This window comes from Lepisma saccharinum, chromosome 1, assembly GCF_977018435.1.
Source record: "Lepisma saccharinum chromosome 1, izLepSacc3.1, whole genome shotgun sequence".
NCBI classification, from domain to species: Eukaryota; Metazoa; Arthropoda; class Insecta; order Zygentoma; family Lepismatidae; genus Lepisma; species Lepisma saccharinum.
In genome coordinates, this window is record NC_139229.1 from 179,625,140 (window position 1) to 179,697,228 (window position 72,089).

A 72,089-nucleotide genomic window follows, 5' to 3' on the forward strand; every position below is an offset into this window, starting at 1 on the left:
GAGAGTTAGTTAGTTAGTTAGGGAATTAGTTTGCTACGTTATAATATATCAAAGTAACAAATTATTTTCTTTATGTGTAATTAATAATAATAATGCTAATATATTTTTAATTTAGTAATTAATTTTCAATTTTAATAACATTATAAATATGTACTATATATATATATATATATACCGCGTGAGGCACCTAAAAGTACCACCTGAAATAGCGAAGAAACCAGAAACAGTAGCGATGTGAGGTTTGAGGGAAACAATAATATCAAATGGGGCTCGTAAATCGGAGGTTTGGGGTGGGTCGAAAAATATCGACAAATGGGGCATCTGGAGCAAAGTCATATTTTTTTTAAATGAAACGATATACAATAACATGCATAATATAAAAGAGCACTCGCAGAGAAACACAACGCCGTTGGTCTCATGCATCTACTGCACATAGGAACGAAGATATGGCCATGTGAAAATATGTAAACAAACTAACAAGTGGCCCACTTGACCGTCAGTACCACGGCATGTAAGACTTCTCAGGTGCCTGACAGAACTGCCTTTACGCAGAGCAAGTTTTGATAGCAGGTCCACGAGATCGTGTTAGTCCATAGCAAGCAGTCGTAGTGGTAAGAGCGAAGATTACGGTGTTCACAAACATAGAAAAAGCGGACATGATCCTGATTTATGGGGAATGTCGAAAGAATGCCTCAGAAGCCTACCGTGTGTACGCAGAGAGATATCCGGACAGACGACAGCCATCTCGACGTCTGTTTGGTAAGTTATTTATTAAATTAAGAGACACCGGAAGTGTAACACCACGAGCACGTGTGCGGAACAAGCCAACTACAGGTGAGGCAGGTGCAACAAATGTTCTCGCCGCTGTTGCTGTGAATCCGCACGTTAGCTCCCGTGAAATTGCCAGGGATGCTGGGATGAGTCAGCGAAGTGTATTGCCCATTCTGCACACACACAAGTTTCACCCATATCATATCTCCCTCCATCAGGAACTTCACGGGAATGATTTTGTGGACCGTGTTCGGTTTTGCACATGGATGTTACGACACGACACACCCGATTTGTCACGTATTCTCTTCACTGACGAGGCAACTTTTACCAATCATGGAAATGTCAACCTAAGGAACATGCACTATTGGTCGGTGACAAATCCACATTGGCTTCGCCAAGTGGAACGCCAGCGCCCATGGAGTGTGAACGTGTGGTGTGGTATAGTGGGTGAACATCTCATTGGCCCTTTTTTTATACAAGGGACACTGAATGCTGACCGATACATACAGTTTTTACAACATGAACTGCCTGTACTATTGAAGGACATAACACTTCAGACAAGGAGGGAAATGTGGTACCAACATGACGAGTGCCCAGCTCATAGTGCAAGACGCGCTACAGCATGTGTGGAAAATACATTTCCAAATCGTTGGATTGGACGTGGAGGGCCTGTCAAATGGCCGGGTCGTTCCCCAGATTTGACACCGTTAGACTTTTTCCTGTGGGAAAAGCTGAAGGACATTGTCTACCGGGATGTGCCAACAATTCCAGAGGATATGCAACACCGCATTACTGCGGCCTGTAGGGACATTCCCTACGAGATGCTACATTCTGTGCAACGATCTTTGCGTGGGCGCCTCGTTGCCTGTATCGCAGCTGACGGCCACCACTATGAACACACACTTTGACAGGTTTTCGCTTCTTACGCAGTGGTTCTTCGACATACTGTCATGGTCATTTTCATTATGCTGTAACACTGTCAAATACATGGTGCTGACGATGTCTACTGTATTTTTTCTTCCTTTAACACGTTCTGTCTTCATCTTGTCCAATGGCTTCCGACATCTCATACTTGTACATGCCGTGGTACTGACGGTCAAGTGGGCCACTTGTTAGTTTGTTTACATATTTTCACATGGCCATATCTTCGTTCCTATGTGCAGTAGATGCATGAGACCAACGGCGTTGTGTTTCTCTGCGTGTGCTCTTTTATATTATGCATGTTATTGTAAATCGTTCCATTTAAAAAAATATGACTTTGCTCCAGATGCCCCATTTGTCGATATTTTTCGACCCACCCCATACCTCCGATTTACGAGCCCCATTTGATATTATTGTTTCCCTCAAACCTCACATCGCTACTGTTTCTGGTCTCTTTGCTATTTTAGGTGGTACTTTTAGGTGCCTCACGCGGTATATATATATATATGTTTGTGGGGGAGGGGGTTTGTTGATGAAGATCTTTCTCCCCCCACCAGTTTTAAATGATTTCGCACCCTGGACAGGACAGTGTGTGTGTGGAACGGATAGCAGAAGGGAGAGGGATCTTCGGTCTTCAGCGGCCTCCCATGAGAAAGATCATCCCGAGCCTAGTTATCTTCCACTTGGCAGTTCTGCCGTGGGGCTCAAGTTGGAGAAATGTAAATAACGTAAATTAGAGAATTATTGGAAGAATCTGAGCCTTGTTTTGTTGAATTGTAAATAAATGTATAAAGCCCATTTTTGCGAATTTTAGCAATCACCCTGCAACATTAATTCAGTAAGTTCTTGCCTGTGATTGATTCTTTGGTTCCGAGCGCTCTAGTGAGGGACGGGATGGGAACCCAGGACTGACAAGCCTATTTAGTTGTTTATTTGGGTTTTTTCTTCTACAATAGAAGCGGCCCGGTAAGGGTGGAGTGTTGCGGAACACACATTCGTTCTTTTGATTTACAAAGTACAAGGAAGTAATTAAAATATTTTCTCGGTTTCTGCTATGAGTGGAAAGAAGGAATTTTTGCATGCTATTGAAAATAAACGGCATGTATTTGAACGATATTTCTACATTTTCTGTGTCCTATATTAACTTAATGAACAACCCCCCCCCCCCCCAAACACAGACATAATTTACCTTCATGTAATACTGTTAAACTTTTGAAAATGGACTTTGTTTATAAAGCCCCCCGATAACTCGTGAGCCCCCCATAGAGTTCAATTCTGGTTACGGGCCTGAGTATTGGGTAGTCCTACAAATACAATATAGGTCTTGTTTTGAAACTTTTGCGTCTTTTTTTAAAATCCATTATCATTGTCAATTCACATTGCGAAACCGATTTTATACAGATTTTTATTCAACGGAGTAAAGATGTGCATAGAACGTGTCAATACCTCCCCCACTGACCCGGTTCAATGGCATCGGACTCGTTTTTATGTAGGTACCTACTGGAAAATTTTTAATTGGAGTCCAAACTCGAGTATCTGTACTTCCGGTATATTGAATAGTATCTACAGCAAAAATCATTATTTTTGTGAAAGATTGCCATCCAGAATATTGAGAGAGATGAGAAGTTCTGTCAACTCCTCTATGGTTCTGTGTTCAAGTCCCGACCGGCCAGGGCAGTGGCGTACGCAAGGGGGGGGTTACCGGGTTTAAACCCCCCCCTTGAGCTTTTGAAATATTATGGAAAATGCTGTAGAAAAAAATTAAAAATGGCTAATTCATCACAGTCAAAGATCTGCGACAGTAATAATAATAATAATAGTAATTTGAATTATTATTCCCATGCAGCATGAAGAAAAACACAACATTCCAAACACAATCTAAGCGGCCGCAAAGTTCAATTTTGCAATTTTTTTTGCAAAAAGTCGCGCAGTGACTTTCGCGAGAATTGTGAAAATTCCTTGCTTCGTCCTTATTGCAAACGTTCTTCCCGGTACTGATTTCACATCCCCTTGTGAACTCTCAAGTGATGCTGAGTCTACATCCACATCATTAAATAATGTTGAAGAAGTGCTTTGTGAATCACCTAGAAGTGATAAATGTGTTGGAATGTCTATAAACTTACTTTTCAACGAAAACATAGACTCAGTGGAATTTAGCAACATGTATTCTCGCGCTTCATCATCATCCTGGGCGAGTTCCATAGGTAAAGGTAATGTAAATTCCCCCGTGCATATAGCAACGTGCCATGGTGGGCCCCAAAGATTCTCGATCTCGAAATATTTTGCAGGTGATGTGATCAGCACCATGCTCCGGCAGCCTTCATCCCCCAAGGTTGCTCTCAGGTACCCATTGCTATGAGGCTGGGTGCGGAGACAAGGCTGGATACATTCCAACCAATTCCGGGAATCGAACCCGGATATCCCACGAGGTTGTCAGATTAGACCACTGCGGCTCCTTGAATGAGTTTCATATTTCGATTATTTCAATAAATTTAATATATTTGCTTGTTTTTATGGATTTTCTTCACACTTAAAATGTCTCACTTATCATATACAAATAACGTTGACTAGACAATTATTTTGAAACAAAAGAAATGTAATTTTGTTCTATTTCTTTCATAAATAGCAGCCGCATTAGTATTAATTATTAGTAGTAATTAAACTAATTAATTAATTAATTATAAAAATATTAATTAATTAATTATTATTATTAATTAAAGTATAATAAAGCAATGGTAATGTGAATTTGTAGAAAGTTTTCGAAATAACACCCCCCTTGATGAAATCCTGCGTACGCTACTGGGCCAGGGCATGGATGTTTCTTGGTGAGTGTCCCTTTAATGTTGATATATTTCATGTTATCAGTAATCACCATTCATTGTCGCGACTAATCTAAAGGAAGAAAACCGATGCTAAATAACAAAATACAAATATGACATTTTGTGAAAGATAGTATTTTACGACTCCGTGAAAGCAGACACGAAGCCAGGGGAGGAAATCCTACAAATATTTCGTTTATTTATAAACCTGCCGATTTTCGTAATGGTTTTACGTAGCTGCAACACGGCTGCTGATCAGGGATGAGCATCCGAAATAAAATTCTGGCTACAGGCCTGCGTGATTTGGCAACAGCGGACCATTGTGCGGGGAAGGTGGAAGGGCAGACCAAACAAGAGAGAAACGAAATCGCACTGCATGCAGAGCCTTACTTATCTGACAACGTATTGAACACCGTCGTCTGCTGACGTCAAGATAAATATTCTAGATCTTAGATTAGGCATGTTAGGTTCAGAGCTCATAGCACAAATAATTACTTCTTGGTTAGGGCCCGAAAAACTTCAGTGTGTTTATACTAAGAAATCTAAACCTGGTAACATAACACCGGAGGCAAGGCATTCCTCCCTGATGTCAGTAGACGACGGTGTGCGATAAGTGAGATATACAAAACGGACAGAAAGCCGGAAATTGCTGGGAGCTTCTGTGAATGAGGGGGACCATATGTAGCATTTATTCAATAGAGTATTTTTTATTATTATTTTCTTTTTTAGTCTTCAGATAACAAGTAGTAATGAACAGTACAATAACTATTTTCACTTTAAACTGTTGGTGAGTAAGCGTTATTTGTTGTTGCTTAAAAAATGATGCACAATAGATAAGGTAGCCTGTTGAATGTGTGGTACAGTGACAGTTCATTTGATCAGTTTTTTTTTTTTTAAAAAAGGTTTCTAAGCACAGTTAAATATTTTGTAATCATACATAAAGAATGGCCAAACTCCGCCTTACCCTGTTTCATTTACATTCCTCGACTTGTAAGTTTTTATATATCCCTTGTACTGTTTTCATCCACATTACAGGGTGTGGCTAATATGTAACCACGAAGGAATTTCCGTATTTTCAGCCTGTGGGAGTCCGTTGTATTAAAAAAAATCCAACTTCGAGTAAAAGTGGAAATGTAATCCATACGTAAGGTTTAGTCTTAATTCAGCCGTCAAGGGGTCCTGGGTTCGATACCCGGTGGAGGCTTATAATGATTCGGATCCCACTTTAAAGTGTAGGTCCAGTCCCGATTAGCCTTACTGTGCATAAAGTGGACTTCTGACACCAATCAATCAAAAATTAATCCGGTAAAATTTTCAAAGCCAGGAAACGTCTGTAACTCGTTTATTTTGTAATTGTTGACATTCATACTTACTTATTCTGCATTGCGAGAGATTGTTTAACAAGGGATTTAGCTTTTTTTAACTAAAATAATTTCCATTTTCGAGATATCGAGTAATTAATCTTCCTTGTTTTTCCCCTTCCGTAGGTATTTTTCTGTGAAAATGAGTGCAAATGGAACCTACCTAACCTCGTAGGCATACCTTGTCCCCATGATGGTTCCTGGGGCTAACGTCAATGGTTTTTGGGGCTAACATCAATGGTTAGTGGGGCTACCCGTGGAAGGTTTTTGGGGCTAATGTCAATGGTTTTTGGGGCTACCTGTGGATGGTTGATGTTAGCCCCAAGAACCATCCACAGGTAGCCACCAAAACCATTGACGTTAGCCCCAAAAATTCACGATAGCCCCATGAACCATCACGGGAACGAGGTATGCCTACAAGGTTAGGTTAGGCCTGTTAGGTTTGGTTCCATTAGCACTCATTTTCACAGAAAAATACCTACGGAAGGGCAAAAATTCACGATAGCCCCACGAACCATAACGGGGAAGAGGTATGCCTACGAGGTTAGGTTAGGCCTGTTAGGTTAGGGTCCATTAGCACTCACATACAAACATGAATTAATGGTGAAATAACTTGACCGATGAAAGAGAACACTTGTACGACCTGTCACAAGTCTACAGAAACTCAATTACGTAAGTACTTCCTCTTGTAAATTTGAAGAAATCCGTTTCCCGGCTTTGAAAATTTTACCCTTTTTGAATATCTTTGTTATTTTCCTGTAGTTTACGGTTATTACAAGCATAAGAAAACAGTTTTTCTTTGTTACGTTTCAGGAGAACACACGCTCCTTTCATCAGACATTTATTTTCATATTGACTAAAGATACAGTTATAACAATGGTTAGTAATTTTTTTAAACGAAAAGAATCTGTTATATAATGGATGTTGTCAATGTTACATTGTTGTAATATAGCACCTTAACTGAAAAAAGCAGTCTGTTTTATTTTTATTTCAGATTTTTTAAAATTATGAATCCCAAATATCATCAGGTAATTCAAATTCATCATTGTTTTCACAAAGTCTCTTGATGTTTTTTCTTTGACCTCATCATTATAATTTGTCAATTTTTTAGACTCAATCAAAACAATACCAGCAAGATCCGCTATAAATGTTGAACAATGATGTAAGAACATGGTTAAGAATTGCTCCTCGGTTATTGTTCACGCCTGATAAAGCAGTAGGAAAAAATATGGCCGTGACTACTTTCACCAGGTGGTGAGAATAGCATATGCGGCTATTTTCACCAGGTGGCGAGAGTAACAAAGTGCTGAAGACCAGAAATCACACGATCAGGTTTTTGGAAGTATTTATGGAAGTAATTTTAATGCTAACAGCCCTAAACCTGACCTGCTTAACATAAGGATGAAACCACTTAGGACTAATAACCCTACATGCCTACATCAGGTGACATATTAGCAGCAACAGTTCATATCAGAACAGCTTGCAGTGTTTTCAAAACTCCATGGTTTACAAGAGAAAAATAATACTTGTTGCCTGCATGAAAATAAAGCACACCGGCATAACTTGATACATGTCAGTCATCAACAACTAGAGAATGTGCAGGCCAGGTCATAGATCATGCACATATGTAGTTTAAAACTGGTGAAAATAGCTCAAAAGCTAGCATCACCACCTCTGAAAAAATATTTTTTGTGTACCTGATAACATATAAAGTTCAGTTCAAATTATTCACGAATCCTGGGTTTTTATCTTTGCTCTAGTTATCATTTACGAAGTATGTGTGATATGGTATTTGTATTCCAGGGGTATTCCATTTGTATCAGCGGACCGCCAGCCTCGAATGACTGCTATAGCAGAAGAGATAGCAACTGGAAAGTATGATTTTGTCTGCCTTCAAGAAGTATGGTCAAAAGATGATTTTGATTTGATTCGAAGAAAGGCACATTCTGTTTTGCCTTATTCACACTATTTTTTCAGGTAAGAGTTGGTTATGCCTGTTTACTTCAAATAATTTTCTTCTTATGGGTAATTCCATGTCAAATCAACCAGTGCATAAACCTTAGATGTAATGGATTTGGCTAAATGTTGGTATACATGTTTATCATCATCTGAAATATAGACATTTTTTTATTTTTCATGTTGATGGTTTTTGCAGGGCATGAAATTTCTAGTTTGAAATCAGTCGCCGGACTAAAAATCTTTGGTCGCCACTATTTTATATTGATAAATAATAAAAATATGAGCAATTATTAAAAAGTTAGGAATTAATGTTTGTGTAGCGCTGTCGTTCTGCACTGAAGTACCACTTATCAATCACAGCTGCTGGGTCAAACTCTGACAGGGAAGGTGGGGGGGTCCGTTTACGGAAACTCTGAGCAAATCATCCAGTGTCTCAGTCTTCAGAGAGTTCCTGTAAGTAGTCTTGAGTCTGTTGTGACAGCTGAAACCTCTCTCACATGAAGCTGTGCTCACTGGTAGAACAGCACAAAATGTCAAAATCTGAAGCAAATTGGGGAATCTTGCTGAACACTCCACACTGTGGATCTTCTCCAGCGTCTGATTCAAAGCTGGAGAAGAAAACAAAAGTTTGTATTCTGTCCACTCTGCTGACAGAACATCCATTTTCTCATTATAAAGGCTCGGGTTCAAGTATATGTAGAGCTTCTTTATTTCTTCTATCCCAAACTGAAGAATATTTTCTTTGGGAGGCCAACCCAAGGTGTCGAAAACATGCAGAGATGCAATCGCATATGTTGATATAGATTGCAATCTTTCTGTGATGTACACCTTTGCATTGTTAATTACGTTTCCTCTAACAGTCAAACTCTCGCTCTCTGTTTTGAATGTTTGTGAGCTGCACATCCCTGATCTTCCCTGAAATGGATACATGGTCCAAGAAATCTTGTTCGCTTGGTCCAACATTAGATTCCAGGTCAGCCAAAACTGAAATACAGTGTTCAATTCTTATTTTCAGAGATGAAATGAAAAGATTTTTTTTTTTTGTAGTGCCAGGCTTAAAGGGTTCAATTTCCCGTAGAAATCCAAAAGGAAGTACAGAAGCTTAACAAATTTAAATTGCTTCAAACTTTTCAGCAAATCCTTAGCTTTAGCGCCATCATTGTATTTTCCATGGGCCATCTGTTCAAGATGGGTCACAACAGCTTTCCATGATTGCAAGTGAGCTCTTACTGCATGTTCTTTGCTGACTAACCACCTAATAGTGTGGATATCACTGAGTTTTAGAATTTCTTCTATAACTTCTGCCGTTTCTCTCAAGAGGTGAAGTCTTGAAGTGTTTTTGACACACATTTGAAACAACGAAATTTTAGTCGCCAACCCAAAACTTTTGGTCGCCAATGGCGACCTGGAGACCGGAAATTTCGCACCCTGGTTTTTGAGTTATTGAAATTTGAAAATTGACAAAATTGCCCAAAGACAGCTCACCGCTGAAATTTTAAATACAATTTGCAAGAGACCTGTTTCAACTACAGGGCTGGGCATGGTCTAATTTTAAAGCTTATGGAGAGGACTCTCATTTCATATACAACATGCTTGGTGTTTTGCGAAAAACAAATTTTGAAAGGTTTTTCAAAATTTTATTTTACAATTTCCAAAAAACTAAATTTTTAAAAAAATTACACACATTGGTACACATCTACTGAAGGTTCAGTCAAAATTTCAAGGTGGTATCTCTTTGGTATCATATGAAAAGAGATTTCCTTTCAAGACCATGCGATGATTTAAGTTATCATATTTTATATACCTAACCACATTATAAATCCAGAAGCAATATTCACGTCACAACAGTCACGTTTAATTAAAGCCGATAAGAAGCTGAAGACAATGGCACCAATTTGAGCTCTATACGTCAAATAGTTTTTGATCTACAGAGCATTCCCTGACATTCGCTACGAGACTCGGCGGCAAGCGGCCCAGCATCAGCACTTGTCTTTCCTGGTGAACGGGTCCGCGACAGTCTCTAGAGTCGGCTATTAAAATTACAGTTTTCATATTGTGTACTAACCTTGACTACAAAAGGTGTTGAAAATGATGTCCCTCTGCTGCAACACATTCCTGGCATTTCCGAAGGAAATTGCCATTTACACGTGCAAGTTCGTCTACTGTAATTCTCCCGATTTCTCGTACAATACTCTCTTTTAACTCACGGATGGTGTGCGGATTGTCTTTGTATATTTTATTTTTTAGATCTCCCCATTTGCTTTCCACTTTTATTCAGAACTGACCCTGTTACTCTAAACTTTTTTACGAGGTTGAATATAGTGGTCCTATGTAGAACGGGAACACCAGGAAATTTTGTTGCAAAACGTCGTTGCACTTCTCCACAATTCATCTTTCCAAACTAACACTCGACAAGATAAATCCTTTGTTGTAATGTAAACTTTTGTGGTTCCATATTAAGCCACAATCTTCAACACACGGACACGACACAACACAACTTCTGAGGGAGGATTATACTGGCGTCAGTCTTCAACGTCAACAGAAAGGGAAAGAGAGCGAAGGCAGGGAGAGCACAAAAACACAAAAAAAACAGACTGTAGCGTGCGAAAGAAGAGTTTACAGGATTCTTCTTGGGAAACCTGATGGTAGAGACCTGTAGGAAGGCCAAGATGAAGATGGAGGGATAATGTTGAGATGGACCTAAAGGAAATCGGTAGGGATGGAAAAGAGTATATAGATCTTGCTCAGGATAGGGACAAATTGAAGGCCTGTGTTGCTGCAGCCATGAACCTTCGGGTTTAAGAAGGCTAGAGAGTTAGTTAGTTAGCTTGCGACTGTCGCGGACCCCCATTCACCAGGAAAGAAAAGTGCTGACACCGGGACGCTTGCTGCCGAGTCTCGTAGTGAATGTCAGGGAATGCTCTGTATTTAAGATTGGGTTTTCAAAATTTGTAGAATTAAGACCAAAGAGTTGCATAATAGCAGAAACTAGTGGTAAGCACACTGTATGTGTTTGTACCACTCATCAAAATGTTGAACTAATGATAGCTGGAGCTCATTAAATAAAATAACTCTCACAGGACATTAAAATCCATTAAAAACACACCAGGATTGTATTTCAAAAATAATGTGTAGGGTACCACAGCAGAAGTGTTTTCTAGATGAGTGTGATTCCTGTCCCAGCATAATTGATTTCAAGGAAGCCTTGCTAACAGGCCTTGAGGAAGAGATGATTGAAAATATAACCTACAAACAAGCAGTGGTTATCAGTGGATCGCTGTTCTTTTGAGACAATTACTAATTCCACAGAGGAATTTGTTCAAGATTTCTCAAATCAATTGGTCAACCTCAAGAGAGACAATTTTATAGCCAAACAGCAATCAGTATATTTTTATGAAAAGAAAAGTTCTAGTGCATGATGAAGCTGTGGTGACATGTGATTTTGCTGAGAATTACTCATTTATTTTGCAGAATGAAGTACAAGGGTTCCCCTGGAACAACTCAATGGCAACAGTTCATCCATTTGTAGTATATTTTTAGGACAATGAAGATATTCTCAAACATATGAGTTATGTCTTCATTTCAGACTGCTTGATTCACAACACACTTCTTGTCCATGTTTTCCAAAGAAAGCTTTTAGATTTCTTGAAAATTGATTGTCTGCCAAACTTACAGAAAGTACATTACTTCTCTGACGGTTCAGCAGCGCAATATGAGAACCACAAAAACTTTGTAAATTAGTGCAACCATCATAGAGATTTTGATGGCATTGCGGCTGAGTGGTATTTTTATGCAACAGCACATGGTAAGGGAGTATGTGATGGTGTTGGAGGGACAGTAAAGAGGCTGGGAGCCAAAGCTAGTCTCCAGAATCCTCTTTCAAACCAAATCATGGCACCACTCCAGCTATTTGAGTGGGGAAAGGAGAACATTCCATCAAAAACTTTCTCTTATGTGACAAATTATGAATATTTGGAAAAAGAGAGACTTTTACAGACACGGTTTGGTGAAGCTGTAGCTGTAACAGGGACTCAAGAGGTTTCATGCATTCATACCAGTAAGCACAGAAAAAGTGGAGACTTAAGTGTTTTCTGCATCTGAAGAAACTTTGGTACATTGTAGAAAATGTACCCTTTGAACACATCACAGATTTTGTAGCGTGTGCGTATGATGCTAATTGCTGGGTGGGATGTGTACTTTCGAAATGTAATGTAGAACATGAAGTGCAGGTGTCTTTCTTGCATCCTTGTGGTCCAGCAGAGTCCTCTAAGTTATCCGAGGTGACCAGATGTTCTTAAAGTCCCAAGACACGCAGTCCTTTGCAAAGTGGACCCTGTAACAGCCACCGGTAGAACATATCAGCTGAAGCAAGAGGAGATGACACAAGTATAATACATTTTAACAAAGAAAGACTTTCTGTATCACTAAGCAGTTTCTTGGTATGTATGCTTCTGTATTTATAATGTGGTTAGGTATGTAAAGTATGTTAACTTAAATCATTGCATGATCTTGAAAGGAATTCATTTTTCATATGATACCAAAGAGATACCACCTTGAAATTTTGACTCAACCTTCAGTAGATGTGTACCAATATGTGTAAAATTTTTGAAAATTGCAAAATAAAATTTTGAAAAACCTTTCAATTTTTTTTGGGGGGGGGGCAAAACACCAAGCATGTTGTATATCAAATGAAAGCCCTCTTCATAAGCTTTAATATTAGACCATGCCCAGCCTTGTAGTTGAAACAGGTCTCTTGCAAATTTTATTTAAAGTTTCAGCAGTGAGCAGTTTTTGGGCAATTTTGTCAATTTTCAAATTTCAATAACTCAAAAACGGCAACATGAAAAAAGAAAATGTTTTCTATATTTCAGATGATATGAAACGTACATACCAAAAATTAGTCAAATCCATGATGTCAAATTCCAAAATTTATTTTTTCTTGGTTGATTTGACATGGAATTACCTTTATATGTAATGGTTACTCAATCGGATGTGTGCATAAAATTTGAACTTTCACATTGTGTAACATGTGTGAACGTAATGTCTTGTAAAGTATCATTACTCTTTCAGTGGAGTTATTGGTTCGGGACTGTGCATATTCTCAAGGTCTCCAATTGAAGATGTGTTCTTTCATCAATGGGCAGTGAATGGGTATGCTCACAAGGTTCATCATGGTGACTGGTTTGGAGGCAAAGGAGTTGCATTGTCTAAGGTGACATATGAAGGACTCAAAGTCTACATTTACACTGCTCATGTGAGTTAGTATCTTTTGACACTCTTTTAGGATTTCTAAGTGGTTTAATGAAATATAATTCCTGCCAACAAAATAAGGACACTGGACTTTGCTGAAAACTGCATGGTATATGTGCTAATTGTTTGGTGAATTAATGAAATATAACCATACTTTTACTTATACTTTACAGCTATTCAGAAAGAAAAGGTGCTGGTGACACTCTGTACACCCCATGAGAAAGTGAAAAATTTTGGATTGTTTTTGAAGATTGTGTTAAATATGATTGTTTCATGTTTCTTGCTCGCACATATCGTCTGATCTCTCAAGGAGATTTAGGGGATCAAACCTCAGGCTACGTGCGAGCCTGGGGCTAGGGGGTTTAGCAGCGAGAGGTATACGTAAAGAAACAACGTAAACACGTAACCAAGTGAAGGGGGACTTGCCCCTGTGAAATAAGAACACACGTAAACTTTAGAGTTAAACACTTCGATAGTTGACTGGTCTGGCAGGGTTATGAGAATGTAAGAATGAGGGATACAGGAACGTTCATTACCTCTGGTTTCCAGTAGCTTGAAGATCTCGTAGAATCTGTAGATCCTGTTATGACGACTGACGACACGGTCCTGAAATAAAACTTCACTAGCGCCTGCTCCCTGCTGTGACACTTTACGTAACGATCGTACTTAACCCATAACTGGGGAAGACCAGAACTGTTCTTGGGATAGATTTTGAATAACAACTGGGGGCGAGAAATATTCTCTCGAGCTATTTATATGAAATTCGAACTTTCCGTCTTTGACAGATCATGACTCTTGATAACAGCATTTTCAGCGTAAAGCTGTGTTTGCATTATCTTTCCTGCGATTCTGGAAGAATTTGTATCAGCGGATTTTTACATCCGCTGAAGATTGCAGGTGTCATTTGCTTGAAGGAAGCTCTTTTCAGCTTCTTTCATACACTGGCCCTTTTCATGAAGTGATTAGACTATCGGGCTATGATGCCCGGTGCCCCGGGTTCAAGTCATGCCTTCGGCATGATACAATATGGGTTATATCAAAGTGCAATGGGTCGTTTTTATGTTATATTATTTATCATGTCATGACATTATTGCTGATGTTTTATGTTAGGCTTAATGCTGTTAGAATTTTTGTTTTTGTGTGTCCATACAACTATATATTTTTTTTCTTTTAAAAAAAAGAAAATTGCGAAGTTACTGCAGAATGTGACAAATTGGACACTGCCATGTTCATGAATATTCTTTTTGACCCTGTAACTATGTAACAGGAAATGCATATTTTTCAAGATCACTTGTCTTCACCTTGTAATCAAGGGGAGGCTTGGCAGAGGCACATAGTGGTTTGGATCTCACTTTGAAACTGTAGGCCCAGTCTCAATTAGTTTATCTGTGCATAAAGTAGTGATAAATAATAAATAAAATGTAATTATTGATAACAACTTGTTTGAATTAGTTTTCAAATTCAAGTACTTAGGAGTAATATAGTATATAGCATAATAATTATGGTTCAGTTCAAATATATTAGAAATTTCTGATCCACTTCAAAAGAAAGAAACAAGAGTGAATGGGTGGCTCCCAATTATTCAACATAATAGCAATATATAATAATAATAATCAATGTAATTAACGTAAGTATTTCTACTTGTTAAGTTCTTGACCTCCCCATCTCCCACCAAAGTCTGAAGCACATAGGTTTATTTTAATTAAAATATTTCACAGTTTCATTAAAGCAGTAATGTACCTTTGACATAGATGCCACACATTTTTAATATCTTGTCAGAGAGTTTTTCAAACACATGCATTAGTTATTTTGAAATTGCTGTAGTTTTGAATTAAATGTAGAGCAATTGTGCCATCATGAATATGATTCAAATCCTAGTTACAGAAATTTATGCAGCTAACGTTATCACATGGCGACAATTTCTGAACAGTTGCCTTAAATGGTTTTAATTTTAAAAGTTAGGTAACTTTCTAAGCTGAACGTTGTGAAATTCCTATTTCATGTGCAAGCTGTCACAGAGATTTCCTTGAACTTCAAATGTAATCTTCCTCCAATTACGTCGAGCTTCTCCTCAATAAGCAATAAGTCAGTGTTTGTGTACAACTGGGGGGTATTTCCTTAAAAGTCGCCTCATTCTTTTGCAGGGGTTTGTTTTCACATAATAATTGTACATACATTTGTTTCTTGTAAAGTGTACTTTTTTTGTTCCATCGTAACCACTAAATTCTTACTTTATTCAACAGTTGCATGCTGAATATGACAGAAATTGTGATGAATATATGGCCCATCGGGTTACTCAAGCATTTGATACTTCACAACTTATTCAGCACACTTCAGAAGGTGCCCACATTGTAGTATTAGGAGGAGATCTCAATGCAGAACCTGGTGATTTAGCGTATAGAATTATTCGCCACAATGCTCAACTATTTGATTCTTGTTTACAAAGTAATGGAGTAAGTATTTTCTGTATCACTTTCTATGAATTTGTTGATAGTTTTTATTAAAATTAATTTTAGTAAGATATTGTATTGTCAATGTCTCCATCAGTTTTATCACAGTCGTCCATGTTATTCTTTAATTTGGTCGCAACTTTTACAATCCTGTTCATTGATGTTTCAGCATTTCTTGCATAATTTAGTAACATCATATCATTTTTCTACAAGCATGCATTAATTTCCACAATGAGAATTTGATGAAGTGATGATGCAATAGATGAGAGAACAAATAAATTTCAAATCATATTATTCATCCAAATTATCAAAAGTGCAGTAACCTATTGGTGGAACTTTGAGATGTGGCTTTAAGTTTGCAACAGAAAAATCACAATAGCATCTCAATTGTTACGACTCTATTTTTTTATTATTTCACAAAAAATATATTTGTTTATTTTAAGTTTTCTTTACCTCAAAGCATTTTGCTGTAGTGACACATCCTTAAAATGTTATTTTTTCACCACAAATAACTTGTCAACAAACAACAAAACTAAAAGGAAGAGGATGAAATTTAAATAACTTAAAAATCCCATGTTGGTGTGTTGCAAGCAAATATTTGACTTATGTATGTATAGAAGTAAAATGTTTATCAGTGATAAATGTTTAGACTCTTCATTTATCATTTCCTCATCATTTTTTTTAATGTTGAAGGTAGATGTTGATCGGCAAGGGACAAACGGGGCTCCATGGAATAGTTATACAAATGAGAAAGAATTGATGCAAAACCCTCATGGGAAAAGAATAGATTACATTCTGTACAGAGCTGGCAGAGGTGTGCAGGTATGTGTTGAATAATTATCCATATTGGTTTTCATTAATCTGAATTAGATTGGTGTATCTGAATCAGGGTTGCTAAATGTCCTGGAACCCATAAATTCTAATCTGGTTCTATTGGGTTCCGTAGGATCGGAACTTTTTTCTTGCACACTTTAAATTTGGTCCAAGTTGCATATTGTTTCATTGATGAAAAGTTCCTGGACCTTATTTAAATGGATCCAGAAAAAGGTTCCTGGACCAGATTTAAATTGATACAGAAAAAAAAGGTATCTGGACCGTATTTAAATTCATCTGCAAAAAGTGTTCCTGGATTGTATTTAAATTCATCAGGAAAAAATGTTCCTGGACCAATTGAAATACTTTGCAGATAAAGAGGTTCTTTATGGTCCAGAACCCATTTACGCTTGCTGATTTTCTCTCCTGGACTGGAATTGGATTTCTTTAAAATTCCTGGACCTTTAACAACCTTAATCTGAATACATCAAAACTGAAGTTGGAGCAGTGCACATGGTTAACATTTTTATGATAAGCAATATAATTCAACATGAGTGAAAATTATCTTTCAGTGGCAGTTGGATTCTATTCTTCAGTGCTTTATTGTTGTTTACTTATTATTGTAATTTGTTAAGACAATATTTACAGGACTGTCAGAGAGAAATCAATTGAGGGTAATATTTGACATTATAGTACAATCCTAGCTTACTGCTACTATCATGTTTTATTCTTTGTTTTCATGTTTTGCAACTTGCAGCAGAATACAGATGACCAAGATGATGGACAAATAAACATGATAGAAAATAGTCTGATACCAGATACTATTTTATTTGGCCATGGCTATTCTTAGCTAAGATGATATTAGAGAGAAATAGATCACATTTGCAGTGTATATATATACAGGGTGGGTGAGAAGTAACTAGGCATTGAAAATTTGCTGTAGTTTTTGTAATATTTAAGCATCTCAATGAAACTTACTGTACATGTATGTTATGGAATAGGATTACATATGTGCATACACATTTCACAATATGATGACCGATAGGGCTGTAGGTCCATATTTTCTGCATTACACGATGAATGACGAGCACTACCTGACAATCTTGCAAGAGTATGTTTCGCCCACTGTATCAATTTGGAAACATTGGTGAGCTTTTTTTCATGCAAGACTATGCACCACCACACTTTGCACTTACCGTACTGACCTGGTTGGACGAGGACCTCATGAATGGCCTGCCAGAAGCCCAACCCTTATGCCCTGTGACTTTACCCTGTGGGGCTGGGAAGTGTAAAAGACAAATCCGTACTGTGGAACAATTGGAGGCATGGATTCAGGATGTTATCACAAACGTTCCAATGCAATTCCTGTAGAAGACCATGGATTCGATTCCTTGTTCGTTGGAGGAAGCTGGTGGATGCTGCCAGTGCATACATTGAATTCTGAGTTGCCGCACATGTAATCCTATTCCATAATGTATCATCATCATCCTTTGCAGTTTCCTGCCTTTTGGCTGGGTCAGCATAGAAGTCAAGCATCTCCATTTTTTCCTGTCTTCCACCACCCCTCTCTTTCCACGGTGTTTCAGTATTGTCATCTTCTCCTAACACTCTCCACTATTTGCTAATTCCACCGACATCTTGGTCTCCCCCTTGGTCTTATTCCCACTCCTTGTGCATGGTAGTCTTTTTGCATCCATCCTCTTCATGTGCCCAAACCATAATTATAATTATGTATGGAGCAGAGACTTGGACAGTGACAGAAGGCGACAAAAGAAAGATGCAGGCAGTGGAGATGAAATTTTTAAGGAGTATATTGGGGAAGACTAGAAGGGATATAATAAGGAATGAGGAGATCCGACAGACAGTGGGTGTGGTGAAGCTTCAGGACAGGATAGATCGGGCACAGATGAGGTTGTTCATAATGTATATGGGCAGAAAATTGCTTTAATATTACAAACAAACTATAGCAATTTTCAATGCCTAGTAACTTCTCACCTACCCAGTAGAATGCAGGGGAAGCACTTCTCTGTGTACTTTATTAGATCCAACACAGTGGAACCTGAGATACACCATGTGATCAGAAGTATCTGGACACCCACCTGAAAATGAAGTACAAGTTTGGGCCACCCTCCATTGGGAACTCTGGCAGTCAATACGGTGTTGGCCATTCTTAGTCTTGATGACAGATTTCACTCTCGCAGGCATACTTTCAATCAGGTGGCGGAAGGTTTCCTGAGGAATGGCAGCCCATTCCTCGCGGAGCGCTGAAATGAAAAGAGGTATCGGTGTGGTCTAGCACGATGTCGGCATTCCAAAACATCTCAGAGATGTTCGATGGGATTCAAATCAGGACTCTGCACAGGCCAGTTCATTAGTGGGACATTGTTCTCGTGAAACCACTCCCCCACAAGCCCTGCAGTATGGACGGGTGCTCGGTTGTGTTGAAAGACACAATTGTCATCCCTGAACTGGTCTTCGACATTAGACAGCATGAAAGCTGTTAAAATGTCAACATGAGCACAAGTGTCCCCAAATTGCGACAGGGGTTACCCTTCATTGTCTAAAAATAGAATTTCAAGCAGCTGCAAGAATCGCCGCTCATTTTTCACTGCATTATAGCTTTTCGTCCGTGAATGTTGTGCGTAGGTGTCGTTTTGTGCCCAAGTGCGAGGACATTTTTTGGGTGAAGTGACAATTTTCTAAAATAATTGTTGGGGGTTTTCTCCCTTCCCCCTCCATATATACGCCAAATTTGCATAAATTTTGCATTTTGTGCATTTTGACCTTTTTTCGGGGGGTGGGAACACCATTTTTTAAAAGAAAAGGTATTTTTGAGGGGATTTCCCCCCTTTCCCCCTCCATATGTACGCCGAATGTGCATAAATTATATATTGTCTGAATCTGTGATTCATTCTGCGTACAACGGTATATCTTTCATATCTCTAGGGCATTTAGTTTCTGAGCTATAGTCATTTCAAGGTACCGCTGCATTTTGAAGCTTGAATCAGTGGCGTGCCCACCATTCCTTTTGGGGGAACAACTCAAGTTACATTGGTCATACAACAATGATGCAAATATTTTTCTGTTTCTTACATTCCAGCGATAATTTCTATGTGCATTTTGAACTTTTCATATCCTTTTTTTCGGGGGGGGCGAAACCCCATTTTTTAAAAGAAAAAGTATTTTCAGGGGATTTACCCCCTTTCCCCCTCCATATATACGCCGAATGTGCATAAATTATATATCGGCGGAATCTGTGATTCATTCTGCGTACAACGGTATATCGTTCATATCTCGAGGGCAAATAGTCTCTGAGCTAAAGTCATTTCAAGGTACCGCTGCATTTTGAAGCTTGAATCATACCTTTTGGGGGTACAACTCAAGTTACATTGGTCATATGATAATAATGCAAATATTTTTGTGTTCCTTACATGTCAGGGATCATTTCCATGTGCATGTCGACACTGTCATGTACTTTTTTCTTGGGGGGAGGGTGGGGGAACCAAATTTTTTTTTCCGAAATTTTGGAATTTTGAGAGTTAGCCCCCTCCCCCCGCCACATATACGCCGAATTTGCATAAATTTCATATAGTCTGAATCTCTGGTTCATTCCGCGTACAACGGTATATCACTGATCTCTCTAGGGCAATTAGTCTCCGATCTACACTCATTTAATTGAAACTCTGCATTTTGCTCAAAATCGGCTCGGTACCGAGAGGCTTACATGTGAAAATGGCCTTGGGCGCCAAAAGGTTAATACCAGCTGAGTTAATTAAATATGGTGGAAATTCGTTAATATGTCAAATTCATAAATTAATTTGTTTAATATGGAATAAAGAAGAAATCCCTCAACAGTGGAAAGAATCCATAATTGTTCCTATGTTTAAAAAAGGTGATAAAATGAACTGCAATAATTACCACGGAATTTCTCTACTCTCAACAACATATAAAATATTATCTAACATTCTTTTAACAAGACTAACCCCATATGCTAATGAAATTATAGGTGATTATCAATGTGGATTTAAACGTAACAGATCAACTACAGATCAAATTTTTCACATCAGACAGACACTTGAAAAAAAGTGGGAATATAATCAAAATGTCCATCAGCTATTCATTGATTTCAAAAAAGCATATGATTCGGTCAAAAGAGATAAATTACATAATATATTAGTCGAGTTTGGAATACCTAAGAAGCTTGTTAGTATCATAGAAGTATGCACCAGTGAAACAGAAAGTAAAATTTGTGTGGGTATTAATGTGTCTGACAAATTTACAATTCATGATGGGTTAAAACAAGGAGATGCATTATCTCCATTGCTCTTTAATTTTGCCTTAGAATATGCTGTTAGGAAGGTAAAAGAAACTAAAGAAGGACTAAAATTAAATGGTATGACTCAGTTGTTAGCATATGCAGATGATGTAGACTTATTAGTAGATGATATAAATACAATTAAGAATAATGCTAAAATATTTTTCAAAACTGCTAAAGAGATAGGTTTGGAAGTTAACAAAGAGAAAACTAAATATATGCTTACAGGTCGAAACCAAGTGTTAGGTAATAATCAAAATCTATTTATTGGTAACAACTTGTTTGAACCAGTTTTTCCAAATTCAAATACTTAGGAGTAATATTAACAAATGAAAATTATATTAAAGAGGAAATAAAAAGTAGGCTTAATTCAGGAAATGCATGTTACTTCTCTCTTCATAAACTTTTGTCTTCTCGTTTAATATCTAAGAAACTAAAAGTTAAAATATACAAAACAGTAATATTGCCTGTAGTATTATATGGGTGTGAAACTTGGTCCCTTACATTGAAAGAGGAACACAAATTGAGAGTATTTGAAAATAAGATCCTTAACCCTTAGTACGCCGCGTGGTCTGACGAAAGTAAGCCCAGTGTTGCCGAGGCTTTGAGCGGGAAATTTGAATTCGTATACATAATGGAGAAAAATCGTAATAACTCTGGCACTATGGGACCAATCTACTTCGGATAACTTCTGTTTTGCAGGCAATACATCGGTGCATGCAACCATGTAAAATTTGGAATCCCCAACCGTGGGGGGGTTACGGGCGGGGCCTGCATCCCCCGAATTTCAATGAAAAAAAAACATAAAAATGTGGAGTTTGCCCCCTCTTCTCCAGCTACTTTGGGGAGAAAACCGGAACTTTTGCTTTTTTTTTCAAAGAATGGACCTTCCGCAACAGAATGAAACTTGATTCATGTTCGTGGGTGCAATACAATTTGAATAAAAAGGCAAAACGTAAAACTCGAGCGAATTTTAGCCAATTTGCATATTATTCATAAAATTGTTATAACTGACACTATGGGACCAATCTACTTCGGATAACTTTTGTTTTGCAGGCAGAACATCAGTGCATGCAACCATGTAAAATTTGGATGCACCAACCGTGGGGAGGGGGGGGGTTACGGGCGGGGACTGCATCCCCCGAATTTCAATGAAAAATCATAAAAATGTGAACTTTGCCCCCTCTTCTCCAGCTATTTTGGGGAGAAAACCTGAACTTTTGCTTTTTTTCGTTCGCACTTGCATCTTGTGTAGCTACTGTGAATCTTTCTTCCCTGTTGACTCTGCTCTTTGTGGAAATATGTCCGGAAGGAAACGATTGTGCCTTAGGAAAATCGATGAGCTGTTATATGATACGAACTGTTTATGGTGATGCCTTTGTTAGTCCTAACAGAGGAGGGAAGGGAGCCTTTGCAATCGTTTGTTTTGTCTATACTTCTGGATAGACGCACGCTTTAGACTCATGCTTCTGGCCTCTGGCTATCGTCAAGCTTCATTGCATTTCTAACATAGAGGCGGCAGAAAGCTGACACTGCCAAACCTCATCCAATCCCCTCTCTCCTTGCCCCCCCCCCCCCCCCGCCACTACTTCAGCTGGATCACTAGGTCTAAACACAAAGAAGAATGTGTGCCTTATCAGTACTAAATCACAGCGTTGGAAGCTTGGAGGAAAACAGCATCGTAAATACCAAGCATTTATTGTGTCTGTTAACTGAAGAGCGAACACGTGTTTGGGCTCACCCAAACACGTGACATATTCCGAGAAAGGAGGGGGGGGGGAATTTGAAATTTTCAAAACACGATTGCAAAACATGTTTCCGAACGAACTGTCAGTGTTTCAACCTCAATATACAAATATAAGTGTGGCAAACCCTCGATAATTGTATCTAAAGCTGTTTGTAACATATGTGTTACAGCGGCTACAAGGGACATACTTTTTTTGTAACATATGTGTTACGGCGGCGAACTAAGGGTTAAGAAAATCTTTGGACCTAAAAGGGATGAGGAGAAGGTTACATAATTTAGAACTACATAATTTGTATTCATGTCCAGGTATTATTAGAATAATTAAATCAAGAAGACTTAGGTGGGCAGGCCATGTGGCACGAATGGGAGAGGAAAGAGGAGTTCAAAGGATTCTTGTTGGAAAACCTGATGGTAAGAGACCTATAGGAAGGCCAAGACGAAGATGGAGGGACAACGTTGAGATGGACCTAAGGGAAATCGGTAGAGATGGAAAAGAGTATATAGATCTTGCTCAAGATAGGGACAGATGTAAGGCCTGTGTTGCTGCAGCCATGAACCTTCGGGTTTAAGAAGGCTAGAGAGTTAGTTAGTTAGATATATTACAAATTGTAAGAAGTGACAAACATGAGGCACGTTAAAATTATATGACAATAATAATTTTAAAGCAAATATGATATAATACGAAGATAACATTAAAAACAAAATTGTTGATGCTCAACAAAGAAAAATTTAATAATATAAATTTATGAGTGATCAGAGAAAAAAAATAATGGTTTGGCAGAAACTTTTTCATCTCTTTATTCATAGATAGAGTTGACGTTTTTTTTTTTATAGAGTTGAGTATTCTTGTAATTCAAACGTCCTCAATGCAATAATGGCACACAGATGGCTAAGTTTTTTCGTGACGTTCGCTAGATTAGTAGAAGTTGTTAATGTGACAAAACCCAGTTAATCATTTTACAGAGTTAGTAACTCGTTTGAAAATGCCTTGTGTATGATTTCGTTTTAGTCTTAATTCAGTTAGAATATGTTTTGGTTTGTTGTATTTTCTGCAAAGTTCAATGAACTAAAGGCTTTCATCCTTGCAACATTCGCTTTCTTGTCCTGCCACTGCATGCCTTGAAACTTTAGTCTTGGGGCTGGTGGAACAGGTTGATGTGAGCTGTTCTCTCGGAAGCTATTTCGCAGCGTTTAGCCAAGGCATTTAGCAGATGCTTATAGACTGTAGAAGATTTTTCCAGTTTGTTATGAATGTCAGATGCAAGTTCTCAATGAGATTAGGAAGTTATAGACTTTCTACACTCAAAAATATCACTTGTAACGCGATTAAACTTCAGCACATAGCAAAAACTGGAAGAAAAGCGAATCCGCAATATCTCTCGGAGGGAACAGCTAGGGAGTTCAGCTTCCGTGGTGGGACCGTGGGGATCATTTACCTTCGCGCATGGTCGGAAATACTCGGCATCAGACAGTAGAGGGTGAGAACGATGAAACTGTCTATGCGATGGGGGTAGGTGACGTAAACAAACGTCCAGTCACGGTGAAAGATTTTCTTCAGCGTTACTTTTGGAAACGTTGAATTTGGGAGAAAGAAGTGTTCTTATTATGTTAATATAAATAATTTAAATAGCTCAAAAGTGTGATAAGTAGGAGGGAACAGCCGGGAACAGCCTGTTCCCTCTATTCCATTGAGGGACTGCCACTGGTAAAAAGGTCCTGTTTGGTATGCAGTTAACCACACTTTGGGAATATGGAAGTTAATTTTTTGTCTGGTATTGTAATTGTGAGTGTCTATGTTCTTTGGATAGTTCGATTTTGTTTCAGGTTTGAAAGTAAGTGTTTCAAGTATGTACAAACTTGGAGTGTTAATATACGATTTTTTTAAAAAAGAGGTTTACATGTATCAGGTTTGTGACCATTTGCCAAAATACACAATACTCTTTTTTGAATCTTAAAAATCCTCTGCGATTGAGCCGAGTTCCCTCAAAATTGGATACCATACCTCAAAATACTTTCGAAGTTTGAGAAATAGATATTTATCATACATACCGTATTGAAACTATTTTTTAGAGTTCTTAATTGATAACATACGGTGTTTAGCCTCTTGCATAAATGATCTATGTGAACTTTCCAGTTTAGACACTCGTCTATAAATATTCCAAGAAATTTTGTATTGTTAGTAGCTGTTATAATGGCATGCCCTACTGTGAAATTATCTTGCTTAATAGAAGAGTTTTTGGCTCTAGATACACCAAGTTTTATTATATTAGTTTTTTCGTTGTTCATAGAAAGTTTGTTTGCTGAAAACCAGCTTTGTAGTTCAGTAAGAGCTTTTTCCGTTTCTTTAATTAAAGTTACATCGTTAACAGAATCTACTAAAGCCATACTATCATCAGCGAAAGGAGTAACTCGGGCAGTTTCAACATTTGGTGGAAGGTCATTTATGAATAATAAAAATAGGGGTCCTAGTATAGATCCTTGGGGGATTCCAATACCACATCTTTCAATTCGGAGTAATATGTTGTTTGTGTCCCATTATTGGATAAGCTATTTATTGCAATGCTCTTTCTATTCCATAAATAGGATTCTATTAATTTGTTTGATAGACTGCAGATTACGTAGTATTTTAATTTGTCCGTTTGTGATGATTCACACAGTCAAAGGCCTTTGATAAATCACAAAAAATTCCAACAGCAGAATACATTTTGTTTACGGTGGAAAGAATATTATCAATTACATCAAAAATGGAATTTTTTGTTGTTTTCGATTTCACAAATCAATTTTGTTGCTTTATGAGTATCTTTTTATCTTCTACATATTTTATTTTATTATAAATTAATATTTCAAAAATTTTTGAAAAAATTGACAATAAGGAAATTCATCTGTAGTTTTCAATTTTTGTTTTATTTCCTTTCTTATATAAGGGTATTACTTTTAATACTGCCATTTTCCATACACTCTTTAATTAATTTAGCCAAAGGCTTGTTAATGTATGTGCAAATCTCTTTGATCACGTTAATCGGCATTGAATCTAGTCCTGTTTTTTTGTTGTTCATATTGCGAATTTTGTTGGAAATTTCTTCGTCTGTAGTAGGGGTCATATATAAAGAATGTGTGAAAGATCTCTTCACATTATTTAACACAGCTTGCTTCGAAATTCCATTCTCACAACGCAGATTCAACAACCAGTCTTCTCCCTCCCCCACCCTGCACCCCCTGCATGCACCCTCACGGAAAACTTTCATTTTGACATCGGATACTGATAAACAAGTTTCCTTCAAATGCAGTTAACAGACGGGAGTGAAAAGCATTGCTTTAGAACAACAAAGCCCGTCTTCCTTTATTGGCAAAAATTTGACGTTGAAAAGAACCACAAAAGAGAAGTACCTTATCCCGCCTGTTCCCCTCCATTTTCATGAAGACAAAAAAAAATGCAAAAAAACATTTCTGTTAAATACATGTGTTAGGAACAATATAAAAAAATAAAATCGAAATTCTAGCCAAAAATAGAAAAGTTATAACGTAAAAACTACGACCTTCACACAGCATCTCGATCGAGACGCTTGGGACAGTGAGGGTTACATTTGGGTATCTCGTTCGAGACGCTTGGGCAGCAAAAGGTTAAATCAATGCCAGGTGCTTTGTTATTCTTTAGACTTTTAATAGCATCTTTAACTTCAGTCAAGTTAGGTTCTGGAACTAAAGGTTCTGCTGTGTGCACTTCATTTACTTCTGATTTATCTCCTACATGAACATTTAAAAGGTCATTAAAGTAGTTCTTCCATCTATTTAGAATATCGCTTGGGTCAGCTAGAAAATCACAGTCTTTATCTTTTATCAAGTTCACTTTAGGTTGCCACCCCTTTCTAAATTCATTTACACCTTTATATAAATCTCTGATATTTTTGTTTTTGCTGTTTGTTTCAATTTCGTTAATTTTGCTTTTCAAGTAATCTCTTTTTTTACTTCTAAACGTGCGGTTAACTTCTCGCTTTATTCTATTATAATTGCTTAGATTTGTATCATCAGAGTTATTTAACCACCTATCCTTATTTCTATTAGATTATGACATTTATTATCAAACCATGGCTTACTTTTTCTTGGTTTATGGTATCCTATACTTTCTTTAGCTGCTGATTTTATTGCATTCCGTATGTGCTCCCAATTCTTATTTACATCTGTTTCATTTATATTTTCATCATCATTTAAATCCTGCAAAACATCAAATCTATTTGACAGTTTAATTTGGTAATCTTTCTTAATTCTTTCATCAGCAAATTTTCCTGTATTAAATTTTATAACTTTTAGATTTTGTTGCTTATGATTTATCACTGCAAGTCTTTCTCTTAATTTAGCAATTACTAAATAATAGTCACTGGCACAGTCAGCACCTCTATGTTTACGAATGTCAATTATACTAGTATGCCTTCTCTTATCAATGAGAATATGATCTATCTGATTATGAGTTTTACCATCTGGAGAAGACCAGGTATATTTATGGATATCTTTATGTTTAAAAGTGGTACTTTTCACAATTAAATTCTTTGAGGTTGCAAAAGTAATCAATCTTATACCATTATCATTACTTAATTCATGAAGACTTTCTTTACCAATCGTGGGTTTAAATGTCTCTTCTTTGCCAATCTGTGCATTACAGTCACCTAACAGGATTTTCATATCATACTGAGAAAATTTATCAAAGACCTGTTCTAACTCTGCATAAAAATCATCTTTAGTATTATCATCTTTATCTTCCGTTGGAGCATGTATGTTTATTAAAATAATTATACACCACCTACCCTGTAAAACTGCATGTGATATCCTATCATTAATAAATGCTACTGTTTTAAGAGCTGAGATAATTCTATTATTTATTAAAAAGCCTGTTCCAAAATTATGATTTTCAGTACCACCATAGAAAAAAGTATAATTTTTAGTTTTACAATTCCCTTTTCCTGGCCACCTAACTTCCTGGACAGCTACTACATCTAATTTATACTTAACTATCTCATTAACTGTACACTGAAATGCCCCAGGCCGGTAAAGGCTCAGAACATTCCAGGTGCCTAATTTAATATCCTTATTCCTAATGTAGATCTTATCCTTAGTCCAGTGACCTCCCAAAGTAGTCCCCACCCGGAGATCCGAATGGGGGACTATTTTACCTCCGGAATATTTTACCTTGGGAACATCCATGGCCTCATATTGCTGTTTCTTGACATGCATTTTTACAGTGCAGAGTTGTCAGCTCTACGCCTAACCCCCAATATGAATGGAGGACTGCACCTGTCGTTGGTCAGCGGATCCCTCGGATCTCAATTTGTAATATATGTATCGTATATTTATTTGGATCATTTCAATAAGGGTTGATTTTTATTATATTAAGGCACCCATGGGGGTGGCGGGGGTAACTGCAGATGACCTGTTCCCCTGCCTGATTTACCACCGCACGCCACTGCGGTGCCTTACTGCGGTGACAGGCATCCAGTTATACAATATGTTACCAAAAAGTTACAAAAATTTTGAAAGAACCATGATCTTTTAACGTAAAGTGAAAAAATTGCTATTGGAATATACATTATATTCAGTTAAAGAATTTCAGGAATTAAATAACTTTATAAAATAAATTTAGATTGTATACACTATATAATATTGTACTTTTACAGCACTAGTTCACTTAAAGAAATAATTTGTCATTGTATGTTTTTACATTATATTATAAAAAAATTCTGCCAAATTGATGTATACATGTCAACATGTTATATTTTGTAACGTACATGCACCAATGCCCCTCAGGGGTACTTTCGGTGTGAACATTGCTCAATAAACTGTCCCCTTTGAACAAGTGGCAATCACAACCACTGCTTATCACCTGCAGAATATCATAGAAAGATCCACTTTTCGTCACCGGTGACAATTCGATGTCAAAATCTGTCATCCTGTAGATTTTGAAGCAATTTTTGACAGATGGAGACTGGTCGTTCAGCCTGTTGTGGTGTCAACTCATGGAGAACAAGCCTAGGCCATCGAGAGACAATACCCATTTGATGAAGAGAGTGATCCACGATGCTTTGGGATGATCCAACCTGTCGTGCCAGGTGCCGTGTACCGACGCTTGCATCGGCTGTCACGTGCTGTAGCAGGGCATCTGCATACATGGCTCCCGATCTCCCACATTGGTGCTTGTCTTCCACACTCATGTTTCATGTCAGAAGAAAAACCACTTGAACCATTTCTGTGCTGTCCTAGTGTTCACTGTGTCCTCACCTTCCACCACACAAATTTCCTTCTCAGCTTTCACCCCTTCTTTCCAGGCCAATTTGTCGACCTCCATGATGGACTGCCATAATTACACTGTGCCTCGTCAAAATGTGTTAAGCCCACCGTGAGTTGCTCCCTTGACTTTTCAGGCTTTTTCTTCAGCTTCACTGTTTCCCACATGAAAAAACGAATGAACTTTTGACTCAACCTCGTATTTTTAGGCAGGAAAGTAAGATCAGAAAAATATATCTAGAATGTGTTGCTTCACTGAGTACGAAGAAGGTAAGATGTGTTTTGATATTTGGATTTTTGTTTCCTCTCCAGGCTAATGTGGAATCATACAGCATGCCACTGTCTGACCCAGTTCCTGGTCACTTATTCAGTTACTCTGACCATGAAGCAGTTGTTGCCAGACTAGCAGTTACTAGCTCACCTGATTGTAAGTTTAGTTTGGTATTCATCTAAGGATTTCTTTTTTTTTGGTATTCATTCAGATGTAATATTAAGGCAGTCTTTACTAACTTTGAAGAGAAAGCGACAGTGTTTAAATGTTACCTGTGCATTACTTAAACCATGTTTACCCCATGAGGATGAGCATAAGGTGCATTTTTTTTTCAATTCTGTTCAATGTCCTTGAAAAAAAAACACTCCAATGTATTCTAGAGTATGTATTATTCCTCACATGACAGATACAAACAGCTTCTTTTTATTATTATTATTAAACTAGATAATGGCTGTTAAAAACATCAACAAATGATTTTAGACTTCAGTGCATTTCTTATGGAAAATGAAAAATGTTTCCTTTTAACTTAACCTTTATGCAGGGGAAGGTCAGGTAAATTGCACCAATCACATTATACGGGGTCCAACATCTAACTCCCAGGACTCTCCTTACCTAGTTAAAAGCTGAAGCTCTAATATTTCAACTGCCCCAGAATTTTCGTTGAGGACAGACAGACAGTCGATATTTCTACCAGCACCGCATGGCAGCGATAAACGTGCCATACATGCCAATTTAAAAGAAAAAAAACAACAATTTTCTACTTCTTCCTTAACACTAATTATTGGGAGGCACAAAGAATAAATTTTACCTCTGCCAAAAGCCCTGTCTTTAAGAAAAAAAGCAAAACTAATTCCATTTTCTATGGCAATTAGTTCTAGAATTTTTTTGTTTTTTGTACTATCTGGCAAGTTTGAAAAGCACATGCTTGAAAAGACTGTCTTCAATGAGTTTACCCTTGCACAAGGCTTTGTCGTTTAAAGGTTAATATATTGACTATTCCAAGCCACATTTTGGCATTTCTGGTTTGATGTCATTCATTCATCCATCCATACAGTTGAATAAATAAAAAGTAATACTTCCATAAGCACCCCATGTAATATTCTAGCTTTTGTGTGACACCAGGCTGTGCAGATTTTCTTCTTGCCACATGAAGGAAACTGTACCCTTAAACCTTTATTTGTCTGGGTTTGTGTGCTGTGACACTATTTGTGTTCCACATACATTTCCCCTGCCTCTAAAAACATATTGTTTCTCTCAGTTTCAGGAAAGCCTGAGGTTGCAGCAGAACGGATTTCTTGTTTGAAAGAAGCTGTGTCTGTTTGTGACGATGCTCTGTCCAACATACAGTCTTACAAGAAAACATACTGGATCTCTGCATCGTTTGCTCTGCTCGTGTTGCTGTGCACAGTTTCATGGGACTCCCCTTTTAAGTATGTTAAGATGTTCAATGTATTTAGAGTATTTGTGACATTAATTCTATGTTTCACTGTTTTTATGGGAACAGTGTGGACAAGAATGGAGAGTAATGGTGTGCTGGCAGGGAAGTTAGGCATGGAGATAGTTCTTTCAATGTTAAATAAGGATAATGTCTCCTAACTATGTTCACTGTATTCTGTCTGCTGAAAACATTAAATATTGCTCAAATGTATATAATAGAGGGGACCATATTCAAAGAATATACCTTACAATAGGGCTGAGCTGTTACCTGTGCATATTGCCGATATGTTTCTGAAGTCCATGCTGCATGTGCATAATTCATAGCAATGTTGTGCAGCAAAAGTGGCTGTATGTTAAGGATATGATGAATTATCTGATGTATGAATGTCTCCCAAAAATGATCCAGTATCAGGATCACCAAAATTCTGTTACTTAAACATATTGCAACATTCAACATCTTATTTTCAAAATTCTTATCATAGAGGACATATCGATATATTTTTGGCAAGCTTAATCCAGTACAATGTTGTATTGTCCTCCTGAAAGATAAAAGCTAACAAATGTGGTTTACTACTTCAAATGTCTTAATGTTCTCAAAAATTTGAAACCTGTACCAGACTATTTTTTAAGCAATCTTTTATGTTGAAATGGGACACACACAAGTGTCAGGAAGTACATTGGAATTGGTACATTTTCTTCTTCATTGCATCACACATTGCTTATGTAGAGGTACTGTAACTACAGATGTACTGATATGAAAAATGCACAAGTACAAATAACTGATAATTCACTGATCCTATACAAAATGGCTGGTATTTAGTTCACAACCTAAGTGGATGTAATGTGGTGGGTTTTCAAAGAAAATCTACATCTTTAGGTATGCATTAAAATAAAACTTCAATTTTTTTTTCAGAACAATAACAAAATAGTAGAAGTGAAGTACCTCATATGGTATCCGGATTGGTAGAATCATGAGTAAATTTAACAATAAACTACTCTCATGGTAAATAATTCTATCACTGTATCATAATAACACCAATCAAATCATATGGAAAATAACATAAAAATGTCCACAAGGAGTGGAAGAATCATCCATTTTTAAAACTGTAGTGCAGTTTTTTTGTGATAAACCAAGATATATCAGCTGGTATCAATAGTAAGCAGTCCTGTCCATAAAAATCAAGTTTCTAATTCATGCAAAATGAGACATTAGGATATTTACTTTGTAGATAGTCACATCTTTTAAGTGAAAACCAACATATAATGATTGGGTAAGGTTTTTTATTATCATTTCTATCGTAAGGTTGCATTTTTGTACGTAGAAAGTCACGCATGAATAGAAACTGATATGAGAACCAGTGTCTCCCCTATAGTGTAGTCGCTAAATCTGTCACCTTGTAATCTAGGGATCCTGGTACTTCACTGAATGTTAGGAACAGTGGTTCTATACTAGCATGCAGTGCTAATTGGATATCTCCGAAAGATGAGAGAAGAGATGCTCTCTTGAAACACAGGGTTAGAATGAGTCAAAATAGAAACCACTAAACAAGGGATAATGTCCCTTGCATAACATTGCATCCAAGGAAACCTAGTTTCAGTTACCAGCCTATGTACATTGCACAGTGGGTCAGATACCTCGTTATACTGAAGGTTCAATCTTGATAAGCTTACATGAGCATAAAATGCACTTTGACCGATAAGAATGCCAGTGTCTGTGTCGATAATAGCCCAGCCCTGTTTTTAATATAACTTTTATATGTTAACATTCCATTGAGTTTCTTCATGGGTTGACTATGAAATGTCTTGCCATTGGTTACAGTACCATTAAAAGTTATTAACTATATTCTTTTTTATTATTTCTCTCTCGCTCTCTAGTGATTGCCAAAAAAGGGTGGGGAGAAGTCAAGAATAGAATAATATCAAGTTATGGTTTCACATTTGTGGTTATAAAGTGCTAACATAACTATCTTCCAAGTTTACACTTTTATTATTCTTTCAGTTGGTAAATATCCATCCAAGATTGTGTGAAAATCTATTTGTTCTGAGGATATCTAAATGTGTTGCTTGGATGGTTAAAAATTTCTCTGTGCTTACAATTTTCACATTATTTTTAAGAAATGAAGTGAATTAATGATAATGGGCATAAAAACATTTAAGTCAATTTTTATGTAGGAATATAATAGGTTATGCGGTTTTGAATAACTGTTTTATGAAGTGAATCTTAAGTTTGTAATCTTTATTATGTCAGTGACTTGTTGTCCTTGGTGTATAATAGTGTGTGTGTGTGTGTGTGTAGCATACAAATCTCTTTTATGTTTGCACTCCAGTGTTAGAAAGGAAATGAAGTTAACTTGTTATACTAATGGAATACGTATTAGGAGAATGTTATGTACAAACTGTTTACAAAAAAACAAAACAGGTAAAATATGACAATAAGGAAGATAGATAAAACAGTGAAAGATTTGATTGTTATGAAAGAGCAAAGTACCATCAGATTTGGTTTCATAAGTGTATCCAGAGAAATTTTAGGAAAGGAAGGGAAGCCATCTACTGAGAGATAGTTTTAAATGCAATTTGTGAATAGGAACATGGAGGAAATTATTTATGGTAAAATCTAAAATAGACGGCTCGAAACAAAATCTTAGCTGCAAGTTTGAACCCTTTCTCAGGGCCATCATGCAGGTTTGGAAAGGAACGAAGTTCAATGGCATATAAGAGGTTTTTTAAAACCCAAATGACTTGTGTTAACCCTATTTTCCCAGAAAAATGAAATCTTGTAGGAGATCTGATTCCCTTCCTGGTATCCTATTACCTCATTGTGACAGCACATGCAGATACACATTTGTTCTATTTTCTTGAACTTAATGACATTAATTAATCTCTTCTATCTGAGTGGTATAAGGCTCTTAAGTAAATTTAGAAAAGTTAAAACTGGTGAAACATTATTTTGAAATGAGCACTGACATTATTGCAGAAATGGTGGTAACTAACCTAAGTACAGTGCAACCCTGATTTTATGTTCGTCGATTTGACATTTACCTGCTTTATACATTCAATCTTGAGGGTCCCAACATAGCAAAATGTTACAAAATTTTCCTCGATTTTGTATTTTCCCGCATTTTAAGTTTTTTCAGTGTGGTCCTCTGAAAGACGTAAAATTGAGGTTCCACTGTAATTGCTATATACACACACAAATCAACATCATGAAAAGAAAATAATTTAAAGAAAAGTTGTTTTATTTTAAAAAAAAAAGTTGTTATTTTGTAGTGTATAATGTGTATCTTGTAAGAACTGTTAGGGCATCTGTTCAGTGAAAGCACAGACAACTGTATTAACTGTTTGAAATAAGAGTGGGGTACAACCTAGGTAGGATATATATGTTAAAACTTTGCCCAATAGTTATTTCATTTATCTGAATGGAAAGTTCCACAGGCCACCAAAATTAATAAATGCCAAATATACATTGTAATTTATTTATACACTTTCAAGTGGTTATTTCATCAGATGTAAGTAATTCATTATGACACTATCGGTGTCTACAAAATATAGCTGCGTGTGGGCTTTGCTGGCTAACGAGGTTGTCCTGTGATGAAGGTGTTCTGGGTTCCAGGTGGAGGTACAGGGGTTAGGAATGCACTTTAAACTAGGTCCAGTTCTGATTAGCCTACATATGCACAAAATAGACCAAAAATTAGAGATGAGCTGATACCACTTTGACCCAATGCTAGCACCGATACACTTGCAGATCCCCTCCTGATACCGATCCTTGTAAATTGAAACAGTTTAAAATAATTCAAAATAGTCATAAATTTTAAAATCTAGTTTTAATTGGAACTGTATTGTGTGGGTCTATTATAGGTTTTTTTTTTTGCTTTAAAATATTTATACCTGTACATAATTATTTAGTCCCACAATCCCTTTCTCTTTGCAATGCTACTGCCAAAATAATGACCCCATGAAAGAGTCACATGACATTTTTGCAGACATCACGAGATGACTGGACTGTGGCAAAGCATTGGTGATTAAATTTGAAGCTATAGTTTCCAATGTCAATACCATTTGTATTGGCTGATACACCAGCATCAATATTGGTGCAGTCCAATTACACCCCAAAACTAAACCTCAACTAAACTACAATTGTCTGGTGAGTGTACCATTTTCAAATGTAGAAACATAATTTGTTCTGGCTCAACAAGCACAAATAGTATATGATGTGCCAAGAATAATTTTTCCATTTCAAGCAGTTAGAAGGTATTCACCTTGTGTATGTAGAGTATTAGGAAGTGCTCAAAATCTGATATTAACATAGTGAGAATTGTCACATCATGCTGCTTCACCTCGTGTTGAACTCTGTGTTTGTTATGCAGGGTGTCCGACCTCACCATATACCAAATCACACTTTTTTTAAATATGTCATCTGTCCAGATACACGCAGGATGTTTAACACACAACCTGAGGCTATGGCATGGCATTCATCCTATGTCCTTGTATGAAGTGGGCCAGATCTATAAAATTCACACTGTACACCCTGGATTTCAGATACTCCCAGAATTGAAAGTCCAACAGATTTAAATCAAGCGAACGTGGTGACGAACCCAGTGTTCCAGAAACGTATCCAGTCAGTCTCTCACTGTCGTAGTGCAGTGGGGCAACAAATGAACAAAACACAGTCAATTTTATCATTTGGCCCATGATGCAGAACTTTTCGGACACCCTGTAGATGTGGACAATAAAATTCATATGTATGTAGAAATGAAATTGTGCCGATGGAAACTGATGTAGTGAGATAGAGTAGGCCAATAGTTTAAATTGTTACCACTTAGGGTAGTGCTTTAAAAGAAAGGTTTTGGTTGTAATTGTCACTAAATAAACTAATTACATGAGTTGTGTTTCCTAAATACCACAGAAATCTTTTCCTCTTTCTCACAAGTATAAATTTCTGTCCAATTTCATAGAAAGTTAACATGATTTTACTAAATAAGTAACTTACAAGGTTTGTAAGTAGATGAAAAAGTACAGTAAAAATCAGAGTAGTCAGTAGAAAGCTTTTGAGACTATGGTGAGTTCTGTCATCATGTTGAACATCAAGATGGTACGCAGAAAGTGGTGTGATTCAAATTGGAGTACTTATAGTCCATTTGCACATTCCTTCCTCCTTTAGTTAAATAGGATATTGTGCTTAATTTACAGTTTTTAGGTCCTTATAAAGATGTTAAGATTGGTAACATCTGTGGCAGAAAGATTACCATATACGTATTGCTGTAATGTCAGAGGTTCTAGGTTTGAAATCGGAGTAAGTCATGGGTGTGGATCTGCCCCATTATCAATTCATTATGATCGCAATTAGTCTATAGCAGAAAAATGATGCAAAATAACTAAATAGAAATAGAAAAATGTGAAATAGTTTTCTTTTTTAATTACATTTCTGTCAATAGTAAAAAGTCTTGGAGTGTCTATTTCCATAACCTTGAATCAGGGATGTATGTGCCAAGAGTCTGAGGTACTGCTGCCCATTGTCACTGTATTTGAATACTATAATTTAATGTACAATCTATATGGCAACATAATTGTAAGAGTTTACGAGTTAAGTAATCAGTATTCTGTCGAGGAATATTCTAGAAAGGGAGCAGATATGGCTTCTTTGTTAATACTTGATTTCTTATTTTTACCCTTTGCCATGGATCTAAATTTTCTTCTTCTTCTTCTTCTTCTTATTATTATTATTAAGAAAAGCTTGGTCAGTGAGAAATGTAACTCCCATCCCACTACTTCCCTTTTAGGAGATGCCACTGCAAATAACTGGTAGAAAGTAACAGAGATAGGAATGAATTTTTATGTATTTATTCCTTTATATTGTCAAACACATGATGCTATGTGCTCCAAATAGCATTATGTATGTATTTCATCTTTATATACACAGCATGCACTTTCTCTGTATATACATATGTACAGTGGCGGTGATTGGGTTCCAAATCTGGGGGAAGGGGTGCAAGGTGCCAAAACTAGAGGGCAAAGACTATATTTCCCTTTGTAGATAAGGTTTAGCATAGTGTGAGGGGCAAACATGGCGAAAAGTGGGGGGCAACTGCCCCCCCCCCCCACCAACCCGCTGACACTGCATATGTATATATGTGCATGAACAGGCAGAATCAAGTACCTATATTGGATTGATGTGTCAAAATACTTATAAAACAATCTTGCTCAAAAGAAATATATCCAAAAATGAAATTCATATGTTAGGTGATAAATTAAAGTATCAATAATAAACTACTTTGTAATTATTAAGGAAGAGAATGCTACACATATTACCTGTCATAAAAAATATAAGAATATAGAATGTTGGTGTAACTATACATTCCCTCCGATTTTGACATGCCAAAATTGATTTTTGAAACCTTTTTGCATGCATACTTAATTTGAATGTCAGTGTTTGTTATCCAATGAATATACTGTATTGTACAAATGTTGACTGGACTTCATTATTGATTGACAATAAATACTGTTATATGTTCAAATAATAGTTACAGAATTATATTTCTTGTTAGTAACTTTGTGTTTAGAAATAAATAGATTCGAAGGTGGCTACCTTATTACGGCTGGCGGGACCTTACACTATACTCAGCGAAAACTTTCTTGAAAGCATCTATCATTTAGAAACAAGGTGTTCAAATTGTAAATTGCAAAAAATACAACTTTTTCGAATTTTTCTGGATAATTTTCCTGCAAATTGCTTTTGCTGATGTGTAGTTGTTTCTAATTTGTAATATATTATTTTTACTTTTCTATACTTCAGGACAGATTCTAAACAATCTATTTTTGTTTGTTTTTCAAAATTTTAAACTCCAGCATAGTTTTTGTGAATGAGGAACATTTTTGAGAAGATCTTTGCTGAGACTAGTGCAAGCTTGTGTATAATTGAAGGCACTGTAAAGAAATGATTATTTAATGTGTGTATGATAAAGGTATGTAGAAATATTTGTAGTAATGTAAAGTATGTAAAGTGAATTTGATGTTGAATTTCATTGACATTGTGATATGAAGTGGTTTTTTTTTATATAGAAACTTTTGTTAGTATGTGTAAATTTACAAGATTCCATATAGTTATTTGTTATATCTTAATGTATTATTTTATTATTATATTTCTAAATGCAGTTTTATCCAACCAAATATCCTCAGTAGTGATATCCTCATGAGCCATTACATTATGACCACCTACCTAATACTGTGTATGACCACTTTTAGCCCGCAGGACCACAGCCACTTAGCGAGGCATCGATTCAATGAGGTGGTTGAAGGTATCCTGGGGTATCTCATGCCACAAGTGCAACAGCAGATCCTCTAGTTGGCATACAGTGCGGAGCAGTGGTGATGTATCACGAACCCGCTTCTCCAAGTCGAACCACAAATGTTCAATGGGGTTCATATCTGGGCTATTTGGGGGTCACAGCATTAAAGCAAATTCACTGTCACGTTCCTTGAACCAGTCCTTCACAATCCTGGCAGTGTGGCATGGGGCATTGTCCTGTTGGAAGTGGCCGTCACCAGCAGGAAACATGAATGGATGGACTTGGTTCCCAATAACGTACAGATACCGGAGACCCGTCAGGGATTGGTGTACCAGAATAATGGACCCCACTGTGTCCCATGAAAACATCGGCCAGACCATCACACTTCCTCCACTGGCCTGTCTCCACCCAACTGTGCAATCATGCCATAGCTTCTGATGGAAATCGGCGAACGCGTGCTCGGCCATCGATGTGATGAACCAGGAATCTGGATTCATCGGACCAGGCGACCATTTTCCAATCATCCACAGTCCAGTGCCAATGATTTTGTATTCCCCTCATGCGCTCCTTTTGGTGGGAGTGCAGTCAGCATTGGGGTACGACTGGGTCTTTGACTCCGCAGTCCCATACTCAGAGGTGTTCGATAACGTTGTCCTGTGAAGCATTGTCCTGGTCACCACTATTGTACCTGTGGGTGATTTCTCGCACTGTGCCCCTGCAGTCATTCAGAACAATACGCGACAGCCTCGATTGGCCTCTGGAATCAATGAGCCGCTGTCCACACAGTGCTGGATGATGAGTCTTTGTTTAGCCATCATTGCATCACTTTTGATACTTGCTCACAACAGCGGCATGAGAGCAGCCAACAAGCCGTGCTGTTTCAGAGAAGCTGGTACCAAGGTGCCATGCCATCACAATTTGACCTCTATCAAACTTTGAGAGATTGGCTGCTTTTTCCATTCTGATGCCGGACATTACTAACAGTGAGCCTGTAGACCTGCCTATTATATACCATGCTGCCAGCATGTCACATGTTACTCTCCACGCTCCAGGTGTGCTAAATGTTTCTGGGTTGGGGTGGTCATAATGTAATGGCTCATCAGTGTATGTGTATGTTAATGTATGTAAATTTTTAATTTCATTAATCTGAAAATGTATGACATTTTGATTATTCAACATATTGCTATTATTGTTTAAATAAAATATGTATTCTCCTGACTTTGCTTTGTATAAACATTGGATGTTCACTAATTATATTTTTTTTCTGAGAAACAATGTTAATTGGAAATAAAGTGAGAAAACTTGACAGTGCATCATGGTCCATTATTTTAAACCATATCATGTAGCAAATCCTTGCATAATCAAAAATATGAAATTAGTCGTTTTTTTACATGGAATTATGATCAAGAAATAAAATGATTATACAGTCATTCATCATGCTTGTCTATGAATTCATTGCATGACTATTGTTTTTCTAGAGATTTTAATTTATTTTGAAAACACTTTTAAATAAATAAAAATTTTCAAGAAGTAATATTCATGATTTTTTTTATTCATATGCATGGAAAATTTAAGGTTGATCAGTTATCAAGTTTTTTGTAAGGGAAAAAAGGTTGTGTAAATTATTCACCACATTTCAAATTGCAAAATCAAAAAACTGCATTAATAAGGCTCCTCAAGAATTCATTAAATTTTGCACCAATTGTGACAACTTGTAGTGGTTAAGAAATTGTGGATACCCTCTGTAACACATACTAACGACATGTTTAATTTCTTTATATGTGGAAACTTTATAGTAATTCAATGTCACTATACACAGGTAATAAATACTAAGGTTTTGTATTATTAAGTACAAGAGATTTTACCGACTTTATTTTGAGAGTATGGACAATACACGCATATTCTCCTAAGGATACATTTTTCCATCTTCTGGTGAATTGCTTTAATTTATAAATACATTTTTCTCTTCACGTAAAATGTCAGGATATGGGAATGCATGCTGGTGGGGAAGCATAACTGCTTTCTCCTGAGATTTCATCCAATGTATGGGACAGTTGGCCGTCACCCTTTAACTGGTTGGATGCAGGTGAGAGTGAGGCTGGCAATCTGTAGGTAGGCCTTTATCCTTGCAAGCTTTTGTGCCACTGGGTATTATGCCATCATTGGCATTGGACTGGCTACAAGGCTAGAAATTATGGCTGTTACTAGACCTTGTTCTAATTGCAATTTGTTTCTGCTTGATGTCTTCTCTGAATACCTAGGGGAAAGGATTTAATATTGCCTAAGTCAAGGAAGCTAAGCTTTGTTCCATGCTAGAACATACATGTTTTATTTCAATTTATCATTTCTAATTGCGTGTAAACATCTCAATGTTTTGGGTGGGTCGCTGCATATTTGGAATGGGATAGTTGAGCTAGATAGAAAGAAATGTTTAATAAGATAAAACGTGTAAGATTATGGATATCATACATGTGCACTCCAGTACAGCAATGCCAGCAGTGCTGGTCCACAGCATAACAGTTACAAAATTACTTCTTTAACTTTTGCTCTTTCATTATTTCTTCCGTTCTACTTCAAAAGATTCAACCTGCAAGCTTCCAAGGTTCGTCCTTTTCTGATATGGAGCTCTCCGCACCCTCTTGTAGATTTTGTAGCATGTTGACAAAACATCTGTGAAATGCCACCCTGCTTGTAGCCAAAGCTACTAAAGTGTCCAAATAGAAACAAGCGACCTTGAATTACCCAATGGGAGACTAGATAACATGGAGGAAAAGTTTGTTTTCCAATCGGTAAGGGCTGAAAGAAAACCAGTGCGCCATCGGTGTAGTCTGCTGATGTCCTCAGTGTTGCGAACTGCACGATTAAGTGCCCACCTGTACTGTATACTGTCAGCGTTGTAGCATATCCACCAAGTTGATTACAATTTGTATTTGTAAGTAAACTATAGTTTCAAAGCACAGGAGAATCACAAAAATATGATTGTTTACATACGTATGATATATTCTATGTGAAGATAAACGTTTCAGAGTGTTTGGTCTATTAACACAACTAACGCGTCCATAGAGTTAGTAAAACTCGCTGGCCTCGGTCACACCTTTTCCAAGCAACTTCACCAGGTTAAAAGTTACTGTTTTATTTTGCGTACATTTATCTTTCTCTCTCTTTTCTCTGTGAGAGTGTTGCAGCCGCGGCTCGTGCATTATTTTCCTGGGGGTTCACCGAAGTCATAGGACACATATTCAGTTTCCGCAAATACTTTCTTCGCGAAACAAAGGGATCGGGGGCGGGGGGCTTAAAAGATTGGTACATAATTATTTCATAGAATGAGGTTTCATAGCAGAGTTTCATAATAATTATCATAAATTACTGTGACTGAAATGAAATTATATGTGGATAATAAATAGTTTTATGTTGACATTAATTCTCCAGGCGGGTGTTTCTACAATTATTAAAGGAAAATGGCAACCAATGGCATGTGCGTACCAGATACCTGAGACCCTATCCTTGAAACGCTACAGCTTTTATTTTATTTTTACAAATTTGGAGTTCGTCGACCAGCACCGCTTTATCTCTAATTTTCTTTCAACAGACGAGACATTTTGTTTCCGTTAATTGTATGCATTTTAGCGGTCATTTCTTACCTGCGCAGACGGCAACACCTACATTGCATCAAATGACATAACGTAGTCCATCCTTCGGAGCATCAATACTTTGCAACAACTATGAAAGCACTTCGAAAACTTACAAAATTGAAATATTGACACCGACAGTGTTTCTCACATCTTCCTTTCTTGTCTAAGATCGCGGCATTCTTTTACTTTCACATATCCGAAGTGTTTCCATCTTTAAGGAAAAAAGTCTGAATACATGCTCGAATTATTTTAGTAATGTATTTATTTTATTTTAATTCATCGCGTCTATTTCCAGCTTTCATTCATTTCTACTCATCCTTCTCTGCCCAATTTCACATTTATGTCAAGAAGTTCAGCACAAAAATTATTCAACAGAGAAGATTGAATATGTAACGAATGCGCTTCAAACTTGAACCTCATAGGGCAACACTGGAAGGGAGGAACCAGCTGGGTCTCGCTTGCAGCAAGGACGGTGCCTTCTGGCTTCTGCTGTGGCTTCTGAGAGAGCACGAACTGCGCATGACCGTTGGGTGGAGATCGAGGTTCCTCAATATCCTCTTCCATGTATTGTGCCCATATGGCTACCCCGAGCTTCTGCCTGCTGCCCGAACCTTCACTATGGCAGGAGCTCTCCTGTGGGGGTTCAGCTGAGGGTCTGCAGGAAGGCGGCAGACTCGCGGTTTCTCTTTCTCAGCAATATAATTTGCCGTGTTACAGACACAAATGCATGACTTCTTGTGTAGAAATTTTAGCGAAAAATTGTCAAAAGGTAAAGACATTGTTTATTGTCCATTCTCAAGGTAAATGCCGTATATTATAAGTGGGGGTTCACTGATCCTGTGCGCTATAGGGCCAACCGCGCCTGGAGTGTTGTGAAATCTGTAGTGGATATTCCAGATATTCCTGAATTGTGCCAGCAGAGAAGGGCTTGTAACCAACTTTCAAACTGGGGCAAGTTCGAATGGTTGGTGGAAACCAAAAGCCTCAAAAACTTTAGTGTTGGCATTGTTTACTATTTTCTACGGAAAGAACTGTGTGGTGCCAAAATGGATTTGTGAATAGGTACTGCAATATGTGAAAATTGTTTCGATCGTCTGCTACATGAAATACGTTTGACAACAGACCAAATGAAATTCGAATAAATTAGCAACATCGCCAGGCAGGGTTGGCAAAATTTGTGTTTTTTTTAAAAAGAACAAAACAAACTGTTTTTTTTTGTTTAAAACATGTTTTTTTTGTTTTAAACATAGTTTTAAACATGAGTTAAAAAAAACATGTTTTAAACAAAACAAATTCAACCTTTTCCCAGTAAATAGTTAAAGTCGTTAAAGAGAAAAAATACTCATTTTTATGAGTACAATGGCGACAAGGACAGTTTATTTACCTTTGGAGATAAGGTTTACCATACTGCAGGGTAGGGGTGTGGGGTACAGAATTTTTTGGGTCGGGACGGGGAAAATTCTCAATTTCCCGAAAAAGTCGGAAAATTTTCGGGACGGGATGTGTTCGAAATTTCCCAAAGCTCTTGAAATCTCGAATTCTACATGTAATTTCCATCTTAAGTGCTTGTTTTTGCACTTCTGGTACAAAACCACAATGCAGAGAATGTCTAGAATTGACGACGTTTTAAAATGACCATTCGGAATTTCCAGACTGCTTGGGATCCCAAAACGTCGGAAAGTCAGGATCGGGACGGAAATTTTCTTTCCCGATCCCGGTCCCGACTTTTCGGGATCTCGCACATCTCTACTGCAGGTATAGGCGCCGACTCCATGGGGCTTAAGGGGGGGGGTCGAGCCCCCCAATATTAACAATGTGGGGGCAGAGCCACCCAAATAATTTTGCTTAAGAAGATCTAATGTATTATTTTGCTTCTCTTGTAAAGTTTACTCTGAACTGTGCCACATGAACTTAACTTTTAATACACATTTAAAATTTTCTACACCATCAACTTTGGTGGACTAAAACCGCTAAACCATCAACTTTGGGGAGGCTATGACCAGAGACAGCAAAACGCATGATTTATTACTAGTATATACTAAGTATGTAATTATGAGTATTGTTAAAATTTTTACTAAACATGAGTTTCAAAAGACGATGTGCATGAACTAGGGTAGTGGATGGGACGTTCGGGCTACAAATGGCTCTCGCATAACATTCAGAACGAGATCATTGATATATTAGGGAGATCTGTTTTGCGCTCCGTGGTAGCAGATAATAAAAGTCGGGAATATTTTGCTATTATGGTTGACGAAACTTGTGACATATCCAACCGTGGACAATTAATATTCTGCATTCGAACTGTGAATAAAAAAATGACATTTTTGAGGAATTCATGGGCTTTTATTAGGGGTGTGCGGGACGGGAAATATTTTCAATTTCCCTACTGAGTCGGGAAATGTTCAAAATTTCCCGAAGCTCTGAAAATCTCGAATTATACACGTCATTTTCATTTTAAGTGATTTCTGGATTAAAAACTAACAATTTACGGTAAGTTCCAGAAATTGACAATGCAGAAAACGTCGAGAAATAACGACATTTTCAAATGAGCATTCGGTATTTCCCGACTGCACGGGATCCCGAAAATTCGGGAAATCATTTCCCGAAATCGGACTTTTATTAGATTCCGAACACTGTGGCCAAAACTTAAAAAAGGGAGAGAGTGAGTCATTTAATAATTTATTTCAGTGATCAGAGCCCCCCCAAATAATTTTGACAAGTCGGCGGCCGTGACTGCAGGGACAAAAGTTGTGGGTAATAGCCCCCCTTTTTCCGCCACTACTGAAGTAGGTTAGGATTTATATTCATCTAAATTTCAAGAAACTAAATATTATAGAATTCCTATCCTCGTCCTGAAAAAATCACGGTGAAATATTTCCTGCTGCCTGAACAGTTTATATAGCAGAAAACAACCTGCAGTGTCATAATAGATTCTCCAGATGATTTTTTTCAAAGTACAAAATTATGTTTCCAAAAGTAAGCATCTGCGCTTCATTCAGTTATACAAACCAATGAATCGTATCGCAAAAGAAAAAAAATCACGTCACGATCAAAATCACGCATTGTGTATTTAGATATTAATTTCCATTTCAAGCTTCCACCAGTCTCAAACTTACAGGACGATACGAAACAAGGAACTGAGAGGTTTCGATTTCTACAGTAAAGCACGGGTCTATCTTGTCGCACAACAATCTTGCTACCTTGTGCATACATTGCTAGCCTGCCTAACCTAACAACATAGGCATTTAGCCTAAAATTATAAAGCTTTCTCCTGTGACGTCAGAACATAAGGTTGCTCAAGTGTTGTGCGATAAGTGAGACCTGTAAAGAACGGATTAATTGACACAGATTCAATGAAAAACAGGGTTGCCAAACAAAAAAATTATCACAGACTATAAAATATCTACCACCAAAATGTGTTTTAAACACTTGTAAAAAAAACATGTTTAAAACAGATTGTTTTAAACGTTTAAAACATTTGTAAAAAAAACAAAGCCGTGTGTTTTAAACGTTTAAAACAAAGTGTTTTAAACACTTTTGTTTTAAACATGCCAACCCTGTCGCCAGGACATTCATCTTTCCCCTTAGAGACGTTAAGGAAACAGTATCAGGTAGAGTGCATTTTTTAAAGTATAACCATAGACTAAGAAGGGACTTAGTCCATGGTAATACTCATAGATCCCACTGTACCAAAACATAAACAACACCTGTAAATCTTCGTATTTTTATATTATTACATTTATTATTGTGTAATCATTGATTTGTGTAATTTGTTAACAAGAAAATTTCCAACAAAAGTAACAAAAAGTAGTACTTTAAAATCAGCAGTAACTCCACAGAGTTAGTTTTTGAAATGAGTAACTGTAAGTTAATTACTTTTCGAACCAAGAAGTTGAAATGATTTTAACATCTCGGGAAAGCCGTTATTTAAAGGAGGGACTTGTTGTTATTAAGCATCTGGGGCGGCTGCTGCTCCTGCTCCTTTAATCCGTCACGCACACCACTGAAATTCCCAGGATTATATAATTTAGGATATCTTTTGCAAGAGAAAGGTACTTTTTTTTTATTCACGTGTTGTGAAGTGAAACTTATAATATATACAGTTCGTTTGGCGACACGGATACGCTACCAACTCTTTTGCATTGAAGCGAATTACTTACCACAGACGTAAAGTTTAACAAAAATATACTATTTTCATTAGAAATCGTCGAATTTGTTACAGACAAGCAGTATGTTGGCAAGGAAGAAAGGTGAAATTTGTTTGGCTCGGAACGCTGTGCGAAATATGAAAGCCGGCCATCTGTCTTGTTTATAAACGACTAGCTCTCTCAGTACGTGAACGTTGTGTTGAATGGTTCTAAAACGTTAATTATTACATGGCTATATTTATGTATGTAACAACAGTTATGAGTATATAAAACATTGATTTTTTGACCTGTATACACTTCTGTGGCCAGTTCCAAGATGAAAACGGCACTTATGGTTGCTGAGAAACCTTCTCTCGCCGCATCATTAGCAAATATTTTGAGCAATGGAAGATGCACTTCGAGAAAGGGTATGTATGCTACAAAACGTTAATATATCTTTGTGGTGACGTACAGAAAAAAATTCGGTAAATATGCGATATCGCCCGAACGGATTTCTTCAAATTTACAGGAGAAACTACTTACTGAAATCAGTTTCTGTGGCATTGTCGAAGTTCTTGGGAGGTATTTTCTTTCGCGGAAACTGAAATCTTCACCATAGAATGCTGCAGAACAAGAAATAATCACTTGTTATGTAGAGTCCAGCGCAGATAATTCTGCCGTGCAATGCGCGACAGAACTAAAGAAGCAGTGTTGCTAATGGAGCAGATAGAAAAATCGCTGCGGTGCGCCGATGCACAGCTGTTACGTACAACAATAAAATTAGAGAATTCAGGTCTATCTAACGTTGAGTTTTAAACGTCATGCATTATACCAGGACTAGGATTAATATGTACTAACAAGTGGCTTTGTATGTAGCTACATACATATGGACTAAAAATTCGCAAAATATGAACTAACACATAAGTACAATTACCAAAAATTCTGCAAAGAAGACTTCTTCATACGATTCCTTATTTGAGTGATTTCAAACAAAATAAAAAAAATATATACGTATATATTATTTTTCATTGCATTAATGCACTGGTGGCGTTCTAACTTTTCACTCCCAAAACCCGTATACACTGGTATGGAACTGCAACGGCAGATAATAACATGCCAACGTGTTAAACCGCTACAATTGCACCATAACACTCCTCCTCAAACAGTATTATTATTTCCTCTCTGAGATCTGTGACAGTCGGTTGCCTTTGTTGTACATTTACAAAGGATGCCGGCTTCGACAACAATAACAAGTACATATACTGCCACTAGATGATAAGCTGCGCGGCTTTTTCTTTTGTTATGAACCAGGGCCGGCGCTAGTCATTTTGCCTCCCTGGGAGGTGGCAGTAGATGCCGCTCTATTTCGACCCCCCCCCCCCCCGGTCATTACGCAGCAACGGAAAATTGAAAATCAATATATTCCTAACTAAAACATGAAATATAAAATAAATAATGAGACTTCTTATGCTATTTCAATACTATTCAGCGCAAAAGAATATCTCGCTCGATCACAGTTTTCAATAGGCTTATTTTTTTCTTCTCTTCAAATTTTGCCGCTCGGTTCGCCCTCCCCTTCCGCCGGCCCTGCTATGAACTTGGTCACCCATCAAAGCATGGCAATTTTAACACAGAAAACAATATGTATCGCATTAAGCAGCAAAAATGACAGCCTCCTCTATGCAATTTCTACAAGAACACCTGCCGGAGCCAGAGTTGAATTGCTTAGAATTTCCCTAGCTTGGCTATGCAAGGTTTTTGATTTCAACTTCGACAGAACTGGAGGCATTATGGAATTTAACGTTCATTAGCAAACACACACTTTTACATACACACACGCAATACACGCACACAACGTCAAACCGGTCAAATACTTAGTATAAAATAAAAATATGGTGCTTCCAATCCAACAAAACTCACCGCCACTTTACCTGCTTTCCCCTTCCGTGACAGAAATAGTGCTTCATTATTACAGTTGGCAACACTAGTTACTAGCTAGCCAATGAACATGCACTGCATAAAAGAAGCAACGACTACGCCGTGCTATATTGCCACATTGCCGTCCCTGCTGACCGGTGGGAACCGCGAGCTGGAGCGCTGTTCAATTGTTTTCAATGAAGTTTGCGCGAGTGTGTCCAGGAATGGAATGACAATATGGCAACAATAGCGAAGGTTTTCGAGCAGGGTAGAACACGTGATGCTAAGAGAGAGGGAGACGAAACGAAAATTCGTTTCTACGCAACGGCAAATTTACGTGTGTGGCACTCTAAGGAACTTGCATTTTCTGTAACATTATGCCGTTGTTTCCATTATGTACGTGCAGATGGCGCGAGCGTCGAAAGTCTCGCGGTCTCGCCAGTGTTTCCAAATGCCTTTTTTTGTCCACGGGTAGCACCACAAATAATTGACGTTAGCCCCAAAAACCATCCACAGGTAGCTCCACAAACCATTGACGTTAGCCCCAAAAACCATCCACGGGTAGCCCCACGAACCATTCACATGAGGTTAGGTTAGGTGTTAGGTTAGGTTCCATTAGCATTCATTTCACCCCTAAATTGATTGAAAAAATAGGGTTCGTACTAAAATTGAACATCATAAATCATTTTCTTGTATAACAAAGGCATGGTTAGAAACAGTGACAGGAGATTACATTTTTGTTCGTAAAACTAAGCATATACACCAATATATATAAAAGAATCAATCAGCTTTTTTTCAAATTTCCAGACATGACCCCCTGATTTTTACAACAGATTCGTGATTAGGAGGCCAAAATTAGTTAGTATACCGAAAGTTAACAAAATTGGAGACTTTCTCTATATTGTCAATTCACTCCTTTTTTTACGAGAATTTTTTTTTACTGCTTACCTAACCTAACCATGCCGGAAATGGTCTGTGGGGCTATCGTGAATGGTTTTTGGGGCTATCCGTGAATGGTTTTTGGGGCTATCCATCAATGGTTTGTGGGGCTATCCGTCAATGGGGCATGAGTTTACAATACCGGACCACTCTCCAATTTCTATAAAATTTCGCCTACTTACTAATTTCGGTGTTCTGATGACGTATCTGTAGTTCATATTTGGCGGTCACTTGTTAAAATTGTACATTTACGTGTAGAACTTGTAAAATAACCTTGCGATTTACCACAGTGATTGTCCATAATACACAGCAATTTGAAACCATCTTTCTTTCGCAATTCGTTAATGGTCTTTCTTTGCGCACAACAATTTTGCTGACGGTAGACAAGGAATGCCTACGAGGTTAGGTTAGGCCTGTTAGGTTAGGTTCCATTAGCATAAATACAAAGAAAAAATAGTATTTTATCTAAGAGAACTATACCTTGTCTTGCGTGTTGATTTCTGCATGTTGGGAAAATGGTGTCTTCCGTGGAGCTATTGTTCTTATGGTAGGGTTACGTTACGTTAAGAAAACATAGTTTATTTCATTTTTTTCTCGATTTCCATACTTGACCGCCAATTATTACATGCAGATTCGTGATTAGGAGTTCACAATTAGTGAGTAGGCGTAATTTCATAGAAATTGGAGAGTGGTCCGGTATTGTAAACTCGTTCCCGTCAATGGTTTGTGATGACATATTGAACACAAAAGTAGGTATTTTTCGGTTAATGTTGAAGCACGACGCCCGATGATCCATGATGAGTGCACGCCATATTGTCTGTTACCCAAGCAGAACAAGGAAGACAAATAATGACTCGTAATATGAAAAGTTGACAGTATTTTAAGAAAAAAGGCATAACTTCACCTTAAAGAATCTTCCGCAATGCAGAATAGGTGAGTATCAATGCTAAAATTAACGAAATAAATGAGTGAGAGGTGTTCGGGCCTTATTGGATATTTACCAAATTTTCATTAGATAATTAGCAAGCAAGGAGAAGAACCAATCAGCCAGTGTATAGATAGATTCCTTGCGCCAACAAATTTCATTTCTTGATGCAACACGAGCTTTCTAGCCTGTGCGGATATTAGTTTATTTCTCCTCCTTTTTCACTGTTCTGCCGACTTAAGAAAAAGATCAAATAGCCTAGTACAAATACTGGCCTAGTATATTGTAACTGTAAATATTGGAGCACCAGAACTATAGAAGCAAGACAGTAAGCCTTACTGGTTATCCTTGTGCTTTACATTGTGCAATGGTGATACTACAGCGGCTTGAATAACGTAGTGTGGAAAACTACCCAAGAAACTGGTTCCCGAGACGGATGACAACATAGTTGGCAATGCGATCAGTGTGGCTGCTAATTTTCTTATGAAAGTAATGCGGCTTTGTTGGTTTTTGGAATATATTGTGTAGATTTGTTTGTCTTGAAAGGTGGTACGTGAATTGATAGACACAGTTATATTTGTGGAGTGATTTGCAGTCACGAAGTGACATTAATTTGGCAAGAAAAGTAAAATAAAATCAATAAATAAATAGCATGCGGAACACAAGAAGAAACATTGCAATGCGATTCCGGACGTCAGGTGTTGGATTGTGTACTAGAGTATATTTTTCTATGTTGTTAGAATATAAATAGTATCCTGAGAGATATTTCATACCGAGCCAACAAACCACAAGTGTCACTTGGAAGCCAGCAGTCGGTAATCAACCAATGCAACCTTTCGAACCGTAGGAACACAAGCTCTGACTGCACAGTTTCCTCAAGGAGTTTTTAGACCAAAGCGACATGTGACAAACGATACGGAAATTTCAGACCAAAGCGACACGGGTCCTTCTGTCCAAGATAACTTTCATACCAAAGTGACACGCAACACACGTCGCTTTGAAACGAGCCAATCAAGAGCAACATTTCAAATCGTAGCGGCATGACGGGCAGCACAGGCCAGTGTTCAGTTGGTGAAATCCTCAGGCGATAAGTGTCTCGTGCTGTTTGTTACTTTGGTGCGCAATCTCCCTCAAGTAAGACACTCATTGCATCTCACATGCGCTAACAACAAACCAAGGTAACATGTTGCAAGCTATTGAGGAAATGGGCCAGTTTGAGCGACACGTGTGGCTTATCGTGTTGCCTAGATCTGTTGTTCGCACAATTAGCAGCAAATGCTTGCCAATAGGCTGAAGGCACCATGTCGTTTGTCACTTACTTGGGACCTCAGACCGAAGTAACAAGTAGCACGCGAATACAACATATGAACGTGTTGTTTGCTGTTTGGACCTGCATGCTCAATAAATGCTATTTTACAGTCTGGAAGTGTCTGGGTCACTAGTCACATCAGTATGAACGCTTGTCCCATTGGTCTGAAAGTTTCCTTACACTCATGTCGATGGCTTAAAGGAAGTTTGGTGGGGTTTCCCCTTGTCGTTTCATGCAATCATCAATATCATCATCGCTGGCTTAGTTTAAATTAGAGTTGCAATTAAGCAGGCTTTCTTGAATGGATGGTTTTTTCCTGATAAAAAGCCATTTTTTTTTAAAAAAAAGAAACAACATTTTGGCTTTTTACCAATTACAGCTAACCTGTTTGACTTGAAGTTACTGTTATGAGTTTACAGGTTTGTAGTGACATATTTTACAACTAGCTAAAAAAATTTACATCATGTAGCAACCAAAAGACAGATATTGGCCAATCCCAGTTTGACACATATTGCATACTGGTTAAGATACAATTTTAACCCTAGTGAACCGGGGAGTTGGGGGGGGGGGGGGGGCACCTTCGCCGGCCCACCACTCTCTTTTTTTTTAGATTTTTCAACTGTTTGAAAATAATAAATTACATTGTTTCCTAGGATGTTCTCAATATTTCTTTATTACTTTTGTTCATAAAAACATAAATGTAATGTAATTAGGAGGCAAAATGCACTTGGTTGGCATATCAGGTGCCATCTTTGAATGTGGCTCATTTAAGACACTCATGCCAATGACAGTGTATAATTGGTTGGTAATTATTGTAATTATTACATTTAAGGGGGAGTCATGCCAGCACAGCTGTCTTTCCAGAAAGACAGAGTTTTCCCCATGCAAAAATAAGGATAACATTTTTACTTTTCTCCTTAACTATTGGACTTGCGACCTTCAAATTTTTATGGGACATCATTGAAAGGTGTGTTTCATGGTCCGTACATTCATTTTCTTTGTAAGACAAATGGTTTGATACTTGGTTTAATTACATTAAGTTTGGCAACATGGCTTAAAAATGTCATAAACAAGCGCAACCTTGTCCCTTTACCAGGGAGTGGGCACGTGGTTGGCACGTGTCCTTTCTTGTGCTGGTCATCACCCCCTAGAGGTAGAAGGCCATTCCCTTGCCTCGTGATGTCATGCAGATCCGACCCTTCCAACAGCAGCCAGTACTGTTCGTTCGTAGTCCAGTTCACGATATTGCTTCTACAGCGGGAAAGGATTACTAAGTAATGTTGAGTAGGATTTTGTAGAACGAGAATATCAAATAAGGAGATTTTAATATACTGAAAGTAAATTATTTTAATATACCAAAATATAAAGTAATATGTAAATTGTAATAGATTAGTTCTGTTCGAACATCTGATTTTTTCTTCCAAATGTAGTGAATTACATTTATGTACGCACAATTCTTTGCATCTTGATCTTAGCATTGAAACACATTCTAAAGAAATGTATTAATAGACAAAATTTAGGAGGATATACAGATTTTCGGACAGAGATTATTTTAAACAAGTTAAGGCACGTACATTTATTCATTCATTGTCGTTGTTACATTTAACCTGGAGAGGCAGCGAACAGACAGAAAAATCTTTCCTTTTTCTTTAAAAAAAAAAGAAACAAAATCGTACACAGTGTTATTGCTATTGGTTACACTTTTCTTAACCTTGCTCCAATGCATAGCTCCAACTTATTCAATGGCCAAGTCAATCGTGTATCACTTGAATTCACCCTCTCGGGCTGAATTTTTAGATCCACGTCTACCGCCTCAAAAATTTAAAATCACAATAAAAAAATCATTCTGAAATCTGAAAGCATCTGATGGAAATTGAACACCAAGAACATATGTTTCCTGAGCTCATTCTCAAATTTACTGGCAAATTCTCGCAATGAAAGTAAGCTACAACTACATCAATCGTAAGCAGATTAAATAAACACTAAGTCCCTTCTAAGCAAAATGAAATAATATGAGAATGCTCGGTTTTGTATCTATCTCAAAATGTTGGTCTCATTCTCAGGTTTGTCATAGTTTGAAATGAATGTCTTGCTTGGTTTCGTATTAAGCTGAAACTGCTTCTCTCATTCTTGGGTTTGTCATATTTGAAATGAATGTCATTCTCGGTTTCGTATCAAGCTGAAAATGATTCTCTCATTCTCGGGTTTGTCATAATTGAAATGAATTTCATTCTCGGTTTCGTATTGAGCTGAAAATGCTTCTCTCGTTCTCGGGTTTGTCATATTTGAAATGAATGTCATTTTCTGTTTCGTATCAAGCTGAAAATGATTATCTCCTTCTCGGGTTTATCATATTTGAAATGAATGCCATTCTCGGTTTCGTATCGAGCTGAAATTGATTCTCTCGTTCTCGGGTTTGTCATATTTGAAATGAATGTCATTCTGGGTTTCATATTGAGATGAAAATGATTGTCTCATTCTCGGGTTTGTCATATTTGAAATGAATGTCATTCTCGGTTTCGTATCGAGCTGAAAATGTTTGTCTAGTTCTCGGGTTTGTCATATTTGAAATGAATGTCATTCTCTGTTTTGTATGAAGCTGAAATTGATTCTCTCATTCTCAGGTTTGACATATTTGAAATGAATGTCATTCTAGGTTTCATATTGAGCTGAAAATGCTTCTCTCATTCTCGGGTTTGTCATAGTTTGAAATGAATGTCATTGTTGGTTTCGTGTTAAGCTGAAAATGCTTCTCTCGTTCTCGGGTTTGTCATATTTGAAATAAATGTCATTCTCGGTTTCATATTGAACTGAAAATGCTTCTCTCATTCTTGGAATTGTTATATTTGAAATGAATTTCTTTCTCTGTTTCGAATCAAGCTGAAAATGATTCTCTCCTTCTCGGGTTTGTCATATTTGAAATGAATGCAATTCTCTGTTTCATATCGAGCTGAAAATGTTTGTCTAGTTTTCGGGTTTGTCTTAGTTTGAAATGAATGTCATTTTCAGTTTCGTATCGAGCTGAAAATGGTTGTCTAGTTCTCGGGTTTGTTAAAGTTTAAAATGAAGGTTATTCTCGGTTTTGTATTGAGATGAAAATACTTCTCTGATTCTTGGGTTTGTCATAGTTTGAAATGAATGTCATTCTCGGTTTCGTATGAAGCTGAAATTGATTCTCTCATTCTCGGGATTGTCATATTTGAAATGAATGTCTCTTTCGGTTTCGTATTGAGCTTAAAATGCTTATCTGATTCTCGGGTTTGTCATGTTTGAAATGAATGTGATTGTCGGTTTCGTATCGAGCTGAAAATGCGTCTCCCGTTCTCGGGTTTGTCATATTTGAAATAAATGTCATTCTCGGTTTCATATTGAGCTGAAAATGCTTCTCTTGTTCTCGGGTTTGTTATATTTGAAATGAATGTCATTCTCTGTTTCGTATCGAGCTGAAAATGTTTGTTTAGTTCTCGGGTTAGTCATAGTTTGAAATGAATGTCGTTTTTGGTTTCGTATCGAGCTGAAAATGTTTGTTTAGTTCTCGGGTTTGTCATGGTTTCAAATCAATGTTATTCTCGGTTTTGTATTGAGCTGAAAATGCTTCTCTTGTTCTCGGGTTTATCATATTTGAAATGAATGTCATTTTCGGTTTCTTATCAAGCTGGAAATCATTTTCTCATTCTCGGGTTTGTCCTATTTGAAATGAATGTCATTCTCGGTTTTGTAACGAGCTGAAAATGGTTGTCTTGTTTTCGGGTTTGTCATAGTTTGAAATGAATGCCATTGTCAGTTTCGTATTAAGCTGATTATGGTTATCTAGTTGTCGGGTTTGTCATAGTTTCGAATAAATGTTATTCTCGGTTTCATATTGAGCTGAAAATGCTTCTCTTCTTCTCGGGTTTGTCATAGTTTGAAATGAATGTAGTTCTCGGTGTCATATCAAGCTGAAAATGTTTGTCTAGTTCTCGGGTTTGTTATATTTGAAATCAATGTCATTTTCGGTTTCATATCAAGCTGAAAATGTTTGCTTCGTTCTCATTCACTCTCGTATTCGTGTATTTCCAGTTATTTTTTATGTCATTCATATTGTAATGTCTGAGTGATAATTAGGAGTGGAAGTTGATAAAATGTCATCTTTTTTCTGACATCTCGGACAGGATGCCCATTAAATATACACAATATTACACTTAGTCTAGAACCCAAAAAAGGTAATTTTAAAGTGCATTTTTTTTGCCAATTTTCAGGTTTTAGGTCATTTTCCCAGATTTTCAGCATTTTTCCGTCATATTTTGCAATATTCGGTGTGTTGTTTCATAATATTTTGTCACTTCTTTCATTTTGGTAATATTCTTTAGTCTTCTCACCAAGGTGAATATATATCTCGCAGGATTGCAATTTACGAGCTAAAGAAATGCTGAACGGGTGACAGTCTTTGTTGTGTCGGGGGAAACTACAAGGTGTCCGTCTGGGGTAAACTCAGATTTAACCCGGGGTGGGGGGGGCAGTTAAAGGCTGCGGTTGCATGGTGCTAATCTCGTGACCGCCAAAATGGCCCAGACAACGAGAATGTGTGGGGCTGCTACATCCGCATCCCCTAAAATGTGCCTTCATGACACAGTGCTACATACACCGGGAACTTAGCTTTACCTTACATTTCCATCCGATGAGAAATTCAGAAACTGCAAATGCTATTGAAAAGACAAATTTCAGGTTGCTTTTTTTTTTTTTTTTTTTTTTTTTGCCAGATTGTGATTAAAAATCATAATTATTAGGAATTACACCATAAAGGAGCATGGCGAAAGGTGCCATTCCTATATTGATAATGATAGTTCCACATGAGGAGCTAAGTGATAATAACAGCGTTCTTGAAAGATGTGTGAAGTAATGATGACCAAATCTGTTTTTTTTTTTTTTTACTATGGAGTATATGATCGTGAAATGAGGAAGACGAAACTTCAAATATAGTACATTAAGAGCTTTGCTAATAAATTCCACCTGAAAAATGGTTATATTCAATTCAGACTGCCTCAGAATTGCAGATGGTAAAATTTCTGAATCGAGATATAACATTTTACGGAATCTGGATATTTTCGTATCCCATTCTTAGTGTGAAGGCAAGATGTGCTAGGAAAAAAATCTGTGTAAGTGTGTGTGCTACCTCCAGAACAAAAAAAAAATGTTTAAGATTTGTCAGTTGTTTGTTCATTAGAAAACTAAACATTCGTAAGCACAAAACAACAAAAAGTACCTACTTCGTGTTTTGTAATTGAAGAACATTTTTTAAAAAATCGATATTTGAACCCCAGGATCCAAAAAATTAAAAGGCACAAAACCATGAAACAAAAACAATGGATCCACAGCTGCTCTTTTTCCAGAACTAACTAATCTTTGTTAAATTTGTGTTTTTGCTTACTTATAATTTTTGCTATGCGCCATTGTATTCTTGTATTCTGTGTAGGTTTTCTCTGATGTTCTTCATATGTTTGTTTTCCTTATTTAAGAAAAGTGCTAATTGAGGTGAGTGTACATGTATACATTATACATGTGCGCATATGTGTATATTTAATATGTATGTATGTATGTGTGTGTGTGTGTGTGTGCAAGTTGAATTTTATATAATGTGGCAAAATTGAAATTCCATTTTAGAATAGCTATAGCACACATGGATTTCCTGTATTCTTTTAACGGAAAGTTTACATAAATAAATATTCTTCTTTGGTTTTTAGAACTTATGGTTAGATAGTTCCGAAATATATTATTATTATTATTAATTATCTTAAGGATACAATTAAGCCATGCAATATTCCATTTAATACAATATTAATACAAATAATTTCTTAATGCCATATATACATACATTGTATAAAGCTGTAGACCTCGTTCTGGGCTCGTTTCTAATGTGACGGATATGGAAATTACAAGTTTGTCATGTGAAAGTAGCGAGCAAACATGCATTTATTTAAAATATTCATTTTATCGAGAGTGTATTTGATAGGTGGATAGTAGGAATTTCTCCCTCTATATTCAATTACACCGGCCTGCTGGTTTGGATGACTCACAGATGACTGTTGTCTCTGAATAATTTCACCTATTGATTTGAAATCATCCAAATTTTTTCCCAAAATACAGGGCTGTGTTATGAAACTTCTGGTTATGAATGTCACATATCAACCGGGGATTATTATTTCCAATCCACTGGATATATAAACTATATTATGATCATCAGGGCCCAGGACTTTATGTCCTATAAAAGTGTAAAATATGTATGTAAATATGTCAGAAAAAATTAAAAATATATCAGAAAATTGAAAAAAACAAAACAAAAAAACAGTGAATCCCAAATATATACAAAGCAGAACTTCCTTTTTTAAATTTACAATTCAATTCTGGGTTTTCCACACAATATCAACAAAGTTTCGATGATGTATTAAATGAAATTAGAATCTCTTTAATTTAGATTGCGTGGAGAAACATTGAAAAAATCGTGTCGCTTATTGCGCAATTATCCTCAGTTGCATTTACTATTCCGCCACATTTTACCTATTTGTTGGAAGTATAATTTTCGAATTTATATACAAGAAAAGGCAGAGTTGTCAGAAAAAAATACTGTATTCAATCTGCATACAAATTCTTTGTTAAAACATGCCTCTCACACAGGAAATATTTTAAAAAATTATCATATGTAGGCATGTAAACTAAGAAAGTTCACAAATTTTTAATTTTACTAACCTCAAGCATTGCAGTGAGAAACGAAAATTCTCTTCTACCAGCAGCGCTTTGTAGCGTGAGAATGTACGTTCCACAGAGCACGATGTAACTGGAGCAAACCTAAAAAATGCTACATCTGCAGGTGTCAAATTTTACTCAACACTTTCCATAGTTGATCCTCTTGTCACCGCTCATGCCACCGGCGATGGTGGTGAAAATGCTGAATCCAGGAACTGGAGGCATCATTCTGATACTATTGTGCCTTTCAATCGACCATTGATTTGAGATTGTCTTGTCAAACCATATTCACTTGGCATGAAAGAAAAACCGCTGCGTTAACCAACACTCGTTCGAATCATTGTTCTTACTTCTTATCGACAAACACAAACGTCCAGGTTCTTTTTTTGACGTCGGCCTCTTTTTCGCCTTATTGGTAAAGTCAAAGTCTGCAGACTTGAGCACCTTACTGTAATTTTTTTTAATTGTTGTAAAATGGAAAAAAGAAGGCCATACAACAGTTCAAATTCATTTCGTTTCTCACTGGCAATTCTCGTGAATGAGTACAACGATGAAGGGCAAAGTTCGTTCACATCATGCAAACTCAGACAATAAGGCAGATGCATGGATGCACCGAGGGGGCAAGGGGTTGCTTACCCTCCTCCAGGAAAAAAATCCTGCAGGCGTGCCTGCACAGAGGTGTCATGGATGTTTTCAGTTTTGAGTCTCAAAATAAGTGGATAATAAAGGAAAATTAGGAAATTATAGATAGCTAAATATGTCATCTTGCCTGAAAAGGGAAGATAATAAAATATGTCAAATTATGTCCTATCAAATTTGCTAATTTCAGTTTATCACCACCAAATACATCGAGATCTCACTCCAGAATTCGATCCTATGATATATAAAAAATATGATATAAAATAACGTCCCCGGCCCCAATTGTTCACACTTATAGTGTTCCAGTTCAGATAAATTAAGTTTACAGCCCCATAGATAAACACAAATTTCGTTACACAATTTATGGCGGCTGTGTACATTGGCAACAACTCTCTTGGGTCGTGGGTTCCGAGTCCACCTAATAATTTGTCGGCTATTATTATTATTATGATTGTCACTAGTTGAAAGTTTTTATCATCTATAAAGAAAATCCAAAATACATGTCGGCCTAACTCAAAAGATTCAATCGAAATTGTACCAATGTGAAAGTGGATTCAATGCCATGAATCTAACCTCTTCATCGTAGTCAATTAATTTCGGTGATACCTTGTTGTTCTTTTCCATGAGACATGAGCTCTAATTACCATTTTAAACCTTTGTTTTAAAAGTTATTCAATATCAAAAATGTATCAGGTTTGCACTTACGACCTTGAGATTTCCCAACTTTTTACTGATTTCATTTGAATTTTTGGTCTGGAAGAAGTTCATGTAATTCGAATGGTGAAATTATAGCCATATTTTATCACAAATAATATTGTTTTCTGCGTTGCCAGAGCGGCGGCATTGTACTGTCGTGCCGTTGTATCTCCCTGTGTCCCATGACAGTAAACTGCTATTTTGACAAAATCCTGTTTCCCTGCTTGCTTCTTCGGAGAGGGTGATTTTTAACATTGTCGGATCTTGCTAAAGCACTATATCTTATAGCAATAGGTTGTTTGACCGTGAGTTACTTCGTAGGGGAACGAGGCAACACAGGGTCACTACAATAAAGGTGGTCTCCGCACCTGGAGTAAGTGCGATTTCACTATAGCGCACACCCCCTAGTTAGGGAAGTCCAAATGTTTCTAATGTCTCTTGTGAAAACGTTCTCTTGTTATTTTGTTGGACATGTCGATTAACTGCTGCAACTGACAGCCTGTAATATGCAGAAAACAATGTTCTTTGTAATAAAATATCACTATAATTTCACCATTCGAATTACAAGAGCTTTTTCCATATATCTGAGGAGGGCAAGTGACTCCCTCCCACCCACTGGGAGTAATATTTTTTTTTATATTGTGTCACCGACACAATAGCGCATTGATTGTAACTAGTAACACACAGGCAATATAAATTGTCACATGATAGCAATAAGATGGTGCCCTAGGCTTCAATCCCCTTTGCCTACCCATCACTACAGTGCTGCTGTAGGTTCAGTCCCGATTATACTGTATGTGCATAAAGTGGATTTCAAAATTCACACAAGCCACGGGACAATGTGCCTCCACCTGGGATCGAACCTGGAAGCTCTTGATTCCAGGATGGCACTGAGCTATTGGGAAAAGGCCCTTGGGTAATATACTTCAAAACTACAAAGGCAAACAGACAGACATGCACCTTCGACCCCTTTGAGATCTATTTATCTTGGTCACTAACATAAGGAACAAAGGAATAGCAGCACCTGTTGATTGATTTGCTTAATTTTACTTCACTTTTTGTGCCACTTTGGCTAATTTGCGAAGATGGGGATGAGTGATGAAATTGATGAATGAGCACTCATAAACAATGCCCAGGCTGGAATTCGAACACGGGACCCCTGGCGTCGTAGCCAGAGGTGTTCATTTTGAGTAAACCTCCCCTCACCCTCACCCTCCGAGATCGCAGTCGCCCTCGCCCTCCACCGCCCTCACCCTCCGACATTGCTCTCGCCCTCGCCCTCCATCGCCCTCACCCTCCAAGATCGCAATCACCCTCGCCCTCCACCGCCCTCACCCTCCGAGATTGCACATCGCCCTCACCCTCCATCGCCCTCGCCCTCCACCGCCCTCACCCTCCGAGATCGCACATCGCCCTCGCCCTCCACCGCCCTCACCCTCCGAGATTGCAGTCACCCTCACCCTCCATCGCCCTCACCCTCCAAGATCGCAATCGCCCTCGCCCTCCACTGCCCTCACCCTCCGAGATCGCACATCGCCCTCGCCCTCCACCTCCCTCACCCTCCGAGATCGCAGTCGCCCTCACCCTCCACCACCCTCACCCTCCGAGATCGCAGTCGCCCTCGCCCTCCACCGCCCTCACCCTCCGAGATCGCACGTCGCCCTCGCCCTCCACCACCCTCACCCTCCGACATCGCTCTCGCCCTCCACCACCCTCACCCTCAGAGATCACAGTCGCCCTCGCCCTCCACCGCCCTCACCCTCCGACATCGCTCTCGCCCTCGCCCTCCACCACCCTCACCCTCCGAGATCACAGTTGCCCTCACCCTCACAAGTCTTCCGGAGGGTGAGGGTGAGGTCTGCCCTCACGAGGGTCGCCCTCCGGAGGGTGATCACCTCTGGTCAAGAACATCCAGTTATTGGAAACTACTGTTTATGCTAAAATCAAGAAAAACACCTCCCACATCACATCAACCAGGGACATCTAAAATAATGAGTCACACACATTTCTAGGTGCCAGAAACTGTACCAGGGATGCATTATTTGTTCATTATTTGGTGATACGTTATCTTTGTAAATCTGTGCGTGTGTCCGTGCCTGAGTGATACCTGTTTGGGGGAAGGTTAAAAGGGGAATTTCTCTTTCAGCTTGCAAATGTTCCTTTTTTTCTGGATGACCCCTTCCCCCCACACACACATACATAAATAAATATACATGCCAAGGTGGGGGCTGTCGCCATCCGTTTGAAAACCTGAACAAATTGAATAAATATTTACACTTTATGGAAATGTGAATAGTTCATTAAATAAGTAGATATGCAGCAAACCCGGAATACAACGGAACTCTGTTCCGGCAAATCAGTTTTGTTACGGAATTTAATTCCTTCTATGGTATGGCCGTAGACATGGGTTGGGTTCAAAAAATTTTTTTGGCAGGGATCAGACCATTGATCAAATTTCAATAATATAAATAATAACAATAATAATAAATATTATTATACAATGTTAATCAAAATACCATAAAACTTATATAATTTAATTCCATTATTATTATTATCATAATTTTCATTATTATTAATATCGTTATTATTATTATTATTGCTGTTATATCCGTGAGGAGACTTTCGTTCTCGATCCACCAGATGAACAGCATAGCTGTTTTACATTGTATATTTTACATTTAATACAGTTAGAGTACACGACATGTGTAGTTATTCTTTTTTGTTAATATATTTTATATTCGTTGTTCAATAAAAGCTTTCAAAGTGAGACAGCTGAACATTTTATTTTTTAAAAAAAATTGGAATTTTCAAAACTGTGGAACCATTTATTATTTCGATTAAATGGTAGATTATGATATATATATATAAAATGGTTTCTTTAATGTACACTATTTTTTTTGATCTAATGAAACTTTTATTTTTGTTATTCTGTTCGAATACTAACTGAAATTTATTTCTCTTATTAAAAATAAAACTGTTTTGTTATTTCTCTTATTAATAGTAAAAATGTTTTGTATCTTGAAATAAACTATGCAAATTCCAGGGGTCCATGGATCGGTTCGGTTCGATCCTCTCCTCCCGATGCTCATAATTGTTCTTGTACTTACCAAACAGTCGACAGACGACAGTCGCTATGCACTAAGTACGTGTTTTATAGGACTGCATGTATACACTACCGCTGGGTGGAGGGTGGTGAACGTAACGCGCTACGAAGCTGGAGGTCCTATGTTTGAACTCCTGTCAAGGAGGATTAAAACCTTATCAAATGGGGCAACTTAAAGGTCGGAAAGGCAATTTTGGGACACCCCAAACCCATTTTTCAGTCAGAACCAGAAAAATACACTGGAAAGACAACAGCAGAAGTGAAAATGGAGCAATGGAGGTGGGCTGTGATTCCGAGAAAAAACTGTTTTGCACAAGTTTCGGGAATTGCAAATGTTTGAAAATTCTAGCTCGATCATTTGATTGGTTTGGCCTTCTTTACTTCGCTTTCTGTTACTTTTAGCTGATTGCAAATATGAGGATGAAAGATGATATGATGAAATTGATAAAGGTACATCGATCGTCTCAGCATTGTCTCCCCTTGTATTTTGAAAAGCTTCGAATAAATTTTTGAAAATGAGATACTGATTTTGGTTCCTGGACGTCCATTAATACAACATGTCAGAAGTTTCGGGGGGGGGGGGGGTTTGAACCTTTGAACATCCAAAGTCCCTCTCTAAATACGGCCATGTGCTGTGACACTGGACAAAGATTTTATGTACATAATACTCCATACAAAAGTCCATCCTTTGTCGCATTAATTCTTATAAACAATAGATGAAGAGGAAAAGTGAAAGTTCTTGTACTAAATTTGTCTCTGGAAATTTAGGAAAAATAAATTCGATTTAAGATGAAAATGAAATCGTACCGGCATCATTTTATAAATGGCAGTTAAATAAAAACTCCATTACGTTGGGGATGGGAGCTCAAACACGCATCCAATAGATAACATTAATCACTCACATACAGCTCCTACTTTATGCGGCAGCGGTAACAAATCATATAAATTACTTGAATGTCTTATCACTCGAATACTTTTATTCTCGTTCTTTGTCTTTCAGATGTGCATATTTTAAGACTGTTATTGCTTTTATTTTCCGTTACCTACGGAAATCTTTCTAGCACACATGTAGACACTCCAAGAAAGGAAATATATGTCTCTCCAAGAACTTCAAGTGGCAATGGCATCTGAAATTATACAATTTGGTCTTAATTGATTTCATATTTTAATTTTTGCTCTCAACGCCATCATCGACCGAGTATTTACTTTCTGAACACATAGCACGTATACCAGTACTGCATACCATATTTTGATAAACCATGCTCTAGTGGTAGGTTTTACCCCCATTGACCAAGAAAATACATTCTTTATGTAGACACTTGGAAGTTTTGGTATTTAGTTCCTTCCTTTAATTATACATCTCTCCAGATTTACAGTTCCTATATGGATATAAACATGAGCTTATTGGAGATGAAAGAAAGTTACAATCCTTTCCCTGTACTCATTGGGTAGAACGAGGCACTAAAAAGTTAACATATTTGCCCTATGATAATATATATAAGTCATGTCATTCCATGTCAGTTCAACCAAGGTAAAGAAAGAGGTTTTGGAACCTATGCTCTCAGATTTTGATGAAACTTGGCACATTTAATCCTTTCATGCTGGTGAGAAACTACATTTTTTTTTCTCTAACTTGTCTGGTTTCATTTCTACAGTTTCTCAAACTTTCAGTGATTCATCCTTTCCTCTATTCCCAAAGCCTCCAAGTGAGCTGCACTGTCTTCGAAAAATAATTCTATCTCCCTTACAAATATTCAATCTTTTTGAAATTTCACAACAATGATAACCAAGTAATAAGAATTCCAGAATAAAATATTTCAACATATCACACTTATATTTTAGTAGACAATTAAATTAATAAAATAGTATTATTATCTAATTTTTTGGGACCGAAAACTTGGTTTACTAAAATTTCAATTATCATCGAGAGGGAAAGGTGCAACACCAACACAAGTATTTTTGTAATGAACTTATAAGATCTAACTTACCCAGAGACAAAATTGATAGCTTTTTCTTTCCTTCTGAAAATATGACAACTTATTTCTGAAAATTTTTAAAAAAGGCTACCGGATTTTATATTTTTCAAATTAATTTAAAATCTAAGATTCTAATTCAAAATATCATTGAAGTAAATGTTTAGAGCATACAATTTTAAATAATGTTTTCCTGAATGCACAGCGGGCTGGGCACGGGGGAGGGGGGGGGGGCAGTGCCACCATCCCTGGAAAATGAAGGTCAATCAAAAAGTACGTATTTTACACACATTCAGACCTCTCCGATGGCGCAGTGGTAGCGTCGTTGCCTTCTAATCAAGGGGTCCCTGGTTCGATACCCGGTGGAGATACATATAGTGGTTCGGATCTCACTTTAAACTGTAGGTCCAGTCCCGATTAGCCTTACTGTGAATAAAGTGGACTTGAGACACCAAATCAATGAAATCAGTTCACACGCATCCTTTGCTTTCAGTCACAGTCGTTTGTGTATATTATTAAAAGGGTATTGCAGGGACATGATAACTTCATATCTACAGAGTGTTTCTTTCAGGGGGCGACACTGTTGTGTAGGAATATGCCTCATTTACACCCCTCTCCCCCACCAAAATAAAAGTCCTGCTGATGTCCATGAATTGTTCTTATTAATTATTAGATTGAAAGCATGCCCTTATAATATCTTATATTGTTTTTAACATTTATTAGTAAAAAGATACATTTTAAAAAGTAGTTGATATTCTAACTTTTAATACACGGAATGAAATTAATGAGAAATATACTTTGCATTATAAGTTGTAGATTAAATAGCTTTGGTGACTTTGATGACAAAAATACTTAGTTCCCTTGGCCATCCACATTCATTTCTTTCCATACGAATATTCCAAAAATCTATTCCATGACAGTTTGCAAATATTATGGGATGAATATTGTTTGCTGCTGTATGCTCAGATGTGATAATAGGAATAATGATACTACTACGACATTTTGGAGGCTCGTGTGATGCTTTTTATTCTCTTATGTTTGTAGTCATATATTTGGTTAAATTGCAGCATATTTTAATGTTGCTTATTACGTGATTTATGCATATTGTTAATGTAATTCGTTCAATTGCACCGATTTTTAACCCATGCTAGTTGATAGATGAGGGGGAAGAACTAGCTCCCCACCCACAACCCCCACCCTCATACACGGAGATATAGAGAGGGGGTTAACAACATTGTAAGGGCACCCTTACATACAATTTCAGTAGAAGCATTTTAAAAATGATGTTTCGAGCACATTACAAATATTTTCATTTTGTGACATTCAATTTCTCCTCTATTGAATGGCTTTGCTGGTTCCAGTGGCGGCGATTGGGTTCCAAAACTGGGGATGGGAAGGTTCCAATACTGAGGGGGCAAGGACAGTTTACTATCTCTTGGTAGAGAACGTTTAGCATAGTGCGGGGGCAAAAGTGTCAAAAATGGGGGGAGTTAACTGACCCCCTTGCCCCCTAATCGCCGACACTGTCTGGTTCTGTGCAGTGAAAGTACTATGAGGTAGGTTTTATTATTTATTTTAACTTACACGGTCCATACTTTGGGATCCAATATCTCCTGTTATTTGTGATTTCTGCACTCCGAGACACATTTTATACGTATTACATCATAGTATAAATCTATTGAGTGCCTTCCCGATGGCGCAGTGGTAGTGTCATCGCCTTGTAATTAAGGGCTCTCGAGTTATAAACTCGGTGGAGGCACATATAGTGGTTCGGATCCCACTTTAAACTGTACGTCCAGTTCCGATTAGCTACTGTGCATAAAGTGGACTTAAAACACCAAATAAATCAATCAAATCATTCAATCTAAATCTATTGATTAAAAATTTGACATAAATCATTCTCGAGGGGTATTGTCGGTCAAGGGTCCTGGACATAACCACTCCTAAACCACCCACTCTAATATAAGTAATTCTAAGAGTATGCTTTCAGTCAAATAACCAATAATCATGGGCATACGCAGATTTTATTTTTTCGTGGAAGGGTTGTAATCGAGGAATATTCCCCCATAATAGTGCCGCACCCTGAAAGAAACACTCCGTCGATATGAAGCATTGATTGGAAGCAACTAGTTACAAGTAACAGTTACTTTGCGACACTTAAATTGCAAACTTGAATATTTGTGGCGTGAGACAAGAGCTACATTTGGCAACTTTTAAAGATTGTCCTGGAATCGCCTAAGCCAAATTTTCAAGGCTGACTGAAAGCACAGACGCCAACTATCTCCTCGTTTCCTTGTTAAAAGAGCAGGGGAGGGGGAGAGCGCATTTAATCCTTTCCAGGACCAGAATCTGTGGCCAGGTCTCTTGTCTTGACAAAGATTTCCAGATATAAACGTTGCTCATACTGAGAATGCAATCTGCTTCAGAAAGTCGCCTAAGGGGTAACAAACAGGTCCACTCGGTTCATAGCTGCAGAACAACGAGCCCGTTTATTTGATCTGTGATAGGGAATGCAAATACTTTGTTGCTGATTTTCTGCAGTGGTAAATGGCTACTGCTCGCAAACTAAAATCCACGAATGAACATAGCAACACCTACAGCCATGTTGTGAACATGGATCTTAAATAGTTCTTTATTATTTCGATTTCCTTTTTGAAGTTATATTGTTCGTCTACACGCAGTGTATGCTTGCTTATAGACTGAAGGGACCTGTGTCGCTTGTCGCTTCAATAGCGAAGAGACAGGCAACAAGCGACACGGAAGTTTCAAGCCGAAACGACAAGCGACACTTCAATCAATCTGCATGCACTCGCCACGAGACAAACTGGGGCAAGACTGTATTCAGTCCGAGCATCAAACGTCAGTTCGAAAGGTTTCATGTATTATTAAGGGTTCGTTTCCAGCGACACGCATTGCTTGTCGTCTGTGAAGGGACAAACGATAAGAAAGAATTCATCGCCTATTCCAATAGACCGAGCGACACGTAAGCGATAAGCGACACCTGTAGCTTCTCGTGTCGCCTCAGTTCGAAGGACTGTGTTTATTTTTGAAGATTGCTTTCCAAAAGATACATGTTACATGTCGCTTCGGTCTGAAAGTTCAATAAATGAGTGTTTCTTTTTTTCATTATTGCTATTGAATTCTTATAAGAACTGCTATGCACTGTGGAAATGGATTGTTTTCTTTAAATTCTAATCTTGCCGCTGTGAAGAAACAAAAAATATATTTTTAAATGTTTGTAGTGCGAACACAAAACCTATCCATAACTGCAATATTTAGTACAATACACAAAAGAAAGAATTTCCTAAAAGCTTCATAAAATGTTTCTCGTGCATTAGAAACGGGAACTTTTAAAAGAATAAGCAAATAATATATTTTTTTTAAAGAAGCAAAGCCCTCAAATTTCTTTATACAGTTTACAATATTTTCTTGAACTGCCCATTCTCTATCACAATAATTTTCACAAAAACTGAATCTGTATTGTATGAATCGCATTTGTATTTGGAGTTTTAACACAACATACAATTAATAATCTTGAATAAATTGAAAAATGGGAAATAACGATGGGTTACTTCCAATTATTAAAAAGTATTTTAAAAATTTAGATATTCGTTCATTACTCTTTGTACTTATCCTTTTTTAGACGTAATGAACGCTGGCCTGGGTTTCCAAAGAAACTACGTTTTTCCAAGTAAATAAACGTTTGCAAATGTTTAATGTTTTTTGTTTGTAATTCTCCTAGAGTTTCTAGACGGGACGAGACTTTTCACGAGCCATCTTGTATTGTCTCGTGTCTCATCGCAACAGTGAGATGTGACAGGCATTCAGTTTCATTTCGAATTTCAAAAAGCTTGTCCCGTATCGTGTCTCATTTCGTGAGCAACACTATAGATCATGTATATATTTTATTTATTTTAATCAATTGCAAAGTAAATCCGTCAGTGGCAGCCATGGCCTTGTGCAGCTCAGTTTTATAAATTCAGGATAAAATTATCCTTTTCTGAGGATTAGTTGTGTCGGAATGTACAAAAATGTTAAGAAAATTCGTTTATCTCGTCCTCTATACGCTGTGAAAGTTTGTGCATCGACATGCTGTGTATGTTTCTTATGCTACAGACTTGAGACGAGACCGAAATTTTTCCCCTCGAGATCGAGATTGGTGCTTACAACTAGAACCGAGATTATGCTAATTCTTGTCTCATCTCGATACCAGCTTATAAGATTCCTAATTCCAATAAAAAATTTACAATGAGTTTGTAGTATATTGAAGGAAATTATTATGACATGTTATTTATTGTTGTTATGGGGAATTCGAAAAGAGGTTTTCTTATTTGAAACTCAATCCCCCTCTCCACTAGAAATAATTGATAATTTGTCCCCTCCCTACAGGAATACTTTCCGCCTCTAATGAATAATATAAATATATGAAGACTTATACAATTAAGACTTATTAAAACATTCCGAACCAGCCAGAAGCATAAATAAAATGCATGTAAGTCTTCACATATTAGTTTATTCCAATTAATGATTTTTAAAACAAGTAACTCAGTTACTTTTTAACTGTGATTGTTTTAAAAAAGTCACTTTCCGAACCCTGCATATGTCCCTGCCATATCCATTTAATAATAAACGCAAATGACTGTGTCAAATAAAATTATATATGTGAAATATATATTTTTAGGTTGACCTTCATTTTCCAAGGAAGGGGCACTCCTTCCTGTGCCCCGCCTTGTGGGAATTATTTACAATTTTATACTCTAAAAAATTGCTTCAATGATATTTTGAAGCTAAAATCTTAGATGTTAAGTTAATTTGAATATTATATACTCTGGTAGCCATTTTTTAAAAAAATCAGAAATAAGTTGTCAAAGTTTCAGAAGGAATGAAAAAGTTATCAATTTTATTTCTGGGTAAGTTAGATCATATAATAATAATAATCCTATAGCGCAACAGTCCAATATCGGGCCAAGGCTTACCTACCGACTGCTGGCCTCCCTCCCACGCGAGCCACCCAGGGGACATGGAGATCTGCAGCCAGACTAGGGGGACGGGTGGTCAGCCCGACCGACCCCCAGCCATTGTAGGACTTCGCGACCGGATTACGCTCACTCACTCGGAGCTCCCCAATTTCCTCACGAGGGTGGGTTGCCACCGGGCCTATACGTAGGCCGAATAAATTCCGACCAGAGCCGGATTCGAACATACGCTGTCCCGCAGCGAACGATCTCAAGACAGTGAACGCCTCGGCTACGGAGGAGGACAAGTTATATAAGTTCATTACAAAAATACTTGTGTTGATGTTGCACCTTTCCCTCTCAACGATAATTGAAATTTTAGTAAATCATGTTTTCGATCCAAAGAAAAATAGAATATACTATTTTATTAATTCATTAGTGTACTAAAATATAAATGTGAACTGTTAAAATATATTTTTCTGGAATCCTTATTGTTTGGTTAACATTGTCGTAAAGTTTAAAAAAGATTGAATTATTTTTAAGAGGGATAGGATTATTTCTCCAAGACAGCGCAGTTCATACTTGGAGGCTATGTGATCGGAAGAAAGGATGAATCACTGAAAGTTAGAGGGGCTATAAATATGAAACCAGGCAAGTAAGACACAAAAGAAAAGGTCGTTTCTCACCACCATGAAAGGATTAAATTTGTCAAATTTCATCAAACTTTGAGATCATGGGTATCATGGTCTGGTTGAATTGACTTGGAATGACCCATAAACCTTTCAAATATACTCAGAAGGGACACAGGTTTCTAAGCACTAAAGCACATTTAAAACACGGATTTTAAAAGATGAAACAAATTTGAAAAAAAAATAAAAAAATAAAACGAAGGCATGTGTTTTTTCAACATTGATTATTTTTGTTTCAAAAATCATGGCTAGAAGTTAGTTGGTACTTGTGTGTGGTTTTTTGCTATACATATGGATTCAAATATTTCCGAATATTACTACCCTTATAAGGTATTTATCCATTAAGGGCTTTAAACGTATTGGATTGTTTTTCTGTGTCTAAGTAAAGCTCTTCTAGTCAAGTGAAAATATCTGCCGTTAAATAAAGTACCAGCAGTCTTTCCTTCCCACGGACGCTTTCTATGAATCATCCAGCACATTCTTCATGGTTCCATAGGCACGCACACTGTCTACCAGCAGGGTGGAATGTGCAGGTAATTCTTAGAATTAGGCTTCAATTTCATAAATGCCTTAATGCCTCAGAAATAGACATTTGACGCTCATAGAAATTTGTACGAGATCATCACGAATAAATCGTAATATCTCTTTTTGAGCTTCAATTCCATTCGATGTCAGGTCAAATAGTATTCGATGTAAGTTACAACGGGAAAAAAATATTATCGAAAAATTGATATATTATATTGGGTGAAGTAAAGTAAAAACAAAAAGAAAGTAAAGTGTTCCCCTGTGCTTACCACCACGCCATGATCCGGTCGTGAGTGGGATGTGATCAGCATCACGCCCCTGACCGCCTTTACCCCCCAGGGTTTCCCCCCAGGTACCCATGTTTACGACGCTGGGTGGGCGCCGGGGCCGCTTACAACGTTAGAAAATTTCCGTGATTAGAGCCGGCCGGGGATCGAACCCGGGACCTTTAGCATGGTAGTCAGACGCGTTACCGACTGAGCCACCGTGGCTTATTGGGCGAAGGAAATTTATAAAACAAAAATAAATTTAATTTAATCCTATCTCCTCGTGTCTCGATCTGGCCCCGCCATAACCCTCACCCTCCATCGCCCTCCACCACCCTCCACTTGCCCTCACCCTCCAACACCCTCCACTTGCCCTCACCCTCCAACACCTTCCACTTGCCCTCACTCCGCACGCCCTCACCCTCTGAGAGTGCAGTCGCCCTCACCCTCCACCGCCCTCACCCTCCGTGATCGCATTCGCCCTCGCCCTCCGAGATCGCAGTCGCCCTCGCCCTCCAACGCCCTCACCCCCGACATCGCTCTTGCCCTCGCCCTCCACCGCCCTCACCCTCCGAGATCGCTCTCGCCCTCGCCCTCCACCGCCCTCACCCTCTGAGATCGCTCTCGCCCTCGCCCTCCACCGCCCTCACCCTCCGAGATCGCTCTCGCCCTCACCCTCCACCGCCCTCACCCTCCGAGATCGCACGTCGCCCTCCACCACCCTCACCCTCTGACATCGCCCTCGCCCTCCACCGCCCTCACCCTCAGAGATCGCAGTCGCCCTCCACCGCCCTCACCCTCCGACCTCGCCCTCCACCGCCCTCACCCTCCGAGATCGCAGTTGCCCTCACCCTCACAAGTCTTCCGGAGGGTGAGGGTGAGGGTGAGGTCTGCCCTCACGAGGGTCGCCCTCCGGAGGGTGAACACCTCTGGTCGTAGCGCGATATGCTAACCACTCTGCCACGGGGGCAGAGTACCTAGCAGTACCTGTTGAACAATAAAAGGAAACTCTGCAGTCACACACTTATCCATTTCTTTTCTGTTAAAGACCCTGCCTAACTTGCTCACCCAATTGAATAATGTGCGGAATAGAGTGCAGACTGGTCGGCCTGCTATACCACGACTTTTGCTAAGAGACACAGAATAAGAACAACTGAAGGTCACTCGTTTTCTCCTCCAATCTTCCATCTTTGTAGCCTACACCCGTGCAATAAATATTCCTTTAGTTCGCAAGAATAACCACTTACCCAAAACAGCCTGTTCCACCCACGAAAGGATATGCAATGGATGTTTGTGGATCAGTTTTGGGAATGTTATGGATATTAGCACGTCCATGTAAGTTACTTCACGTGGTTTTCTAAATCACTATTTAGATATAAGAAGCCATTTTCATGGTCATATTGTGATTTCAACTGAACTATATCTACAGCCTTTTCATACATAATTTAAATACGAAAACAACATACCTTTGATAGTTTGGATTTATCAAGGATCTGACCTACATATTCGTTCCAATATGTTATTTAGTTCGGATTCTTGGTAAACCATTTTGTGCTTGTCCTATCACCTAACCCATCACTTCATGTCATTCTCATCATCGCTCTTAACCCAAGAAGTAAAAATGCGACTAATAATAATACAGTTCATGTGAATGATAGGACAGTGCCTTCAATGAAGACCGCATGTGTATTCTTCTTTAATGTAATTTGTCTTGTATATTTTTCATCAAAGTTAGCCAAATGGTCAAGAAAATATTTATACATACACCCATTCGCGATTCCAATTATCCGATATGCCATCTGGTGGAATTTTACAAACTAGTATTTGTAGAGCATTTCGCTGTGTTGAAGTAGTTCAAAGCATAGAAAATTTGCAGAAGATTAATGTCTACTGTTCAGTTTTTGGCTGTATATCGTTTTATGGGTCAGAACAGTGAAACGTTTCATATCTTTCCACCCTGTAGAATAAATAAAATGAAATTTGTAAATAAATCAGGAAAAA

The 72,089-nt window shown here is 37.7% G+C and overlaps 2 protein-coding genes across 3 annotated transcripts in view; both read left to right on the forward strand.

Annotated features, from left to right (window-relative positions):
• The first annotated feature begins 5,141 nt into the window (after positions 1–5,141).
• On the forward strand, positions 5,142–39,066 carry nSMase (neutral sphingomyelinase). Of its 2 annotated transcripts, none has more exons than XM_083143615.1 (7): positions 5,142–5,298; positions 7,676–7,849; positions 12,902–13,085; positions 15,325–15,534; positions 16,222–16,353; positions 28,992–29,106; positions 30,209–39,066. In XM_083143615.1, the coding sequence occupies exons 1-7, from the start codon at positions 5,261–5,263 to the stop codon at positions 30,544–30,546; spliced, it is 1,191 nt and encodes a 396-aa protein (XP_082999741.1). In that variant the 5' UTR covers positions 5,142–5,260; the 3' UTR covers positions 30,547–39,066. The 2 variants fall into 2 exon arrangements, with proteins under 2 accessions (XP_082999741.1, XP_082999751.1); XM_083143625.1 differs by having other exon boundaries at positions 16,225–16,353.
• A 6,364-nt stretch (positions 39,067–45,430) lies between these two features.
• Top3beta (DNA topoisomerase 3-beta) overlaps positions 45,431–72,089 on the forward strand; it is a 102,380-nt gene continuing 75,721 nt past the window's right edge. Inside the window, exon 1 of the mRNA XM_083143639.1 lies at positions 45,431–45,860. Coding sequence (XP_082999765.1) covers positions 45,770–45,860 — 91 coding nt within the window. The 5' untranslated portion in view covers positions 45,431–45,769. The remainder of the gene's footprint in view (positions 45,861–72,089) is intronic.

Bases quoted from the DNA above. Each gene is read 5' to 3' on its own strand.
- nSMase (XM_083143615.1), top strand. From the start codon at position 5,261: ATGAACAGTACAATAACTATTTTCACTTTAAACTGTTG. The intron at 5,299-7,675 runs GTGAGTAAGCGT...TTTGTATTCCAG, and splicing joins ATTTTCACTTTAAACTGTTG to GGGTATTCCATTTGTATCAG. The intron at 7,850-12,901 runs GTAAGAGTTGGT...TTACTCTTTCAG, and splicing joins TATTCACACTATTTTTTCAG to TGGAGTTATTGGTTCGGGAC.